This window comes from Onychostoma macrolepis, chromosome 06 (genome assembly GCF_012432095.1).
Source record: "Onychostoma macrolepis isolate SWU-2019 chromosome 06, ASM1243209v1, whole genome shotgun sequence".
In the NCBI taxonomy this organism is placed as follows: Eukaryota; Metazoa; Chordata; class Actinopteri; order Cypriniformes; family Cyprinidae; genus Onychostoma; species Onychostoma macrolepis.
In genome coordinates this window covers 21,149,409-21,221,497 of record NC_081160.1, presented here as the reverse complement: position 1 = coordinate 21,221,497, position 72,089 = coordinate 21,149,409, and positions in this window count along the sequence as shown.

The window sequence follows — 72,089 nt, the reverse complement described above, 5'->3', positions numbered from 1 at the left end:
GAGCCATAAAAGTAACTTAGCTGTTTTATGGATGGCACCTGTAATATTATTACTGTCTTAACTTATTAGTAATTAGTTACACTACTAGTTACTGCAAAAAGTAATATTATTACAGTAACTAAAAGTTACTACTGCCCAACACTGATTAGGACTACTAGAAGGCTACAGGTTGGTGAGTTTTATCAGGGTTGGAGCTAAACTCATTTAATATTTAAACTATAAACAAATATACTGTACAGTATAACAGTGAGTGATTTCAGAAAAAGTAAGAGAAAAAAAAAAACATACCTTTATTAGTTTCCGCTCTCCGCTCCGGAAGATGCTCACAGCTCGCGAAAGTTTTTTTTTTTCTTTTTCCTCCCAGCTGATAGGCGCCCAAACTAGCTCTTCTGATTGGCCAAGCTTCTGATCTCTGCAGAGGGCCGCCGCTGCCTCTACAGATGCACAAATCACTTTTGCACCATTTGTCACACAGATATGTGGTGCGAAAGGGAGAGTGCGCGAAACTTGTCATTTGCAAGTGAAAAACAGCATCTGAGACTCGTAGCAGCAGATTCAGGCCGTTGTCGTTATGTACTTGTGTTTGTGCTCGAAAAAGCATCCAATAAAAAAATATATATGTAAGAAAACATTCTACAAGTGTGCAAATCTCATTGCAAGGATTCAAATACTGATTTGCGGATGTACAAAATTATTTTTATTAAATAATAAATGCTTTTCTGATGTGATGTGATTTGAAATTTAAAAAGGGAGAAAAAAAGTTCGCCAAAAGGCAGATTCGATCCCTGGTCGATCGTGTCGAAAGAAGTGTAACGCAAATTTTACCATCTGCACCACTGAATCTGACAGCTAACCATCTTTTGCATATTTGACTATCCCAATCATACATTTGTGGGTGGAGTTAATCTAAATAGCCTCTGCCAGCAACATAGCTATTTGCACTTAAATAGACACTCAGATTGTTTTTTTTTATATTCCCAACAATTAAACAGTTGCCCACATGAAAAAAACACTTCTCGCGCCCCTGGGTGTGACTGACTTTAGCCCACTTGTCCCACTAATTTGGGAGAGGTCAACTGTCCCCCGCGGCCGCACCCCCCTCCCCTTTCCACTTCTCTCACAGCTTCTGTGCTCGGTACCTTCTCAACAAGCAGGGGCGCCAATTTGCCAATTCCCCGCACAGTTATATGATAGATAATAGAAAACCGCTTAGCGGCGCAGATGATTTTTTCTTTTTCCAAGTGCTTGTGCCGCCCCCCACGTGTCATGAAAAAAGCCGCCCCGGGCGGCTGCCCCGTTCGCCCATGCCTAAAACTGCCACTGGCAGCAATAGTAGCAAAACATGTGAGAGTATGAGTTTCTTGATTTGTGATTCGTAGAATAGGATTTGTGTATCTGCAATGAAGGATTCGAGAAGGTGTATCTGTTGTGTTGTGTTTGTGGGAGAGAGAAAAAAATCTACAAGTTTGCAACTTTTGTCTGTGACTTCAAATTTACTGATACACATGTGTGACTCTTCTCTACAACTACAAATTCCGCTGTCACAGACGCTCAGTTGTTTTGCACCAAATTTACCTTCATACTTTTTGTCCGTAGATTTTAACTAAACTACCGCTGATAGACGTGCTGTGTGTTGTTTATGCTCAGGAGGCTGCTTTAGAGAGCGCTGTCTTGCAATGTTGCCATGTCCTCATATTTACAAGTGTTTTTAGGCATGTTGTTTGGTTTTTTTGGCATTTTGTTTTTTTGTGCTTGTCTGTTTGTTTTGTTTTTCTATGAAGATCTAGCAGCACTCACTTTACCTCGTGCAGCTAGCACCGTGCTAAGTTAAGACTTCTTTCACTGTTTTCTTGCATCTCACATACAGACGAAGGCACTGATGCACGTTCAAAGACGTCATTAACAACTAGTTGTTCAGTTCGGTTCTGTACACACTGTGTAGAATTTCTGTAAATGCGGTTGTCACTACCTGTATTTTTCGGGAATTAATGCGGTTGTGGAATGCGGTTGTCACTCCCTGTTACGACCCATGGCTCAAGGGAAGCAACAAACAGAGGACACACGCGAAACCAAAATGTTGACTCAAAATATAATTTATTTAAGGACTGAAACCACATAGAAAAATAAAGAAACTATAAAGAAACAATCATGAATTGGAAAACGTCAGTAATGTCAGGGTGTAATGTAAGATGCATGAATGTAAGGGAATGTAGTGTGCTGCAGTGTTGAAGGTGCCAAAACAAAAGCCAACCAAACCAAAAGTCCAAAACCAAAGTCAGCTCTCAGACCCAAGCGGAGGCCTCTTTAACAAAGCATCTAATAACAAACAGGTGTTTCAAACGACTGCCAATCAAGGTAATTTGCGGACTCAGCGGCAGTTCCATGAAAAGACGACAGGGTCGTCACACCCCTCCCCATACAACAGGGACTCCCACAAGATCCCTGTAACGGAATATCAAAACAAATCAGCCAAACAGCATACATGAATCAGAACCAAGGACAGCTCCTACAAAACACCAAAAGAAAACATCCAAATTAGCACAAAATCATGGCTACATTATACGTCCGGAGCGCGAGACAGCGCATCGGCTACCACATTGTCCAAACCTCGGACGTGACGGATATCCAGGCAGAAGGACTGTAAAAACAGAGACCAACGGATCAGCCGCTGATTCGGACACTGTAAAGAATTCAGAAAAGTCAATGGATTATGATCCGTGTATATCACAATAGGGGCACTTGAGTTTAGATACACGGCAAAATGCTGTAATGCCCAAATAAGGGCCAACGCTTCCTTTTCAACCACAGAATAATGACACTGATAGGAAGTAAACTTTCTTGAAAAAAAACTAACTGGATGATCTACTCCATCATCATCACACTGCTGAAGGACCGCTCCAGCTCCAACGTTGCTGGCATCAACGTGTAGCGTAAAAGACTTATCAAAGGACGGAGCCCGAAGCACAGGCTCCGAACACAGCAGAGACTTAACATTTTTAAAAGCCGCCTCACAACTAGGAGACCAAATAAACTTTACCTTGCCCTTCAACAGATCTGTGAGTGGTGCGACTACAGTAGAGAAATTACGACAAAAAGATCGGTAGTACCCTACCAATCCCAAGAACCGCATAAGTTCTTTCTTGGTTGTGGGAAAAGGAAAGTTCTGGATAGCTTGGACCTTTGCATGCACTGGTCGCACTTCCCCACTCCCCACTATCTTCCCAAGATAAGTCACCGACGCCTTGGCAAACTCACATTTTCCCAAGTTCACCGTAAGCTGAGCTTCAGACAAGCATTCTAACACAGAACGTAACCGTTTTAAGTGAGACGCCCAGCTGTCACTAAAGACAACCAAGTCATCCAAGTAAACAGCACACCCCTCGAGACCGGACACCACTCGGTTCATAAGGCGCTGAAACGTCGCTGGAGCATTCCGCAGGCCGAAACTCATGACCTGGTAGGAGTATAGCCCAGACGGAATAACAAAAGATGATATTTCTTGTGCTCGCTTGGTAAGAGGCACTTGCCAATAGCCCTTCAGCAAGTCAAACTTGCTGACGAACTTGGCAGAACCAACCTGATCTACACAATCTTCTATACGAGGTAAAGGAAAGCAATCTGGTTTAGTTAAATTATTTACTTTACGAAAATCTGTACAGAATCGAACGCTACCATCTGCCTTCCCTACTAAAAGGCACGGGGAGGCCCAATCGGAAGACGAAGGCACCGCAATATTATGGTCCTGCATGTACCTAATTTCTCTTTCCATTAATTCCCGTTTCTCCGGTGAAACACGATAAAACGTTGTTTAACTGGCTTTGCATCCCCACATCAATATCGTGTTCAACCCAATCAGTACGAGAGGGCACATCACCAAACAATTCAGGAAAACTACGTAATAATTCACATAGCTCCTGACCTCTTTCAGAAGGCAGATGACGAAGAGTGAATTCTAAATTCTGTAATGACTGTAAATTTTGTAACCGACCACGAAACACGCAATCATCCGGCGAGAGGGTCTCCTCTTCCTCTCCCACTAAACTCGCACTACCCCTACCCACAGAAACAACAGAAAGGGCGGGATGCGAAGATATTAACTCTCCAAAAGGCTTCCTTTCGACTTCATAATAAGGTTTTAATATATTTACATGACAACGTTTAACAGATTTTCTTCGTGATGGCATTATAACTTCATAATTTGTGTCACTCAATTTACGCTGTACTACGAAAGGACCATCAAATTTAGCCTCAAAAGGAGAAGATACAATAGGTCGTAAAACAAGCACTTGATCGCCTGGATTAAAAATTCGCTGCTCAACTGTGCGGTCGTATAATCGTTTCATATTCCCCTGATGTTTCTTAAGATTCTCCTTAGCTCGCTCCCTCACTTGGAGAAGTCGGTTCTTAAAACCCAAAACATACGACGCCAAGTTTTCAGGAGGTTTGGCAACTCTACCAGCCTCCTGAAATGTGGACAATAACCCACGCACTTTATGGCCGAAGACCAAGTCATTAGGGCTAAAACCCATACTTTCCTGCACCACTTCACGTGCTGCTAGCATCATCCATGGCAAACCCTCCTCCCAGTCCCTATCCAGCTGCACACAGTACGCCCAAAGTAGTGACTTTAACGACTGGTGGAATCTCTCTAAAGCACCTTGGCTTTGAGCGTGATACGCGGTAGACTGATTGTGTTTGATGCGCAACTGTTTCATCACTTGCTGGAAAAAGTGGGAAGTAAGGTTAGAGCCTTGGTCGCTTTGAATGATCTTTGGAATTCCAAAGACTGACATAAATTGGGTTAAAGCTTTGACAATAGAACGAGAAGTAATACTGCGCAATGGATATGCCGCAGGGAAACGTGTATTTAGGCACATAACCGTAAACAAATAAATAATCCAGTCCTGGAACGAGGTAGTGGCCCTACGCAATCCACAATGAGATGTTCAAAAGGTTCACCAGTAGCTTCAATTGGTCGCAAAGGGAAAGGTTTCAACACCTGATTCGGTTTGCTGGTTAGTTGGCAGGTCTTACAACTTTTAATATAAGCAGAAATGTCTCGCTTCAAACGCGGCCAAAAAAGATATCGCAACAAGCGATCGTAAGTTTTACGCACCCCTTGATGGCCTAATTGATCATGCGCAATTTCAATCATCATTGACCGATACTTAGCAGGAACGACCACTTGGAACACCGGGTCCCCAACAAAATCATCCTTGTGAGGAATATATTTCCTTAACAATACCCCATCGTGAACAAGATAGCCACGAGCCACGTATTTTAGTGAATTATGTGTGTACAGAACGCGATTAAGGAGTAAAAGGTGAACTGACAACCGAATTTAGCTGTAGTGTGTACGTGGCCAATGAAGATGGAATCCTGAGTCCGAGCATTGTTGAGTCTTACAGAAAATCTTTGGATTCCATTTCAACAACAGCTGCAATCAGCTGTGCTTCAGAGACTAAATGGCACAATGAACAATTTAGGAAACACAGTCATAATGAAAAAAAGTGTTCACATTTGTTTGTTCTGCTCCTCAGTTCCCTATCTGTCGGTCACTACGAGTTATGTCGTGACGACATAGGGGATTTACTTGGGAGCCCCAATCATCTCTGACTTAAGAGAAAACGCCAATGAATATTGGCTAGTGGATTTTGCATACCTGCGCCACTCCCCGTGCACACGGGTATAAATAGGCGGCAGGTGCATCCACTCATTAGATTCTTGCTTCGGAGCCGAGTGGATGAACGTGTTGATCTCCACAAAGAGCCATTCATCATCTGTCTGGAAGCTGTTCTGGTTGGCGTTATGGTGCGAACAGCGGTGTCCCTGTCTGCAGCGATTCCCCTGGGCACTTCTAAAAAGAGCAGATTTCCTAAAAGAGCAAATCACGGTCGGTTCGCGTCTTTTTAAAGACGCTGTTCCGGCCGTGTCCGCTTGGTTGCGGTCGTTTCCTATCCTCCATCCACGGCCACGATCGTTGTCTTCAGTGTCTGGGCATCCAGCGCTGAAGCTGCGTCGTGGATGGTTTATGCGTCGCTCTGAGCGTGTAACCATGGCAGCGTTGCAATCGCGCCTCTCTCTCCTCACGGGATGGGAGGGGCTCCTCTGTCACTACCGCGCTGGCTTCTCTGCCACGAGCAGAGAACCATCGGCTAGTGCTCTGGGCGATCTGAGGGTTACAGTGAGAGCCTTTCCGCCGGGCCAGTCCCCACGGACCTCTCACTCCTCCCGCAGCAGCTGTTCTGTGCGGCTCCCGGTGATTCTGCTGTGCCGTCTCACGGCGTGCCCAGCGTTCATTTGGTGCGCCGATAGAGGATCAGACGTCGATCGCAGCATCGGGGATGGGCAATCGTCCTCTGAGGATGAAGATTCGCGGGCTGCCTCCCTCGAGTCGCCGCCGAATCGGACCCAGAGTTGACGGCCGTGCTTTCCCGGCCGCCGCGAGCATCGGGCTGGAGGCGTGCACACCTCCTAGTCCTGAGCCCTCACGGTGAGATGATTGGTTCCTCGGCACGGGCCGTGGCTCGCGACCACGCCCTGCCCCGGTTCCTTTCTTCCCGGAAGTGCATGGGGAGCTGACGAAGTCGTGGATGGCCCCTTTTTACGGCCAGAAGCGGCTCGTCTGCCTCCCCCATCCTCGCTACCCTCGACGGCGGGCAGCTAGGGGCACGCTGACATTTCCCAGGTGGAGAGTGTGTTTGCGGTGCACTTGTGCCCGCAAAGCGCCACCACTTGGAGGAATCGCCTGCCTCCCGTCCAAAGCCTGTAGGCTGACGGCCGCCCGCAGCCAAAGCTTACAGTGCTGCGGGCTGCTGCCTCTGCCCTGCATGCCATGGCTATCCTGCGAGTACACCAGCCAAGGCATTAAAGTGCACGAGGGTAGTACCAACCCGAGGTTGATGCAGGAACTGTGCTCGGTGACTGACTGTGCCCTTCGGGCGATGGAAGTCACAGCGCAGTCCCTCGGGAAGGCGATGTCCACACTTGGGGTCCAAGAGGGCCATCTATGGCTCAGCCTTGAGAAGAGCGATGTCGACAGTGTCGCCGCTCTCGTCTCCCAGGCTGGACTGTTCGGCGACACTGTCGAGGACTGTGCCCAGCAGTTCTCGGCAGTACAGAAGCAGACCGAGGCCAATTGGGTAACAGGTAAGTAGCTTGCCCCGGCGTGATGCACCGCTCCGCCGCAGGGCAAGCCCGAGTCTGCTTGTCGCCGTGGGCGCCCTCCCGCGTCCTCCAGAGCTGCTCCGCCCCATGCTGAATCGTCCCATATGCCGGTGTGTCGAGCCTCTCGCAGGAGTGCGGCGTCCCCGTGTCCCAGTTGGCCCCTAATCGCCCAGATAGGCGACAAAACGGCCCTGACACGGGCAACCCAGTGATGTGGGAAGCTGCTCTTTCTCAGGAGACGGCAGGGACAGCGCCGCTCCTTCCCCCGGAGGAGGGCCGGGTGGAAAATCTCTAGTTCTGTTCCGCCGCTGGCTCAAGGGCCAGCGGCCCCCACTTTGTCAAAAGAAAGAGCAATTTCTCTTTCCTCCGGGTTTTCAGGTCCACGGGCCGACAGTGTGCGACGCGTTGCCTCCTCACTCTCGCCCACGACCCATCTTGCCAGCGGCCAAGAGAGTGCGGTTCAGGGAACGCAGTGCCTCCCCACGCACCTCTAGCCAGTCCCCTCTGGGACCCAAGGAGTTTTGCGAGGATGCCTCAGAACGCACAGCCTTCTGTACCATCCAGCTCTACTCCCTTTTCGCTGCACCACCGCAGGTACGTCGATCGCGCCGTTGGAGCCACTTGCATGGCATCTGGAGGCGTGGCACACGCTGCCCAGCCCATCTCGTTGGCTCACGGGCATGATTCGACTCGGCTACGCGATTCAGTTCGCCAGGCGACCTCCCAAGTCCAGCGGCGTTCTCGAGACTTCAGTGGTAGCTCGGAACGCTCCTGTTTTGCGCGAGGGGATTGCTGTCCTCCTGGCAAAGGATGCAATCGAGCCGGTCCCTCCAGCCGAGATGAGGCAAGGGTTTTACAGCCCTTACTTCATCGTACCCAGGAAAGGCGGTGGTCTTCAACCAATCCTGGACCAGCAAGTCTTAAACCGGGCCTTGCATACAGGCTCCCGTTCAAGATGCTGACGAACAGGCGCATATCAAATGCATCCAGCCCCAGGATTGGTTTGCAGCGATCGACCTGAAGGACGCTTACTTTCATGTTTCGATCCTTCCGCGACACAGACCGCCTACAGTTTGTGTTCGAGGGTCGGGCATGGCAGTACAGGGTCCTCCCCTTCGGGCTGTCCCCGAAGGCACGGAGGGCGCCCTTGCCCCGCTACGGGAAGTGGGCATCAGGATCCTCAACTATCTCGAGCATGGCCCGCGTGCGAGAACAGTTGTGTGATCACAGGGACCCAGTGCTTCAGCACTCAGCCAGTTGGGGCTTCAGGTCAACTGGGAAAAGAGCAAGCTCTCCCCTGTGCAGAGAATCTCTTTTCTTGGTGTGGAGTTAGACTCGGTGAGTATGACGGCGCGCCTCTCGGAGGATCGCGCCCAGTCAGTGCTGAACTGCCTGAGTTCCTTCAGAGGCAGGACTGTGGTTCCTCTGAAACAGTTTCAGAGGCTCCTGGGGCATATGGCATGTGCAGCCGCAGTCACGCTGCTCGGATTGCTTCATATGAGACCACTTCAGCACTTCTCAGGGGCTTGGCACCATATGGCACCCGCGTCCAGATCTGTGGAACCTCCACGTGTGGCTCCTGGACGAGACGCGGCAGACTTGAGCGGTCTCCCACGGACTGTGGTAGAGACCATCACTCAGGCTAGAGCTCCTTCAACAAGGCACTGAAGTGGAGTCTGTTCGCGAACTGGTGTTCTTCTCGCCGAGAAGACCCCCGAAGATGCACGATTGGAGTAGTGCTTTTTTTCCTGCAAGAAAGGTTGGAGCGTAGGCTGTCACCCTCCACCTTGAAGGTGTATGTGGCTGCTATTGCGGCCCATCACGATGCAGTGGACGGCCGGTCCCTGGGAAAGCACGATCTCATCGTGAGGTTCCTGAGGGGTGCCAGGAGGTTGAACCCTCCTAGGCCACCCCTGATACCCCCCTGGGATCTCTATTGTCCTGGCTGGGCTTCAGAGGGGTCCCTTTGAGCCGCTGGACTCAGTTGAGCTTAAGTTCCTGTCTGCTAAGACAGCGCTCCTGACCGCTCACTTCCATCAAGAGGGTCGGGGACTTCCAAGCATTTTCGGTGAGCGAAGAGTGCCTTGTGTTCGGGCCGGTCTACTCTCACGTTGTCCTGAGACCCCGGCCTGGATACGTGCCTAAGGTTCCCACCACGCCCTTCCGCGATCAGGTGGTGAACCTGCAAGCCCTGCCCTCGGAGGAGGCAGATCCAGCCTTGGCGTTGCTGTGTCCCGTAAGAGCGTTGTGCATATACGTGGACCGCACCCAGAGCTTTAGAAGCTCTGAGCAGCTCTTTGTCTGCCACGGAGGTCAGCAGAAAGGGAAGGCTGTCTCCAAGCAGAGGTTGGCCCACTGGAAAGTGGATGCCATCGCCTTGGCGTACCAATCCCAAGGCGAGCCGTGCCCCCTAGGGGTGAGGGCTCACTCCACACGGAGTGTTGCCTCCTCCTATGCGTTGGCGCACGGCGCCTCTCTGGCAGACATCTGTAGAGCTGCGGGCTGGGTGACACCGAACACCTTCGACTGGGCGGAGCAGTCTGACGCCAGGCCCAGTACTTGTGTTAGCTCGCCCGGGTCTCCGGTCAGCCCCTGTACTGGGCTAGGTGTCCGTATGGCTTGATTCCCTTCGGGTAATCCCATATGTGTATTATACCACGGTAAGGTTTCCCTCACGGTAAACCCGTGTCTTCCCTTTGACAGAGCCTCTGTCAGGCCCCGTTGGCCCCTAGGTAGGATCTGCCCCAGGGTCCAGTCGTATGTAGTACTGCCCCAGGCCTGGGTCAGTCCATATCAGTGTCTCCACATGTTACCTCCCTTCGGGCAGGATATGGCCTCCGTAGCGCCCTTCTCTGGAAGGCTTGCTTCCCCGTCGTTACTGCCAAGCTGTAACAACAAATAGGAAAGACTTGAAGCTATCTTTCATTGAAGGTCGAAATCCCTTCCGACTCCTGTGGGAAAAGGAACAGCGGCTTGGCTATCTCCAGCAGCGATGTACTCAGTGGTCCCTGCGGGCACCAAGGTTAGCGAATTTGTGCTGGGGCGATGGGAAGGTTGCGACCTTTCGCATGGCATTTGTCTGTCATGCGCTCGCTTGTCAGCATCTGCATGCCACAAGGTTGTGACGGGGTTCAGGTTGTGGCGCTTTCCATAAGACCCCTATGTCGTCACGACATAACTCGTAGTGACCGACAGATAGAACGCCTCGGTTACGACGTAACCCTCGCTCCCTGATGGAGGAACGGAGACGTTATGTCCCCATGCCACAATCTTGAACCATCGCTGGTTGCCAGGGACTCGTTCTCGGCTCCTCAGCGTAAAACCTAATGAGTGGATGCACCTGCCGCCTATTTATACCCGTGTGCACGGGGAGTGGCGCAGGTATGCAAAATCCACTAGCCAATATTCATTGGCGTTTTCTCTTAAGTCAGAGATGATTGGGGCTCCCAAGTAAATCCCCTATGTCGTCACGACATAACGTCTCCGTTCCCTCCATCAGGGAACGAGGGTTACGTACGTAACCGAGACGTTCTCCTTCTGTCCTATATTACCTGGATTACACTAAATAAAGGTCCTTTATTGGCTTCTGTGGTTCCATGTACTACCTTTAACATCCATGTAACCTTTCCATTGGTTCTTTATGGTAGAAAAGGGTTCTTTTACACTAAGTGTCTTTACACTAAGACAAAAATAGTTATTTTAAGTTCTGTTTACTGAAAGGTTCTTTTGGGAGTGTATGCCACTTACAGGTTGCACTACCTAAATATATATATATATATATATACAGTCATGGCCAAAAATATCGGCACCCTTGGTAAATATGATCAAAGAAGGCTGTGAAGATTAATCTGCATTGTTAATCCTTTTGATCTTTTATTTAAAATAATCACAAAAATCTAACCTTTCATTGGATAATAAGAATTTAAAATGGGGGGAAATATCATTGTGAAATAAATATTTTTCTCTAATACACATTGGCCAAGATTAACGGCACCCTATTCAATACTTTTTGAAACATTTGCCAGTTTAACAGCTCTAAATTTTCTCCTATAATGCCTGATGAGGTTAGAGAACACCTGACAAGCGATCAGAGACCATTCCTTCATCCAGAATCACTCCAGACCCTTTATATTCCCAGCTCCATGTTGGTGCTTCTTCTCTTCAGTTCACCCCACTCATTTTCTATAGGGTTCAGGTCAGAGGACTGGAACGGCCATAGCAGAAGCTTGGTTTTGTGCTCAGTGACCCATTTTTGTGTTGTTTTTGAGGTATGTGTTTGGATTATTGTATGGTTGGAAGATCCAAACATGGCCCATTATAAGATTTCTAACAGAGTCAGTTACTTATTGATGTTTTATCTGTTGGTATTTGATAGAATCCATGATGCCATGTGTCTAAACAAGATGTCCAGGACCTCCAGCAGAAATATAGGCCCACTTTTTATCCCTGTGTTCACCAAACCCATCTTGAGTGTTTGCTGCTAAAAAGCTAATTTTTTAGTTTCATATGACCATAGAAGCCAGTCCCATTTGAAGTTCCAGTCATGTCTGATAACTGAATATGCTGGAGTTTGTTTTTGGATGAGCGAAGAGATTTTTTTATTGAAACCCTCCCAAACAACATGTAGTGATGTAGGTGCTGTTTGACAATTTCTTTTTTAAGGTTTTCTGACCCCGAGACTCAACTATTTTCTGTAATATTCCAGCTGTGGTCCTTGGAGAGTCTTTAGCCACTCAGACTCTCCTTCTCACCGTGCATTAGGACGATATATAGACACACATCCTCTTCCAGGCAGTTTCGTAACATTTTATGTTGATTGGAAATTCTTAATTATTGCCCTGATGGTGGAAATGGGAATTTTCACTGCTCTAGCTCTTTTCTTAAAGCCACTTCACTAATTTGGGAAGCTCAATTATCTTTTGCTGCACATCAGAAATACATTCTTTGGTTTTTCTCATTGTGATGGATGATTACAGTTTTTTTCAATTGTTTACACGCAATTTTGAAAACCGGGTTCTTTTTTTCAAAATATAATCACAATTATCCAAACACCACACCCAATTTGCATAATTCCTAGATTGTTTGCAAAATGACACACTTCAGTCAAAACATATATACATATTTGTGAAAATGCTATTAGTTTTCATTTAACCAACACAGTCCTCAATGATCAGACACTGTTGCAGCCAGTTTTACACTGCTGTGATAAAAAAACACATTTGTAAAAAAACTAATTTTACGAAATAGCATGTGCTAGATTTTTGGCCAGACATTGTTATGTAAGGGATAATTTAGATTAAAAAAAAAAAAATAGTGACAAACCCACAACATTCTTCATGATTAGTTTGAGAAATAGGGAGAATGTACACAAATAAGCCTACTATAAACTTCAAACGGTCATAGGGCCGCAGGTCGTATACCTTCCACCGCCATGCTGAAAAAAACTCTTCTATTGGATTCAGGAAGGGGGAGTATGGGGGAAGGTATAAGACTTCAAATTCAGGGTGCTCATGGAACCAATTCTGGACCAGAGCAGCCCGATGGAATGAGACCTTGTCCCAAACGACAATGTACTGCATCTGGTCCACTTGGTTTAATGCTGTGACAATCTCGTGCAATCTGTGAAGAAATGCAAGTATTAGATTTGCATTATAGGGTCCCAGATTTGCATGGTGGTGGAGGACCCCATTTTGTGTAATAGCAGCGCAAAGGGTGATGTTACCCCCTCGCTGCCCTGGCACATTGGTGATTGCCCTGTGTTCAATTACATTTCTCCCTCTTCTTCTTGTTTTCGCAAGGTTAAATCCAGCCTCATCCACATATAAATTCATGTTGAATTTCTGCAGCATCCATTTGCAAGACTCTCTGAAACACAGTAAAAGACAATAGGATGCTATTCAATATCTATTGCACAGTATTTTTTTGTGCCAGAACATTATGAGTAGTGCACAATACCACACCATAGTAAGATGAACAATACATACCTCCACATACTCATTGCGCAGATGTTTCACTCTCTCTGAATTTCTGTCAAATGGTACCCGATACAGTTGCTTCATGTATATTTGAGTTTTCCTGAGGATTCGACCTAATGTTGACAGAGAGACTCGTTGGATGTTATTGAAAGTATGGTCATTATTGATGATATTGGCTTGGATTTCTCGCAGCCTGATACAATTATTGGTCAAAACCATCTTCACAATGGTGGCCTCTTATGCACGAGTGAACATAGGGCTCCTTCCACCTTGGTGTCCTCGACCCTCAATCCTATGTAAAAAAAAAAAAAAAAATATATATATATATATATATAAAATACACATGCAGCCTACTGTCAAATGTCACAGTAAACAATATTGATGATAAGTACAGCAAGCTTCAGTTTCAATGTACTGTGTGGTTAGCTTACCTGTTTTCTCGATGAAATGTCCAAATTACTGACGCAACAGTATTTCTGCTGAGATTTGGTTGAACTCTTTGTCCAGCTTCCATCAGTGTCAGTCCATGGTTGATAACATGGTCAATAAGTGTTGCACGGATTTCTTGAGTCAAATTTGGTCCTCGTCTTCTTTGTTCAGGTTCTATCAACTCTTCAAGTCCTTCTCTACCTCTTCCTCTATCTCCTTCTCCTCTTCCTCTACCTAGGCCTCTTCCTCTATCTCCTTCTCCTCTTCCTCTACCTGGGCCTCCTCCTCTACCTCCTTCTCCTCTTCCTCTACCTCCTTCATCTCCTCTTTGAGCTCCCCCTCTCATTATCACTCTTCTTCTTCTTCTTCTTCTTCTTCTAGCTCCTTCCATTTTTGTTGAAGACAGGTGAACTCACCTGCTGCCTTTTATAGTACACCTGAGTGCTGCGTTTTCAAATTAGCACATGTGTGCTTCCACACCTGGTGGATGTTCATTAGTGTGGTCATTGGCAATCCGGGGCTTTGTAATGACAAGGAAGTAACCTCACAGTCCTTATCTGTGTCTAAGGTGTGAAGATGTGTGTAGAGTTTTACAAATCACTGTGTGTAATGTTTTGCAAAAAGGGTGAAGCAGACATTGTGTGCAATGTTGTGCAAATCTGTGGAGGTGTTTTGCTCATTGGAGTAGAATTTTGCAAATTGTGTGGAAATTTTTATTTTAGTGTGTAAACAATCGTAAAAAACTGTAAGTGAATTTGGGCTTTGTTTTCCCTCCTATTTATATTTCTGTGAAACAGGAAGCCATGGCTGGATAATTTCATGTTCATAATCACCCTGGAGTGCTCAAAATTGTGAATATGAATGGGAATATACTTCAGAGATATTTTACTCATAAGAATTTGTAGGGGTGCCAATAATTGTGTCCAACGTGTATTTGAGAAAAAAACATTTATTTCATAATGATATTTCCCCCCATTTTAAATTCTTATTATCCAATGAAAGGTTTGACTTTTGTGAATTTTAAAATAAAAGATCAAAAGGATTAACAATGCCGATTCATTTTCACAGCCTTCTTTAATCATATTTACCAAGGGTGCCGATATTTTTGCCCATAACTGTATATAATGGTTTCCCAGGTTGACCCAGGTAATGGATTCCTATTTCATTGTTCCATCTACTTGGTGTAACAACATAGCATTCATCATTATATCCCTTTTGTCCGTTATTCCTCCCAACCAGGCCTCAGCGGGTTCATAAATCTGTCATTCCCTCCCTTTGTTTAAACAGCAGTTCGAAGAATCGTTTTAACACCCGAGTGAAGGCAAGGAGGTGATTGTGAAGCTCCTAAGTCTACGACAGGTTAAGAACACTGCTGCAGGGTGATGAGCCCTTGAAAACATTCTGTCATAAGAGATTAAATGAAGCCTTATAATCAGAATCTTTAAATTGTGACAAGTCAAGCTTGTCATTCTTATTCAAAGTAAAATACAATGTGCAGCAGTCCAGACAAGTGACAACATTCAAAGCAGTGACAGCTCTGCTTTCTGAGTTTGCTTCACATTAAACAACAGCATACTGCTACCACTCGTCACTCATCTTCTCACCACATTCTTCTTATTAGTAGTAGTAGTAGTGCTTGCCTATAGGCAGAAAACATAGCTTTCAAAATTATTATCCTAAGTGGGTCAGTGGCGGTGCTTATTTTCCTGCAAGATCTTTTAATTTATTATTAACAAAAAATTAAAAATGCAAATACATACAGTACACTCTGAGCTTTTTGTTAATTTCTAAAGTAAAACTCATTTTAATATATTTGGGGACTTTATGCCCATAAAGTCTAACATGGCATGGTGATTCAAACTATCCTGATACACTGGCAGAAATAAAGGTACAAAAGCTTTAACGGGGGAGCGGTACCTTTTCAAAAGGTACATGTCTGTACCTAAAGAGTCCATTTTGGTACCTTAAAGGTACATATTAGCACTTAAAGTGTACATATTAGAACCTAAAAGGTACAAAAGTGTACCTTTTGAAAAGGTACCGCCCCAGTGATAGCTATACCTTTATTTCTGAGAGTGTATCATAAAGAAGAAGAAAAAGATTTAAATAAAAAAGTCATTAGGCACCATTAAACTTTGAAAACACCAAAGGAATGCAATGTGAGAAGGAAAACATGGAATTTGTATCACTAATATTGGGGCATTATTAATATTTTGTCATGCCATATGGACTACCTAGCTAATTATTTCAAGTCTTTGTCAATAAAGCACTCAGCAACATGACTTATAGATTATTGTATATACTTACTGAAAATTTGATCAATTAACATTCAATAAAACACACCCATCATGATTCTCAGGGTCTCCAAAGACTTTTAAGAAAACGTCTCATTGTCAAGATGCAAAACTATGTATGAATGTAATAATCCACTCTTCCATTTCTAGTGGGAATGTTGTTAAAAATGGGCTATAAAAGTTATTAAATTGCTACCACTCCAGTCTGTGAAGGAGCTCTGAGGATGTCTAGGCAAATTTCTAGAGATTCACTCAGGGTTTCAAATACATCTCTTCCTCTGGCTTTATTATCACTCACACGAAGAGAAAAAAGATTAGTATTTTAGCTATAATGCATATAGCTTCAATTAGATGTAGTCTTTAGGCCAGTTTCATGATTTAAAATAGCTAATTACAGAAACAGAGCAGCTCATTGTATCTCATGCTTGTTTAAATCCATGAATTCTAACTGTGCTAATGAAGCCACTGGCTAATTGCTACATCAGCTGGTTTTCCCTGCAGTGCTAATAATTTAGGCGTATCTATTCAAGTGATACTCAGTAAACTCAGATACTCAGAACTGAACTTTTAAGGCGCTACAGTATGATATATGCTTCTAATTGTGCTATTTTTAATTATATGTAGGGCTATAAATAAGTAGCACAGAAAAGGGTTTTTGACAACAGCTTAATTTGTCTCTGTACTGTTGTGGTGGAAGGAAACTTTAAGAAGTGACATAGTTATGTCCTCTGGCTCTTGTTATGAAGAACTTGTTACGACCTCTATAGCTCACTGTTAGATATAAGAACAATTGGAAAATGTGTGGGCTGCCGCCGCTGCTGCTGCATTGGATTATTGGACAGCATTCCCGCTTCGCTCGATTACCTAGCTCACTGGAATCTCTCTCTACATTCACCAATGAAAGCATGAAAATAATTGTACCCTTTGTTGGGTAGACAGCACAAAACACAAGTGTGGAGTCCACTAAGAAGCTTGACAATATCTTCTTTGTGCTTTATATCATGACAGTTAAGATTAAGCCATACTGATCAAACACAATACAGAAGCCATGCAGTACAGCCTTGTGCATTATGCATAATGTTCTGCAAAATAATTCAGAAGTAAAACTGCAACTTTTGTCTTGCTTGTTCAACATAATGTTTTGTGCTTGTACATTCACTATGACTGAATTTAACATTGATTAAACAAGCTCTTAATACAGAATACAAATTGAGATTTTAAACATTGCAATTAATACACTTCCTGAAAATCAAAGAATATTAATGGTGCTACAAGTCTTCAATAAAGTAAATAATGATAAAGGTGGTGTTTAGGAGACCACAATTAATGCAATCATCATTTTACATCTAATTACAGCATGAGGAGATTTATGAGATGCTTAAAGAAATAGTTCAACCGAAACACAAACAAGTTTGTTTCATCATCCGAACAGATTTTGAGAAATTTAGCATTACATCATTTGCCCTCCATTAGGTCCTCTGCAGTGAACGGGTACCGTCGAGTCCAAACAGCTGACAGAAACATCACCATAATACACAACACAACTCCAGTTGATCAATTCTTGTTGTGTGATCAAAACTGTGTTAAATGAATCCATCAAGTCAATTTACCTTTAAGTCATTGCTTCTGGACAAAACAAGTCCATAATATATAGGCCTAATAACTTTCTAATATACTTTCTAATGACTTTCTTCAGTGAAAAAAGTCGAATCACTTGTCCACAGACATATTTGTTTAGAACTGATTTTGCTTGTAAAAACACTGCATATTTCTCTCCTGATTCAGACAAGATGACTTTTTTACTGGGATAAAGCAACATTTTGGATAGACATATTTTAGCTGTAAGCAACAGTTAGCATTACATAATTTGCTCACAAATAGATCAAAAATACTTAAAAGTATTTTTTTAGGGGAAAAAAAATACTTAATGATAAATTTATGACAAACGTGCAGCTTTTCACTTCACAATGTTAATTGATGGATTAGAGTCATGTGGATTATTGTGATGCTTTTATTAGCTGTTTGGACTCACCAATTCACTGCAGATGATCTATTTGTGAGCAAATGATGTAATGCTAAATTAAGAAACAATAAAGTAACAATCTACATCTTGGATGGCCTGAGGGTGAGTCAGTTATTTCATTAACAATTTGAAAGTTGAAAATAAAAATACCAATAAAGGTTAATGACAAGTATATGGTTACTGAAGCAGTCAGATATCCAATATCTAAATATTTGAGGTCTATACAGATCTACAAAATACAGACAGCAGTTCAATTCAATTGTTACAAAAAAGTAACTAGAAATAAATGCAGAGGCGGACAAAGTACACAACTTCCTTACTTGAGTGAAAGTACAGATACTACTGGTCAAATACTACTCCACTACAAGTGAAAGTTGTAAAGACAGATTTTTACTTAAGTGAAAGTACGGAAGTACATGTTTTTAAAAATACTTAAGTATCAAAAGTAAAAAGTAAATGCATTGTTTTATTGTCGCATTGTTGTATACTTACAATACCTTATGCCACTAATGCAACCTACTGAATACACTGATTAGATTGTATTATCTTAAAAAACCTATTGAAATGGAACAACTGAATGAAGATAATCATCTTTATTTTTTTTATTTAACACTCCTACAACTACATTGAACTCATTTTAATACTTGTTTAAAAGTTACAAAGTTCGTTTTCAAAGAGATATTGAAGTCTATGATATGGTTCATTTTAGGCAAGCAAAGCAAACACTGAAAATAAAACAAACCTTTAATCTCTTCAGAAAACTGTATCATACTCTCTAAGTATGGCCATGGGTTTGCAGGTTGCGCCAAAGAACCGTCTTTTTGAATTTTGCCATCAACTGATCAGTGTTCATAAAATGCTCAGAAATCAGTGAACTTCACAACATGTGGCTAGGGTTGGGTATTGTTTGAATTTTATCCATTCCGATTCTGATTCTGCTTATTGATTTCAATTCTTATTGATTCCCAGTTTAGATTCTAAAGTTTTAATTTAGCCTACTTTTTGATCATTTGTTTGCAAAAAATATATGTATTTATGTGCAGTGTTTTGACAATAAAATAATGTTCAGATTTATATATATATAAACTTAGGCCTACTGGTAAACTGTTGCTAAAAACTGGTCAGGGAAGTATATAAATTAAACAAAAATTTAACTATAGTTACAATGAAACTATGGTAAATTTGTGGTTACTGAAGTTTTACTACAAATAGCATAATTATGGTTACTCTAGTGAGATAATGGTAAATTTGTGGATACTGTGATTTTACTGCAAATACCACTGTTATGGTTACTATAGTAAAAACATGGTTAATTTTCCAAAGGGCTTTAATGAGTTAACACATGCCTTTTTAGAGCGCTTTTAGCTGTGCAGTAGCGTGGACGTTTACAATAGTTTAGTTGGGAAGATCCCGAGTTGCGTAAAAAAATCAGCCAAATGTCCATTCAAAGCTAGGCAGAAAACTGCAGGCTTAGAAATACTGTAACACTTGGCAACACAGGAAGGTCCTGGCAGATCGTAGGCCGGATTTTCGCAGAAAAAGGGTTCAGTGAATCTGAAAATGCGCACACTGTAAAAACTGCTAAATATAACGACTTTCTACTTGGGGACCTTGATATAAATGTAGTTGAGTAAAAAGTACGATATTTGTCTTTCAAATGTAATGAAGTTAAAGTCGCAAGTTTCCAGAAAAAATAATACTCAAGTAAAGTACAGATACTCAAAAAGTGTACTTAAGTACAATACTCAGGTAAATTTACTTCGTTACTGTCCACCTCTGAATAAATGTGCTGAACTCATTGAAGGTCTCACCAGAGATTTTACTGACAGGCTTCATGTAGCTCAGTTTTTAAATCACCTGTGAGTCCATCAATATGAAGTCTCTGGTGAGGTAATCAACAATGTCATTGTTCAGAAAATCAATAAGTTTATTAAAGCAGTAACCATGATTAAAGGTGACATTGCACAGCAATAGAATAGTGCAATTATGTGTGTATATCCTGCATTTAATTATCACTCTCATATATGTATTTTGAAGAAGCAGGCTAATAAAGAAAGAAAGAAATTCAGTATTTATTTTATTTTATTATTTTTTTTTTTCTTGAATGAATTAACCACTTCCACTATGATTACAAAACTCTTACTGCAGCCAGTACCTACCTGAAAAAAAAAAAAAAACATAATCTTCCCTGCATGTCCTATAATCACACCCTTTCATGGCTTTAGAAAGGAAACAGTTTCACAGTGATTGTCATCCTCAGTCCTTGAATCAAGTTGAAAGGGAAATTAAAGCTTTTTTTTTATTATTCCATTTTACTAAATTAACTAGCTGCTAAAAGCACATTATTCATATTTGAATGAAACAACACATACAAAATCCATTAAAATAAACGAGCAATTATGTAACCAAGTGTGGCAAATGGTGATCATCTGAAATGGCCACGTGTGTTTCATCTTCCAATTCTGTAATTATGTGTCATTCAAAAATTAAAAGCATAGCTAATATGAGTTTAGTGGCATGTTCAAAGTTATATTTGTTAAAGAAGTTGCTGTTAAAAGATAAATATTGTAATTTTCAAAAAAAAACAAACAAAAAAAAAGATTATTAATAGACAAAACAATAATACAGCTACTACACAAAACAGTAGCTAACACTCAAAAATGTATGATAAAAATATTTACAATTTGCATCTCCCACCATTGACCTAACACCATCACCAACTGTTTTTGACTACTGTGTGTGTGTGTGTGTGTGTGTGTGTGTGTGTGTGTGTGTGTGTGTGTGTGTGTGTGTAAATAAATATATAAAAGATATATTTTTATAAGACATAAGATATATATATAGAGAGGTCAGAGCAACTGTGTTGTAGGTCTGTAAATATGCATGTTCGGGTATTAGGGGTCACTGAGGTATAAGACTATATCTTAAGACCAGGCAACTCTAGAAAGTGTCAGAGGGCTCTGAGATCAATAAATCAACATAGATCCACATGCACATACAGCTTGCTGGAAAAAATTCTCAAGTGGAAACATTTTGCAACTCAATTTCACCCTTAAAAAAAACATACAGAAAATGATTTTATCAATGATTTTATTAAGCAGAATAAATACAGAAATGCAGTACATTATAAAAATCATTGCTTGGGTTTCTGATAGCGTTATTCTTTAAATATAAAGTGTCAATACAAATATGTTAACTTCGTGATCTTCCTTAGTTTTTACTATAACACCCAAATGTTAGGACTTAGCAATTAAGTCAATTGAGTCAATTAAGGGAAATAATTTTTGCTTGTGGCAGTGGGCACTGACAGAAACTAATCTCAGGATGGAAACTATTACATGATAGTGAATCTTGGAACCTCGGTTTCATTACATGACTGGTTTTGGAACCAAAAGACCATTGCAAGGGCCAGAAGCATCAGGATGACTGCACAAACAATTTAATGGTAAGTTTCTACATTTATTTGAAGTATTTTTTATTTTTTTATTGGATTGGATTGGATTGGATAGGATAGGATAGGATAGGATAGGATAGGTTTAAAATTGATGGGATGATGTGAGATTATTTTTAAATGTATTTATTTTATAAGATTTTTTTGTTTGTTTGTTTGTTTGTTGTTTTTTAATGTCTCTTCTGCTCACCAAGGCTTTTATTTGATCAAAAATACAGCGAACATTGTGAAATATTATTACATTAGAAGTGTTTAAAACATTAGAAATGTTTCTTGAGCAGCAAATCAGCATATTAGAATGATTTCTGAAGGATCATGTGACACTGAAGACTGGAGTAACGATGGTAAAAAAAAAAATCAGCATAGAAATAAATTCTATTTTACAATATATTAATATAGAAAACTCTACAATTTTACTGTATTTTTGATCAAATGAATGCAGCCTTTGTGAGCAGAAGAGACATTCAAGAATTGTACCAATCCCAAATATTTCACAGTGTATAGCATATTAGAATATGTTCTTAAGGATCACGTGACACTGAATACTGTAGTAATGGCTGCTGAAAATTCGTCTTCTAAAATTACATTTTAAATTGTATTAAAATAGAAAACTGCTATTTTAAATTTTAATAATATTTCATAATGTTACTCTTCTTACAGTCTTTTTGATCAAATAAATGCAGCCTTTTTCCCCAAAAACATTATAATGAATCAATTCTAATATTTTGGGTGTCAGTGTATGGCAATGCAATAAAGTAATAAGTAATGGCCTGATTATGAATTTAAGAAATATTCACCGCATCTGATTTGCTAATTGCTAATAAATGCTTCTTTTCAACTTTAGTAACCAAATCTGCATCCAGATTCTTGTCTGGGTGTCAAATGTCTCCACAAACCAGCTGTTTCCACTTCCCTATTGCTAATAACAGAGAAAAGCACTCAACCATGACAATAGGTTAATTAAAAGTTGTTTTAATTAACCTTAGCCAAGGGTCGGGGTTATAATGCTGTGCAATGACCCATTTGTCTTACATGTATAACATTTCAAGATTCTATAAATGTCACCACATTGCTTTATTATGGTCAGATTAAAGGAAATGGAAAGAGGTGAGTGAGAGAGATTTAAAAAAAATAGAAATCTGCTCCTTTAGGGTGCAATTATCCTTAAAAAGCTAATAACACCTCTCAAAGGCATATGCTCATGTAGTTATCCATCCATGTGTGAGGTTTTATCACTTTGTCACCTAAAAACTGCAGCTATAGCTATTTTGAAGCAATAATATGGAACAACATCTGGAGTCTTAACCATTATCACACAACCCTACTGTAATGATTTCACCAAATAGAGTGTGACATGGTGTCACGACATGGAGAGTAATAAGAGAGAAGCTCCAAGTAAATCCAAGTAAAATAGGGCAGCTTCATCAGAGGTTACTATATTAAGACAAGGGTGACCACACAGACACAATGTGAACGTCTAGCCCAGTAACACTGGAAAATATCCCAACGGCACAGAAATATAAAAGGGAAGGACAAGGCAAAAGAACAGCAGCATGATCATTTTTCCAATCTCATAACCTTGCAAAAACAGGACCATAATAATGCCCAAGTATCATACTCAAATAAACAACACTTATGAATTTTCAAGTCGGTTCATTAAGGTTGATAATGCATTGCTTCCCTTCATATCCAATCTCACAGTAATCAACAAAACATGCTTGTGATGTACTAATGGGACTAATTAATATACAGCAGAATCAATTACAAGCAGAAAACACGGCAGATATAAACAGGCTAAGTTAAAAGACTCCTGCCTTGAGCCTTGGCAAGGTGAAGGAGCATGCTGTGGACAGATTAAATATTTATTGAGGGATGTCATTAACATTTAGATCAGTTCATTAAACAACAAGATGCAGTAATGATAAAACAATTACGGCTGTTAATAGAACAAGATGTCTGAGGAAAGGGAAATAAATAAAATCATTTGTTGTGATGCTGGTTTAAATTATCACAGCTGTTTCAAAGGTCATTGCCCCCTGTCCTTTGATAAAACCTGTTTATAATCTGCTTCATATGGTAACTGCTGTTATCATTAGCTAGCAACAAATGCAAATAAATTGATCTACATATATTTTTTTTTGACATCATGGCTCACTGTACATTGTATATACTGTTTGCACATTCTAGACGGATTTGTAGTGACTTTTTCTGTAGGCTCTATAGGACAAGTGACAGAATGATTCAATGAATCACTAAAGTTGCGGTCACTTTGAGCATGTGAATCTTTTTTGGACACTTTAAGGGTTGTGATATCACATTACATTTAGCTCCATAATTGATAAAAAGGAAACTTTTGCAGCATATATAACAAAAAATAATTGAAAATGCAAAAAGTGTTAGAGGGAAGTGGCATTGTAGAGCCTATATGCAACGCAATTTCCCTCTAACACTGCAAACCTGCAGCTTTAAAGTTTGTGCTATTTTAATTCAGGTAAGAGGTATTGGTCCTGCATTGGCTACACATCTCCACGTGATTCGAATTTCACCAAACCTGAACTTTGGAAAGCAGCAAAATGTGAAATGTCTTGAAGTTCTTGTGTTTACAGTCTCTCACATTAGCATTCGATTAATGGAAGTCAATGGAATGAAAAGTGTAGTGTGACCAAAGAAATTTAACCCATTCATTCAAAAACAAAAACGAGGTTGGGGTGGGAATACACATTTGTCTAACCAATAGAAGAGAGGGGGATTGTTCAGGAAACGTTCATAAACTTTAATTATTTTTGTTCCAATAAGTTCCATTTGATGGCACTATAGGACATACAAAAACAGATTCAGTTTTATGGGGTGTTTATAAAACACCATTTTCAGCAAATAAACTTTTTATGCATTTTGCCTGTTTATTTACACAACAATGGCAATTTGGGGGCCTGAAAATGCTGACTTTTAAAAATGGGTTTTAAGATACAAATTTTTGCAAATGGTACAGTGATTTATCTCTGTGTAAACTACGAAAACGAGCATTGGCGAAAGGGTTATATCATGCATATACATTTTACGTGTTCAGGAAACGATTGTGTACAGTTTCATTACAAAGTGACATTGCCAACTATACTGGCCTGACATGCATAATACAGCATTTTTAGTGGTTTGATCCATGTGAACGAGAATCGTGTTGACAATGTTGATGTCTGAATAAAATTACACAAAATTTCAAAAACACAGAGAATTTTTTTATATTTTTTTTTATTTAGTTTTTTTCCACTTTTAGTACAATCATTGTCATTGACATATCAAAAACATTTATTCATCTGCACATCTTGACACTTCTGCTGCAAGTGACACTAAAATGGTTGACAAGTGTGAACGTATAGGCTTTTTAAAGAAGCTAATCTACTTTATCAAAATTTATTTTTAACATATATTGTTATTAATATATTATTAACATATATTGCCCATGATAAATTATGTTTTCACAGATTGGCCCACCAACATATAAACTGCTTGCGTATGAGGGATGTAGATAAAACTGGTGCTCATAATCGAGGTTGAACTTTGCTGTAGTACGCTCGCTCTATAATACACAAACCCTTCATTTGTCATGCAAGAGGGCCCTCTACAAAATGGTAGAGCTACTCTGCACAGCACTGATGAATGTATTTACCCTTTCAGTAAAGAATCCCATTTCCACTCCTTTATTATTATATATTATTTACCTCTTTTATAGTGAGTCTGATTTATCACTAGGCTGCTTGAATAAAGGTTTACACTGTGCTTGGCCTGGAGATGTGAATTCCACATCTACAAATCACTCATGCAAATATTCCCCTTGTTAAACTGTTAGCCAATTGACTTTCTGTCTGCTGGAGCCTTTTAACAGCAACTGAAAACACAGCACACATTAAAGTCTAATCATATAGCTTTGGTCATATTCTGCTCCAAGGAAATAGAAGAATGCAGTGGGATCTGTCTGCTTGCCATGAAATCATTTGTTGACCAGCAACACCGAAATTCACAGTTAATACCAAAAAGAATGAACTCCCTACTACTACCCTTGAGTCAGCCATGGGGGTTTGACAAACACCATCTGTTGAGTAATAACAACAACATTTTTCTCACAGTTTGAATGCTGGCTGCATAATGCTAATATGAACAGGAACAATAAAATATATAATTAAGGCAGGGACATCAAGTTATGCAATAATTTAGGTGTAATAAAATACATATTTAAACTCTGTGATAGACGTATAATACATATGAATTAAAAGAGATTATTGTCATGCAGAAAAGAGACTGATAAAGTAAAAGTGTCTGTCAGTTTCTAAACTTTCACTTGACAAAACCTATCTATCGATTGGTCTGCAGTGTATTTGTACGGAATCTATTAATCTTCCTCAATTTTACATTCCATTTTATACATTTTTCCCTCCCCAAATGTCATATTTTTTTAAGTAAAACTCTCCCTGATATGTGAACGAATGAAAGAGTGGGAAAAGTACCAAGAACTGCATTTGTCCAAGTTTAAGAATCTAACATCTGTCACAAAGTTTCTCTTTTAATCTTTTGTTTTGCTTCTGTGCATCAAAGCCCAATAACAGTCAAGTTCCCCATTTGATTTTGCAGATCCATCTGATTGAGACACAGCAGGAAATGTAAAGCTTGTTAGCTATCTTTCAGTCACCCATTAGACAAGTTAATGAGTTTCCAATTGTTAGAAACCCACGAACCAAAAAAATCAAAGGAGAGCAACAGAAAAATATTCACCAGTATAGGCAACACAAGAGTTTGAATCACAAATAATATACTACAAGAAAGTTATACTGAAAAAAATATCAGATAAAAATGACCCTTACTGAAAGAATGTAGGTAGTTCCCAGCATGCAATATAATGAACAGTTGCATTTATTAAAAATGTGGAATCTTTAAATGTAAAATCATTTTATATATAATTTTAACTATCAAAATCACTATATATAGTAAATTTGGGGGTATCTACATCTGACAAATTAAATATATTTAATTTATTTAAAAAAACATCCCGATTTTAAACAAACATATTCATGAATTACTTCCTTTTGATTTTCATAAATAATAATAAAAAAATAAAAAAAATCTACATAGTACTTCACATAAAAAGCTAAACTAAAGCAAAAAATAAAAAAATAAAAATGAACACAAAATACATAAAAAAATTGAGATAGGATGGTCTATTTTTCAAAACAACTTTTCTTCAAGATTGGCAAATGATAAAGGGCAAAATTAAATACACCTCTATGCAGTTTTACGGCTGCTTTAATTACAGGTGGGAAGTCTATCATTATATTTCCTTCTTTTGGACTCCCATATCCTAACACTTAATACCAGACAAGCTGGAGTCAAGCAACAGTTGGCAAGTTATATATTTATTTTATTCTGCTTCCTGTATGTGTTGAAGGATGCGTAGCATGTGTTTGGCCTGGCTGAGGCATTTTGTCAACCAATTCATCTCTTAGAATGCCAGTTGACTCTCTCTGTGCCCTTGAACGAACCATAAGGTGAGGTCAGCTGAGTCCTGCAGTGCTGTTTTGAGGTGTTTATTATTAGCATTGATAGCATATGTAATTAATTGCTTATGCACACTGACCTTCTAGGTCTTTAGATGTGTAATAAAAAGGCTGCCTGTAGGGGCTCTCTGATGTGCAAGGTTCAGAGAAGATTAAACAAACTATGATGTTCTGTATGATAGAAAACAAGGTCGACCCTGGAGACCTTGAGACAGAGAGAAAGAGAGAAATACGGAACCTGTGAAAGTGATAGCACAGTGTAGAAAAAGTTGTAGTGTATTTTGTTCCACCAACAGCATGACCAATGAAAATCTCTCCATAGCGGTTAACTTGACATCTTACTGAACAGATGTTTTCAGTTTCCTTAACTGATTATTGTGTCTCTCCATGCCAGAAGTCTTTGCAATTATAATGTACTTGATACAAGAAATTAGAATTAAAATTCATTTTCAAGTAACTTCTAAATAAACCCATTTACATTTTACATACTAAATGGGTATATCTAAATACACACACACATAAACGCACCACCATTCAAATGTTTGTGGCCACTATTTGTTTTTTTTAAGTTAACATAATACTTCAGCGAGGACATTTAATTGATGAAAAGTGACAAAGATTTATAATGTTACAAATATTTAGAGAATCCTGAAAAATGCATTACAGCTTCCACAAAAATATTAAGCAGCAATACCGATTTCAACATTGATAAGAAAATGTAGGGATGTCCTGAACCGTTCTCAGTAATCTGGGCCGATTAAGCTTTTTTTTTTTAACTGATCAGGATATCCCCAATAAAAATGTTTCTTGAGCATCAAATCAGCATATTAGAATGATTTCTGAAGGATCATGTGACGCTGAAGACTGAAGTAATAGCTTCTAAAAAAATCAGCTTTGCCATCACAGAAATAAATTACATTTAAAAAATAAATTGAAACAGAACACAGTGATTTTAATTTAATTGTAACAATATTATAATTGCATTTCATTTAGGTAATGTGTGTATAATGTGTATATATAATATATGTCTGTATATATTATATTTTTATTACATATATTATTAGTCATTTGTCTATTGCAATGGATGATAATGTAAAAAAATAAAAAAATAAACACAATCGACATATTAAATAATAATATAATAAATATACAATAATATAAAGGGGTCAACCATACACAATTATGGGTAAAGGCACATTCACATCAAGATAGATAACTAAAACAATAACAATGAAGTTAAAAATTTAAAAAATTAAAAAATCGAATAGTTCTAACTCTATGAGAATATATAGGGAAGTCCATATCATAACTTTTTTTTTTTTCGTTTCAGTTAATGAATAATAACATTATTCAGAATCCATCTGATTTTAAAAAGCCTGAGCATTTAAAGCTGCAAATGACAAAACTGCAGCACACATTTAAAATAAAGAGAGCAATATAGTGGATTGGTGAGGACCAGAGGTGGACAGTAACGAAGTAAATTTACTTGAGTATTGTACTTAAGTACACTTTTTGAGTATCTGTACTTTACTCGAGTATTATTTTTTCTGGAAACTTGCGACTTTAACTTCACTACATTTGAAAGACAAATATTGTACTTTTTACTCAACTACATTTATATCAAGGTCCCCAAGTAGAAAGTCGTTATATGTAGCAGTTTTTACAGTGCGTGCATTTTCAGATTCACTGAACCCTTTTTTTCTGCGAAGATCCGGCCTGCGATCTGTGGACCTTCCTGTGTTGCCAAGTCTTACAGTATTTCTAAGCCTGCAGTTTTCCGCCTAGCTTTGAATGGACATTTGGCTGATCTTTGTTACGCAAATCTGGTAACCTCGGGATCTTCCCCACTAAACTAATGTAAACGTCCACGCTACTGCACAGCTAAAAGCTCTCTAAAAAGGCATGTGTTAACTCATTAAAGCCCTTTGGAAAATGAACCATGTTTTTACTATAGTAACCATAACTATGGTATTTGCAGTAAAATCACAGTATCCACAAATTTACTATTATCTCACTATAGTAACCTATAGTTTGTTTTCTTTTCAATGTTTGCTTTGTTTGCCTAAAATGAACCATATCATAGACTTCAATATCTCTTTGAAAAAGAACTTTGTAACTTTTAAACAAGTATTATGAGTTCAATGTAGCTGTAGGAGTGTTAGATAAAAATAAAGATGATTATCTTCATTCAGTTGTTCCATTTCTATAGGTTTTGTAACATAAAAGCTCTTAATTCCAAAGATAACACAAGCTAATCAGTGTATTCAGTAGGTTGCATTAGTGGCATATGGTATTGTAAATATACAACAATGCGACAATAAAAAAAATGCATTTACTTTTCACTTTTGATACTTAAGTACTTTTAAAAACATGTACTTCCGTACTTTCACTTAAGTAAAAATCTGTCTTTACAACTTTCACTTGTAGTGGAGTAGTTTTTGACCAGTGGTATCTGTACTTTCACTCAAGTAAGGAAGTTGTGTACTTTGTCCGCCTCTGGTGAGGACACTAATATAATTATCATTGTAGTTATCATTCTTGGTGTAAAAGGGCTTTAAGGGTCAGAGGTGACTGTGGTGGTTTGGATTTACCTTGCATTATGCATCTGAAATCTGGACAAAGTTATGTTTTAGTATACACACAAAAAATAAAAATGTTTTCCCCATGCAAATATATGAGTAAAGTTTCTTATCTTTTAGAATAACTGAATAAAAATCCCTGGAATTATTGTACAATTTGTCTCGTACCTCTTCATGCCAGGCATCCCTGTGAAAACTTTGTCAGCCGAGCGAGCAGCAGTCCTTCCTGGCAGGGGTTCGCACAGCAACAAGGCCGTAAAGCACTGCTCCACTGTCCTCATGTATTCTTCATGAACCATCATCCGCAGTAAATATTTCACAAACCTGCTGACTGGCTATGACGTTGATGCCCCGTCTGGAGATGCCTGGGTGTCACATTTGGAGAGAGAAATGCGATTATGCTCCACAATGTCAGCTGGTGCCACTTGACAGCAAGAGAGCTGTGAGATTCAGGATGTGTGAGATAAGGAAATTTGAGATGTGTGTGTGTGTGTGTGTGTGTGTGTGTGTGTGTGTGTGTGAGAGAGAGATCTTCAGCAGAAGCATTGCTGAATGTGTTCAAAATGTGTCTGTGTGTGTTACTGTATCTGGCAGAGGATGGCTGTGTTTCAATTTATTCAATAAGAACTATGAGCTTTGGTGCGTGGTGGGCAACTAAGAAAACAGATAACAAACAGACGCGGCTACACACTGATGGAGGACAAACTGTTGTAGTATAAAGCCTAGTGAAGATTAAAGACGCCAGAAATGGCCTCACAAATCTTTAATGTGAACATTTAATAATGATGTCAAAACTTTCCCCCTCATTACACTGAACAGTAAAGCAGCTTTTGAAAATTTTACCTTTTTTTTTGGAAATGAAATGATGACCATAGTTGATCAAGTCATTATCAGAAGGACCTCACAGCTATGATCTTCAGCATACTATATACAGTGATATACAGTAGGTGGTCAGCCAGATCATCCCTCAGATGATCTACAGTTAACATAATAGGAAAATTAAGACGTTTAGCACTCAGTGAATGCTGGAGCACATTTGCATGGTCAAAACAGCATTTGTCGAAGCATATGGCTTGCCATACTTTCTTAACAATGAGGAAGAATTTCAGACATGGTCCAAAACATCAGCAAGTAAAAAAAAGAAGAAAAAAAAGAAGAAGAAATTTGCAACTTTTCTACAAAGATCTGCTGCTTAAGAGAGCTGTCATTTACAATATTTAAATCACACATATATATATATATATACACTGTATGTAGTGCCTGTATATGCAATTTTATGTCTGTACTGTATATTCATTTATTTATTCAATAATTAGTATACTGTTTTTATGAGCATAGGCCCAGTTTATATAATTTTATTCATACATTGTTTTATACATTGTTGAAAACAGTTTTAGAAGCTCAATATATTTTTATATATAAACTTCAAAAGAGCAATTATTTGAAAAAAAGCATTTGAAAAATATTCAAAAATGTAATTATTTGAAATAGAAATATCATACATCTTTTGTTACATTTTGTCTTTACTGTCACTTTTGATATATATTTTTTATTTTATTTTTGTCTAACCCCAACATTTTGAATGGTACTCTATGACAGTTTCCATAAAAATATCAAACCTGAAGACTAGAATAATATTTCTGAAAATTCAGCTTTGCTATCACAGGAATAAATTGCATTTTAAAATATATTAAAATACAAAACAGTTGTTTTGCCTTAGTGAGCATATAAGAGATTTTTGATAATTTTTGACTTATCATAAAGAAACATTTGATAATTTCCATAATCTTGCCTAGTGCCCCACAAACTCATGGGTCGGCCCTGTCTTTTAGTTATAGAAAATCTGCCAAGTTTTCCAGAATGTTAATCAGACACACTCAAGAACACGCAGAAATCAATGTGTGTGCTCTAGCGGCTAACTCCAGCAGTGATTGTGTCTGTGTGTACTATGTGTTATTGAAGGGAGTTCATCAATTGCTTCAGGTAAATCAAGTTTCCATTTCTTGGCACAAAAGTAAGGCCTCTGCTGAGGTCATGGAAGATTGGACCCTCCTCTCAACTCACCTCATCCAATCTGCAGGAGTGGCAGAGTGGTTCTAGAGTCAGAGGCTCTAGGTTGCTCTCTTTATGTGTCATCAGGTGTCATCACTGTAAGCATCTCATGCTCTCAGGTCAGCCACGACAATCTGTTAATGTCTCTGTCTTTCTCGTGTGCACTGGGGCTTCAGAGTGTCCCATCGTACTGAGAGATTTTCTTTCCAGTCTCAAAATACTGCCCACAGAGAAAGAATCTTCTTTTTCCTGATTAACAGATGAAATTACAAATGGATTATTTTAAATATCACAACCCATTATATAACAATTAATAATTCAAACTGATAATAATAATAATAATAGTAAATGATTATGTAAAATGTGCAAATTAACCAAAAAAGTGAGATGATTAGACATCTTTAGTTCACCAAAAAAGTAAAATAAAAATGAATAAAAAATAAATAAATAAATAAAATCTGTATTGACTGAGTGAACATGAATCTAGTGAGCACAAGAGAAAAGGAAGATTTTAAAACAGATACACAATATCTAAAAGTCTGATTAGCAACATTAAAATCAATGTGTTTAATTCTTTAAAAAAAAAAACACACAAACTAATAAAATGTAGACCCTGAATACTGGTTGTTTCAGAAGTATATGCCAAATCTATAAAATGTAAACCACGTCCAAAATCTTTTTCTTTTTTTTCTTTCTTCAGAAATACAGTACAAATATGCATATGTATTACTGATCATCTGTAATATGTACTGCGAAAGGTAAAGATTTAACGTATACCCGATCACAACATTTATTAGTCGGACAGATTTGTATTTTCAGTTTATAATTTAAAACATTATGCATTTTAAAGGAAATTTTTGGAAGCGAAATAACTCACTGCTCTCATATTAATATGATGGTTTACACAAATTAGACAATTATGTAAAAACGGTTTATGTTTAATTGTTTCTAAGGAGATTATGAAAACATTTTAGAAGTTGTCAAGGACAACAGTATCACAAAATAAATAAATAAATACATCAATCAACACAGATCACTGCAGCAGTTTTGTTAGAAACAAGCTGTGTGCAATAAATGTACTGGAATTTCATCTACTACCTAAATTCCACTTTAAGCCCAAAGGTGGCACTGTTGTTTCGGCTTTCGCACAGTAGTTTCACTCTCTCTGGTTTCCACAAAGTAGGACAGATGGCATTACTAAACACCAAATTGTAGTTCAGATTGTTCAGTTACAGTGTAAGTTGACGGAGTGTGAGAGAGGCTTGTGATGCTAGCATGTGGAAGACGCCTTTCAGTTCACCAATGCAAAAGGAACTGCTGCAAGTTTAAAGAAAAATTAGTAGATATACTGTAGCAAGAAATCTGGATTTTTTATTTTTTTTTAACTACGGATATAAAAGGTAACAGAAAATATTATACTCAACATGAGTAAATAGATTTTATGGATTTTACATATATTGCTTAAAATGTGAAATGCAGCATTTTATTATTTTATATATATATATATATATATATTTAAATCTGCATAATTTAAACCTTAAATTTATTGATTTGTTGTACAGTAATTATATTGAATAATCAACCTTGTTCAGCTATGGGACAAAGTATTAGAGCTTTGTTAAAAAAAAAAAAAAAACTTAAACTTAAACTCATCAAACAATCTTTAGTAATCAGTGTGTTTGTATTAATTATGTGTACGTTAGAGTGTCTATGGGTGTTTGTGTGTATTAAATGCATTGTGTGTAAAGCTCAGCCAGCTGTACAAGCTCTTACAGTTACACGGGTCAGTACACGGTAGGTGGCAAACAATCCCCTTGAATAAGTCACCCACGTGAATGTGACTTTTGGATGTGTGAGCAAGTGTGATTTATATAAATGTGTCGATGTCAGAGTGCATGAATAGAACATTCAAAATCACATTTCCTTTTTCAAACGAGAAAGAAAGAGACCTAAAAAGAAGGAGGGAAGAAATAAAGAGTTCCTACCGCTATTGAATCATGCAGTTTTCATAACCAGTCAATCTGATCAAACTTTCATATCCTTCCAACTCACAGATCCCTGGTCAAGTTCCAGAGAGACTCTGACGCCGAGATGTCAAGAAATCACACTTGCACAAATCCTCATTTAAAAGATATCGTTCAGGTTTCTGATGATGGAGCACTACGGGAAGTTATAGATCTGTGATCCTGCATATGAGCTTGAATTTAGAGAAAGGGTGTCGTCGATAAATTGAATTTCACTATGCCGCGGTATGAAAATAACGAAATTTCACCTGAAATATGCTCCCTTGAAATATCACTTCCCCTCTGTAATCTTCAAATCCCCCACCAAGCACAATGTAGCACTGTTAATTTACCTCTCATCAGTGTGAACAAGCTGAAAACATGACTGTCATCTGAGCAGAAATAGCTGTCATCTGAAACGCACCCTGAGAGAAAACGAACAAAAAACCATGGCAGCAATAGTGATATATCAGATAATACAACATAATGAGGCCGTTTCTAAATCCCACGATATTTACTCCAGAATAAACTCCTCACCGCAAGCCATCAAAATGCTTGCTTTGTCATCTGCTACACTATTAGCACCGCTACATACTTCGTCACTTCACAATGACTGATTGCACTCCATCGTTCACCACATATGCACATTACAAGAATCACTCATTTCTAATATGTCACCTTCCATATTAAAACACCAGAGATTTGTGACAGGAACGTGAAGGATCTACATTCTAAGAAACGGCTCAGGGCAAATAGACCTCAACCTTCTCAACCTGGCTCATTGAAAAACATGCCACTACTAACATTTTTGCAAAACTGAAAAACATTTTGTAAAAATGTACCTATACATACAGATCTCTGCAGTTTTCAGTTGAAATGAACACTAGTGGCATTAAAACACCGACAACATTTTGCTTTTCACACAAATTATGAGGGGCAGGTTATATCAGTTAATAAAGACACATTTTTCTAGGGTTCTTTGCACAATTCAATGTTATGACCTTTATCATAATACATTATTTGTATAAATAATACACTTTGATGTTTACATCACATAATCAGCTCCATATGTATGGCTATTTTGTATGGTCATTATACACAAGTACTATTAAATATGAGTCACAACTGTTATATTAGTACTATAACATTTAAATCTATAATAAAATAAAGTTGAATTTAAAATATTAAAAACTATATAGAGAGAGAGAGAGAGAGAGATAGAGATCTTTTCACATTTTAAATTAAACTTTAATTAAAAAACATCAGAGTTAAACTTAAAAAAGACGATATGTGCAATATCAAATAGTTGATCCTCGTCTCAGTCGTCTCTGTTTCCCCTCCGATTATTTGATATAAAATTTTAAAATTTAAAATAGTTAAGTTAATATACATTTTAAAATTTATTTTTTAATTTGATTTTATTTTCTTTAAGTTGTTTTTTTATTTTGATTGTCATTTTATTTATTTATTTATTAACCATGTTTATTCATTTTTATTCATTATTGTAGTTAGTTTATTTTTGTCAGGATTCTGGACTGTTTGTGTCGTGTTTTGCCCACGTTTCTGTTCCTGTTTGTTCTTTTTTGGTTATGTTTCTGTCCTCGTTTAGTTTGATTATTAGTTGCACCTGTCTGTCCCTCGTTATCCTGTGCAGGCCCCATTCTGTTCAGTCTATGTTTGTTGGGTCTCTATTGTCTTGCTCGTGTGTCTCTGCTGTTTCCTTGTGGATTACCCCTTAGTTCTGGAATATAATAAAGACTATTTGTTTGATCATCCTCTCCGTCGTCTCTGTCGTCTCTGTCGTCTCTGTTTCCCCTCCGTTTGTTTCAGTTTTTTCCTCAGTTTTTTCCTCAGTGTTTTTGTTTCTATTGTGTGTTCCCCTCATGGATCCCCTCATTCGCTCGAGGGCCACGCCAGACTATTCCTGGTCCTCGCAAAGCCTCACCACCTACCCGGATGACGCACTCTGTGCGTTCTACGGCGTCAGTTTGAACATCGCATGCAGAGTGCCGAAGATCGTCCTCGAGCAAATTTCGCCTCCTTTGTGGAGTGGACACGGATCCCTGTTCACCGTCTGTCCCGAGGGGGATCTCACCATTGTCACTCCAGACCCACTGCCCAGCCCACCATCTCCCCGCTGCACGGAGCGCATGCCCGTGCCCACTTCTGACAGAGAGCCGGAGCCCGCCACGACCGACGAGCCATTGCCGCACCGAGCGACAGAGCTGAAGATTGCTGCGGAGCCAGAGCTGCTGATGACGTCAGTCAAGGTGTGTTAGCCAGCAACAATACCCGCCACGAGGGAGAAAGCAGCGGACGGTGTGAGCGCGGAGAGGAGCTCCACCCCCTGCACTGTGGCTGAGGGTGAGCTGTGTATGGCGCCACGACTGTGCCACACCGAAGAGGTGTGAGCTCCCGTTCCAGAGTTAAGCCCAGAGAGGGCTCCCGTTCCAGAGTTAAGCCCAGAGAGGGCTCCCGTTCCTGAGTTCAGGCCTGAAAGCCCGGAGGCTCACAAATGCACGCCATCCTACCCGCTCCTGCCTCCTCCTCCGCTGTTGTTTGACAGCCCCTCTGCTCGCCCTCAGCCCACCATCTATGTGCTGCGAGCTCCACGGGACTGCCATCCTCCAGCATCGCGGTGGCTGGAGTATCACTTCAGTAGCTCAGCCAGGCTCCCTCGTTCCTCCGGCTCCTCCTTGGTCTGGCGTTGGCCATCCTGCGCCTCGGGACTCCACTCCTCCGGCTTCGCCTTGTCCCTTCGTCCCACTGACTCCGTCAGGCTCCTTCATCCCCTCGGCTCCTCCTCTGTCCTCTGTCACTCCGGCTCCACCGCGGCTTCCCGGATACACGCCTCCGCTTCGGTCGCCAGCACCATCTGCTCCGCTTAGGACCTCCGGATCCTCCCCGTCTCCCTGGCTCAACGGCTCTCCGGCTCTGCCTCAGTCTTCACCTGCTCCGCTGCAGTTGGTCGGCGGCCATACCTTCTCCATGGCTCCTCCCTCCATCGGCTCCACCGTGGGCCATCATCATGGCTGCGGCCTGGGTCCTGCTGTGCTCCTCCTGCTCCGGGCCCCTCCTGTCTCCTCCCTGACTCCTCCTTCCTTCGTCACCTCCCTGGTCTCTGTCAACCGGCCCCCTCCCAGGTGTCCATCCTCCTCCTGAGCCTCCTTCCAAGTTCACACCCATCCCTTCCTCTGTTGTAGCTATGGTGCGAGGACGCACCTTCCGGGAGGGGGAGTAATGTCAGGATTCTGGACTGTTTGTGTCGTGTTTTGCCCCTGTTTCTGTTCCTGTTTGTCCTTTTTTGGTCATGTTCCTGTCCTCATTTAGTTTGATTATTAGTTGATTCTCTGCACCTATCTGTCCCTTGTTATCCTGTGCATTTAAGCTCCGTTCTGTTCAGTCTATGTTTGTCGGATCTCTATCGTCTTGCTCTTGTGTCTCTGCTGTTTCCTTGTGGATTACCCCTTAGTTCTGGAATATAATAAAGACTATTCGTTTGAATCCTCGTCTCCATTGTCTCTCCGACACAGAGCGTGACAATTTTAGTACTACTTTAGTAAACTAAATAAAAATAAGAAATGTTGCATTGACTTGTAGCTGTAATAATAAAAAAAATGTTTTATATATATTAAATAGTAATAATAATAATAACTATTATTATTATAGTGTTTTGTTTTAAGTAACAAAAAATGTTTTTATTATGGTTTTAGATTTAGTTTAATTAAAGATAACCCAGAGTCATTCAAAATAAATAAAAAGACTTGCAGAAGCAAGCTAAAATGGCATGGTTGCTTTAATGTGCTTTGTGTTTTTATCTTATTTGCATTTGTTAACACTATCAGTTAGGTTTAGGGTAGGGTTTAGTGTATGTGGTTCAATATTTTTAAATGTGATAAAGCATGATTAAACTTGAAGCACCACTCATCTTACAGTTCATTTCCAAACTGCCCTGCTGAAAAAAAACAATAGAACCCTGCCCAAAACACAATAGAAAATGTAATGGTCTTAATAGTTATAATGGGAATTGTATTGATTTTAACGGAAACTATAATGGTGTCTACTGGTATGTGATGGATTCTATTGGTGGGATGTTAAATCCTATTGGGAAAGTGCCCAAAACACACTACAAAAAGGAATTTTGTAATGGCTTTACTGGAAAAAGCTAATGGTTTATAATGGTATTTTAATGGAAAACATTGGAATTTCTTTGATGGTTTCTATTGGGCTTCTATTGTTTTGTTTTTAGCAGGGTGCTGTGATACATACAACAACCAACATAATAAACTATCATGTTATTTAAGATTCACGTTAATAACACTTTGAAAGTTTCGCAAAATGTGCAAGAAACAACATAAAGTAATATAATTTCCAGAATTGTCACCACAGCCATGTTTTCCCAATGAACCTGGGTTGCAAACCTCAGTAATAGAGTAGCTTATTACATGAAATTAAAATTTCTTTTTAATTTTTTTCTCTCTTTATATTGCATGTGGGAATTCACAAAGAGATGTCGGCGATAAACCAACATGCTGTGGCAATTTAAATTACAAGCGCTCCTCTCGGTCTCTAAGGAAAGCATAGATGTTTGTTAGGTTAGCAGCAAGCAGTTCCCGCTGAGGTTCTTACTGCACATGTGAGTGAGAGATTGGATTTTAGTTGCTTAGCATAATGGAAGTAAGAAAAGGTGTGATCAAGGCTAATATCTGACATCACCTTGACCTCCTGAACGAAGCCAGAACAATAAGCCATCATAGCTATTCTCTCAGGAGCACTCCATACTACAAAGAATGTGTTGTGGCCCCAGGATATGAAAGGTATGATGTATTATATGCATGCAGCATGAAGAGAACCTTGCCCATTAACAACCCGCTTTGTTTAGAACAAACGCTACATTTCTCGGCCGTAGCCTTTGTGAACTAGCGTTCCACCCCAGCCACCGTTCCAGAGGGGAGTGTAGCGTCTGCGTGGCAGAATAAAAACTAGAGCATTCTCTCCATCTCATCCGTCTCGTTAGTGATTAATTCTCCAGCCAAAAACAGTGACTTCCTCCTGCATTAATTTCCTAAGTAATGTGACACCTCCACAGAGCGACAGGGCGAACAGGTCTGAAAGTGTCCCAATGCCGAATTCTTTCCTGCTATAAATCATTAGCCATTAGGGACCTGTGGGGCTTAAACGACTTAAACAAATGAACTTGTCTGATTTAATAAGACCTTCAGTTACATCAATATGCTTCATGAAAGAATAAATTGGAGGGTGAGAGGGAAAAAAAGGAAATTGTGGTAGGAACGCAGAGATTGCCCCATGCTTCACTGTTATCAACCCCTTGTACTAAGTGTAATTGATTTCCATTTATGTTCATACATTTGCCAAGTACAATTTCAAGTTCACACAGTAACCTCAAAAGGCTACAAGGCATTATATTACAAAGAAACATTGTTTTCTCAAAAACAAGGGTGTTTCTTACATATCGTGTCACAATAATTTGCGATACAAAAATACTTCAAGTATTTGAAATGATCAGTCCACTGGAGGCGAGCGTAGTGAGAACCCAAGTGCAGTTTTATTTACAAAGTGATCCAAAATACAAACATAATCCAAACAGACAAAGACTTGACTTGAAACACACTTGACTTGAAACAGATTTGACATGGCATGAACAGACTTGACTAGAGACAGACTTGACATGGCATGAACAGACTTGAATAAACTTGACTTCGCTTGAACAGACTTGACTCACCGAAAAATTAAAGTTGGGACAGATTTCGGTCGCACTTTATTTTAAGGTCCAATTCTCGCTATTAGCAAACTATTAAATACAACTTTTGCCTCAATAAACTCCTAATTTGCTGCTTATTAATAGTTAGTATGGTAGTTGCTGAGTAGGATTAGGGATGTAGAATATGGTCATGCAGAATATGTGCTTTAAGTACTAATAACCAGCCAATATATTAATAATAGGCATGCTAATAAGCAACTAGTTAATAGTGAAAATTGGTCCCTATACTAAAGTGTTTCATTTCTCAAATGCAAATATAATAGTTGCACATATTAAATGTCCAAAAGTATGCATGAAACCAATTATTATGTGTGAACATGACTGCTACATACAATACCATGTAAAAATCATCATACAGGTTTTATTAACATATGTACCTATACAAATTTTACTATGAGTATTTTATATACTATATGTTCTTAACGTATATCTTCATCTACCCAGAGAATGTGCATATGTAAAAATGATATATCGCAATTGTGGTAACATATATGGTGATATCACTCATGGTATAGGACAGTATGTGTCATATATTGTATTTCCATATGGGTTAGCATCAATTGGCGCATGAAATATGACAAACACATTGGTGGTCACACATTTGAGTGTTCATGTTTAGTAATTACTAAGAATAAAATACATTATTTAATAAAATACAATATTTAAAACATTGTATGTATGTAGTCAAAAACAGAGTGTAAGCATATGGAGAAGGACCAAGACCACCACATTTAGCAGTATCTGTTTATAATATATGTCTCAGAAGCTAATAATTTAAAAATAATAATAATACAATAAAAATAAAAAAACCTTCCATTTTAATTCTATTTTGGATAGCGTAATGAGTAGACCGAATCACAAGTGTATTGTTTACACCCATACACACTCGGTTCATCTTGGACACAGAAAAGTATGTATTCATCCAAGAAAAGCATCATTATTGTTATTATTTCATTATACTGATAGCCTAGGTGCAAGTATTAGCTGTATAACAGTAACCGTTGCCACCTGCTGTAAGTGTTAGTAGATTGTCAAGACTGTGAGAGACTCCTGAGGCAGGCTGCTGTAGATTTGTCCTGCTGGGGATACAGGCTCTTACTTAGAGCTTAAGGGTGTGTGTGTGCACGTACATGTGTGTGTCTGTGTGCAGGGGGGTGGAATGCATGCTGGTAACCATGGTGATGGTGAGGTGCTAAGGCTCATTAGAGGAACACACACACAGAAGGTAGCGGGAGCTGTGGACTGGGTGTGTGCGCAATTGTCTGTCCGTGGCGAGGAAGCAAGGGACCAAACAATGTGTTGAAGTGCTGTTAGGTGAAGAAAAAGTTAATGTTTGCAGAATACAGCCTTTACACTCTTTCAGTTGAACTGAAATGTAAGCCTTCAGCTGGCCATTTGCTTCCTGGCCTGAAGCAGAAGTCCATCATGCTCTTATGATCCTGTCATATCTACTGCAATACAAGCATTCTGCACTTTCTAGGCTTCTGCTTGGCACTGGCCAACAGTTGCAAAGAAATGAGGGTCAGTTCATTGCCTGTGCTAGTCAATAGAAACATATTTATACAAAAAAAAAAATAAAAGGAAAAAAAAAACCTTCCAACAAACTAAACAGTTGCAAATTTTGTGCATGTCTTTTTGTGTGATTCAGTGCAAAAATTGCTTAGTTAAAGCACTGCATTTGTGTATTTTAAGTCGCTGGCATGCTTTTCTTGTTTTTTCTATATACACACATATATGCACTGTAGACTGCAGACTGTAACAAAACTAGTATATGAAAAGCATCCAGAAATACTTAATAAATGAATAAACAGGTTTACTGATGTTCTTATACGTTGTTGTTAGTCAAAATTTGATGTATGTATATGTATGTATGTATGGATGGATGGATGAATGTATTTCAATAAAGACTTTATATTGCTACAAAAAATATAAAGAATCTACTAAAAGCTGTTCGAATGGGCTTTTTATTCACCAATGAATCTTGAACAAACAAGATGTTGCAGTACAACAGTTTTCAACATTAGTAATAATATGAAATGTTTCTGAAAGATTATGTGACATTAAAGATTCAGCTTTAATGTTACAGAAATACATTACATTTTAAAATATATATTAAAATAGAATAGTTATTTTGAGTAATAATAATAATTCACAATATTACTGTTTTTACTTGATTTTAGTAGTATAGTAGTAGTATGAATTATGACATATATATAGATGTAGGTATTACATTATACCCTTAGTGAATTGAGTTTCAATACAACGTAAGTATATTCAGCGTAACTAAGTATATTCACCAATGTATGTTTATTATGTAAACTTTTATGAATAATAAGCACATAGTCTCTTATGATACATTGTTATACTTTGTTTTTTGATACTCTCTGTTGATGGTGTAGGCCATAAAAATGTATGATCAATCATTTCAATTATGATTGTTTATAATAAAAATCATAGTTGTTCTCAATGTTTCACATGACTAGTCTAAAAAAGAGCACTTTAGAAATTAAATAACAATGGAACACATTAATCCTCTATCTTGCTGCAGTTTCTTCAGGGAAAATTGCCAAGTTAATTGAACAGTGTTAACTGAATTCCCTTCCTGTTTCTCACCACTTTGCGCTCCCTTTTATTTCTATTGGAGGACAGGTCAAAAATGCTTATGAGGCATTTTGGTGTCACAACCCAAAATTGGCTGGCACCACAAACACTGAATTCATTAAGTCACCCCTCCATTACTGGGGCCACGTCAGATGATGGAAGATTCTCCCTGATGCCGCCACTTCCTTGATAGCTATCTAGTGTAATTAAACTTATAATTGCGATGCCAAGAAGCGTTTCTGCTGGTAATTGCATGGTTGAATCCTGACAAGACTAGCCAGTTATTAGAAAGTCAAATCTAAGGCATTTTAATTGACTGGGCTAAGACATGGGTGATATTCTCATTGATAGTCCATAAAGCCTCAAAATCAAAAATAAAACAACAACAACAAAAATCATGAACAATAAATATATAAAATATTTGTTAATACATGTCATTTTGAGCAAGAATAAAACAATATTCCCAAGCTGCAATCAGTGAGCTCAGTGATACACAAAATATGAATCATCAGCTTTCTCGGTAATGTGTTAATTTATTAACACATCTGACATGTTAATTATTAGAGCAAGAATACATTATAATTATATTAACATCTAGATATTGATGTGCAGAGACAAATTAATCAAAAAGGTAGACATACCATATCAAATAACCAAATACCAACGCAATATCAACAGGCAAAATAGCAACATATAAATGATGGACAAACATTAGACTGTTCATCATTTTAGCTGAGGATGTACTGCACAACCCGATGGCTGACAGAACAAAGGACTTCCTGTGTCTCTTTTATAGCTCTGTGCTGCAATCAGATTGTTGCTGAATGCACCCTTCTGTCTGAGTAATGTCTCATGTAGAGCACTGTATACGTATTCAATACATGAGAATGACAGAATACATTTTTCTTCCTTATGTAATAATTTGAAGTATCTCAAAGAACAAGCCATCCAGATGAGCTTGTTGAGTTAAAAAATGATGTATTATTCATGTGAGGATGACACAAGGCATTTTGGTATACATTCTACTTCCCCTAAGCTGGTAGATCATGGTGCTTGCAACACCAAGGTCATGTGTTAAAATTCCAGGAAATGCATCAACAGAGAAAATGTTTACCTTGAATGCACAGTATGTCTCTTTGAATAAAACCATCTTCCAAGTGAGTAAATACATGTTAGATGGAACTGACCACAGCATAGTCTTAAAACCTTTCCATAAGTGTACAGCAGACTGGAAATGATGAAGGTTATGTATATATATATTTATATTTATATTTATATATATTTAATGCTCTTATATTTCTAATACTGCCATAAAAGTTTTGATTTACTGTATATGGACCATATGTGTATAGTTTTAAATGTGTGCAGATATTTTGTTATTAATTTATAACGTGTTTTCCTGTTCATACAATAAAGATGTGATATATTCCTATGTGGGAGTTTTCTGTTGGTATACTATAAAATATTCACAAAGACATGTAAATTCATGCAAATGCAATAGAATAAGTCTAACAGTAACAATGGGCTTGTTCAAATTTCATGTCAACTGGTTTGTATAGTGCTGTGATAAGCTTTTTAATAAGGACAGTGGCTAGAATATTTGGATTGAACAATTTTCAACAGGACTAGAAACTTGAGACAACAACTGGCTGCCTCCATATTTCACAGCTTACTGTCCTATCAAAGGGAAATAGACCCATTAATTTAGGCCTCAACTGTCCCTCTGTGCTTTTGGAGAGTGAATGCACCACAAAGCTACAAAACCTGACCCAATACTAAAAGATTTACCATAAAAGGGCATGTTTTTAGGGCATGTTTAGACTTGGCAGGTTTGGTTTGATTAAACTGAACTCTGGTGTGATTGCTATGTTAGTGTTCGTCCATTTAAACAAGTGCGAACACTGTCATTTGAACCTTGGTGCGCTGTAAACACCCCCGGAAAAGATGAGTCTGCTTTCAAATATACTCTGGTGCAGTTTGACTGAAATATGAATGCAATGTGGACCAAAGACATCTAAACAAACCAAAAATAGGATGTCATGTCACAAGATGCGGCCCTAAGAAAGAACAGAATGCTCAAGCACACCTGGTTCCTCTTGTCATAGGAGCTGTGATGCCCATTACAGTTCGGTACAGGCTTTAAAACCTCCGTCTTCTTACAGTAGCTATTCATTTGTGTGTGCAACGCAGGAATTCTTGACACTGTTTTGACTCCTTTACACATTTTCTAAGCTCTTTGTGAGTTCTCAGCTGGTAAAAATACCAATGTATGTACACTCAAGCACATTTAGCCCAGCACACAGCAGTCTCGGATGTTCGGCAAGTTTGCAAAATATAACCCATAAAAACGGTCCAATTAGGTTGTGACCATTTCCTTTTGCTTTTTGTTTTGTATCTTCGGGTTTGTGTTAAAAATGACAATGTGAACATTAAGCGAACCAGAATTAAATGTATCATTTACTTCTATGGTCTGGACCAAAACAACCAAAATAAATTTAATGTGAAGAACATTTTAAAAATTCTTTAAGGAAACCTTTTCCACTTTATTGTTTCGAACCTTTATTGTTTCGAAGTGGAGAAAAATCCAAATGTATTTTAATGGTACAAAAATGTCTGGTACCTTCTTTCACAGAGCACTTGCTTTGAAGATTGTGGTTAACCAGTTTCATATAAGATCACAATTCCACATCTTGCTGTAAAGGAACAAATTTAGGACAAATGTTAAACCTGAAAAAAAGAAAACCCTGAAAATCAACCTTTAACAATTCCATTTATTATGACCTGAATATGAGACAGCGCTAGTATTACTTGGGATTTAAATTAGCCTACAACCAACTTTTATACCTTGGAAAATTAGATGATTAAAGTCAGGAGAAAAGGCTAGTGATGGGGTAAGGGGGGATGGGAAGATGAAACAGTCCTAAGACAGAGGGATGTAGTAGAGTGAGAGAGCCTGTTCAGCTCCACTACACAGCACTCTTCTAAAAGAGCATAATCTCACAGAGCCTATACTCCCATGAGTCTACAGACAGACTGTGCGCTGCATTATACTGACAGTCAGGTGAAAAAGCTCTTGCAAACCTTGCTGTTATCATGATGTTCTTACTTTGTATCGCTCTGTCTTCCTACTGTGTGAGTGTGAGAGAGTGCAGATAAATACTGTATGGATATGGCATGATGCATCATGGTATGTGGTTGCGATGTCTTTGCAGAGCTGAAAGAATGCCTGTAAATGTAGTAGGACAATGGTTAGGATAAATATTTAGTATGATACTAAGTAATATGTGGATCATGTGGATACATACAGTACATACAGTAGTGTGAAAGCGAAAAGCTTTAAGATGAATGAATGTTTGTCTTCTTAACATGAAATGGAATCATTACAAGACATGTCCTGTGTATATGAAGTGACAATTTCTGTGAAGTCCAGTCATTTTTTTGATGAAGATAAAAGGTTTTTTTTGTCAGCAGCGGGGCTGACAAGTGCTAAAAACAGATGACAATGTGACTGTACTTTATTGCTGTCTTCAGTTACATCAGAGACAGAGAAAGGGAACTTTATTACATTGAAGATGCCTCATTTTTGCACATAGTGGACCATCTAAAAATATTCTATTCCCAAAACCTAGACGGTTTTACTACTTTTTGTTCTGCTAAAAAGGAGCTCTGTGTATTGCCACAAATCCAAATGTAATTATTCTTCAATTAGAAAAAGGCAAATAAAACCTACATGTTGTTAAAGGCCACACATACATATCATCCAGTTTAACTTAAGCATATTTGAAAAAGGGTTTCTCATTGTTACAATCATGCAAATTAAACCTTCATCTAGGATTAAAAGATTTTCTTTTACACCATATTAAAATTTCACTTTTACACTGTATAACAACATTTCCTTCCCCTGCTGAATTTAGCCCAGACAGTGCACCACTTCTTTTTATTTGATATTAACTTGCATAGACAGTATGCTTGATATATTTAGATCTATTTAATATTCATGAGTCATGCAACTTATTTGTGCATGTCATTAATTAGACTTCTTAGCTCAGGGTGATGGCCAAGGGGCCTTCCATCAGTTCGGAAAATTGCAGTTGGCCCAGGTGCACTCAGACTCAGCTGGTGTTAATGTCTATAGTTTACTCACTCCTGAAATAAACAGTACGGATAGAGTTCCTTTTCTGGAGTGGGAGTTGCAACCTGATCTGGAGACAGACTGCCATTTTTGATCCTACTTTAGATTTGTCAAGATGATTTTACTCACAACCCACCTTTACAATATCAGATGCTAGAGCTCTAAGTGATTTCCATTAGCTGATATAGCAGCTCAGTCAACAGACACATTTTCTCAAAAGCCAGTTCTCACCTTTTGCTATGTGACAGGAACACTGTCAAAGAAAAGAAAACTGTGCTTTACATTGGTCAGACTGTACATGGTGTGTACAATAACAGTCTACCACAATTTAGTTCCTCCATTTATTTTTTAAAAAGGCAGAAATCTAGGTTATAGTGAGATGCTTGCAATGAAAGTGATTGAGGCCAATTGACAAGTGTTAAATAATAATTTTTAAAATAGCATTTCCACAACACATAATCAGTATGGTGGTTAAATTTTCTATTATATTTAACTTTACAGCTTTGTAACCATGACCACACAAAACCATGTCTAAAATGACTGTAAAAAGCTCAAATATGCACGTTAACAGAAAAAAAAAATGCTTTTAAAAATAAGCTTAAAAAAAATCTCTAAATCTTCAAAAAAAAATTGGCCCATTCATTTCTATTGTAAGTAGAATTTCCTCACTGTAACCTTGATTTTTTGCTTATTTTAGAAAACAAGGGACAAACTATAAAGAAAGAAAAGAAAGAAAGTGGTAATTAACAATTTTAACCATCAATGCTGTTGATTAAGCTTAATTTCCGTTGTATTGAACCCAAAATATTCCATCGAGGTCTAAAAAATAAAACAGCTTTACATTGTGTTTACAATAACATTCCACCACATATTATTTCCTTCTTTAAAAAAAAAAGTGATTGGGGCCAATTCCAAAATATTGCCCCAAAACATAAACAATATGATTATTAAAGTTTTTAGCATGAAAAAAAAATCACTTGCTAACTTTTTTCTGTGTACAGTTGTATCCAGTTTTACAACTTCATCACCATGACCACACAATGTAAAATGTGAAAAAGCTCAAATAATACACAGTGTTTACAAAAATTTTACATTTCTGCTTTTAAATCATCCAAAAATTGGTCCAACTTGCTTCTGCCTCAATGTAATCTTGATTACATTATTTTGACTGAACTTAACTTTGAACTCAGAATGTACTTCAAAGACAAATAGACATAATACTGGCTGTATATCCATTTAACTAATCATACTTCACGTCGGAGATAACTTTTATCTGTGTTACATGTTGAAAGGTGGCAATCAAAAGCTTAGATGCTATCAACAGAAACATCATGTCCATCTGAATGTCACTTACACTTTATCTCTTCAGAGTAATTGTGACTTGTGGCGCTGACTAATATGGAATTTTAAAGGACTTCTTCCCAACTACTGTCTTCACTCGGTCACTCAACGTCAACCGTACCTCTGCTCCAAACAAAGCTCAAAGTTAAATCTATAAAACAGCTGACACGGCATAGCCACAAGTTATTATGAACATGTGAAAATGAAATTAATTCAATGCAATGAGATGTCTCTTGGCTTTCGCATCCGGGCAACGTTATCCTTGAGCATCCCAGCGCATGTCTCATTTGTCATGTTCTTTCTCGCAGGCCAAATTAAAAATTCAAGTGTGCATATCATTAACAGATCGCTCTGACAAAACAAGTTCATGTGCATGCAATTCTCCGAGGTCACCTCTAGATACCTCTCGAAGTTATTACTTTGGGGTCACGTGTCATAATCAACTGTCTGGCGGTAGGACAGCAAGGAGGGCAAATTATTCAATTTATGTAGAGAGGTTAGCTATACGACTTCAAAAACATGGCTTTGCTTTTAGTGTAATGTGTAGGGCAGGAACTTTGCCGCCTTACTGCTGAGTGGCCCCAGGATCAAATCTTTGGAAATAGCTTCTAGCATTTCTAAAGCAACGCACACATATCAAAGAAGGTTACCTGGTCCAATCGATGGATCGGGAAACCCAAGCACATACATTCAAATTGCTGGAAAGCTTTTGATGTGCCTTCAATTGAGGAATATTGATAAAACAGGGGGTAAAAAGGAGTCAAGCTGTGCAATGTTTCCTCTGGTAATTTTACTGTTATTGAACTTCAGTCATTTTCGCCTAGCAAAGGTGTTCAAAATAGCCCTGGATTTCTATGGAAACGCCTATTCAGAATTTTCTACTGCCCCCTTGACAGTGAAGTACTTTACACAAATCCAATCTGTATTGTTGTTTAATTGTCCATTCCACCTCCTCCAAGACCTCATCACAGAGCAAAAGACAACTTCAATACACGGTATTCAAACTTCAACAGACTCAATCAATGATCTTTGACTGTGGTAGGCAAAGCATGAGCTATAGCCTCCCTCCTGTTTTTTTCATATATGGCTGGAGGGATTCTTATGTTTCCTTAAAAGCAGAGGGAATGTTTGTTTTAGCACCATAGATGTTTTATTTATAGTCACTTCAACCTACAAGTCCAATATTGCCTTTGAAGTAAATATGGATTTGGGAGCTTGATGCTCTGGCACGCTTGCGGTTGTTGCTTGAATTGTTGTCAACTCGTGACACAATGGGTTTTCAACCAGAAGTCAATATTTGGACTAATCAGTGCCCTAGTTTACATTCCATTTCAAATTTAACCACTGGCCAACAGGATATGAAGAGCAGGACAATTTCCTGGAGCATGTAGGAAGGAATTGTATTACTTGTGAAAATAAATTATTTTTAATGGCTGAAGTACATTTCATGTGGTGGTAATTATTGTGGCCATGTTCATTTCGCAGCCCTCAGCGGGTTCATTTAAATTCTGTTCAACTTCATCTTCATTATTTTCTCACTGTTCGCAACACGTTTATCAGTGATTAAAAATATTTAGTAGTAGGCGTGTTCATTATACCAACACAGGCTCTAGTTTAAAGGTTTTAATTCACAAATTTACAAGAGAAAATGAGAGAGAAGTTATGCTAATTGAGAACTTATGGCCTCATTTTGTATTCTACATATTATTCATGAATCCTCATTAGAATAGTCATAATTCTAATTAATGTAGCCGTTCGGCTTTTAAAAAATGGCTAAATGAAGATGTTGCCAGCTCTTCATCATAGTGAAGACAGTTGGTGATTACAGCATGGCCAAACTCTCTCATTTATTAACTTTCAAAGTGAGGAGGCAAAACAGCTAAGAAGATTCATTTCAAACGCTGCAGATTTGTTGGAAAACATCCACACACTCCAAAATCCCAGAAGATTAATAATTTGCCTCCACTACAAAAATGTACAACATAAGCCTTTTTACATACACGAAGTAGAAATGATAATAAATGAAAAACTAATTAAATAAAACACATTATACCACAGCATACCTGCACATTACTTACTCCAAAAACAGAAAAAAAACAACACAGTTCTATTTTGTATTTTTACATTAACAAAGTAATTACTGTTTTTTTTTTTTTAAAGTGCATTTCTCAAAAATGCAGTAACAAATTTCATATTTTATGCCTTTTTTAATTTATGCCAAGTTATTTTCAAATCATCAGTCATTAACCTCTGTAAACGCTGCAGGTGTCATGAAGGTCACAGACACGGAGATGTTTCTTTAATTTCACCATTTAACGGATTGCTTACTAAAATATCATGTTTTCATTTCAAGTCTGAATGTTTGAAAACACAATAATATCTAAGTGGATGAGTTGTTTACTAACTTTTTTAATTAGTCTTCCCATGAACACCATTATTTATTCATTCAGACTGATTTGTGGATGCGCAACACACCAGCTGATTCCTTCAGGAGTGAAACAAAGAACTGTCTTCATTGAATCATTCACTCCATTGATTTGTTCAAGCACACTTATTCATTCAAGAACGCAACTACTGTTGCTCAAAACCACACAGCGGTCAATTATGTTGTGGCTTTGTTTAACAGATTATTATTTTTATTTTTTTTAAATAGACAAAATAACTGCCAATACTCTGGCTAAAATGTTACTTGCCACAAAGTTCATTCTAAGAAATAATTCTGTGCACATATGAATACCTTTACACTGCTACATAGCGTGTTTGTGTCCTCAGTCATAGGGTCTTCCTACATTTATGAATACTACATAAGGAACCCCAGTCTGCACACCAAATGAGTGAAACAGGCAGGGTCCTGGGAGAGTAATAAAGACCTAATGATATATTAGGCTATAATTTATACAGCAAGTGTGTTACTGTGAGTGGGATTTAAAGCTCTAATTGAAGTGAACAATGTGTAATTTGCAATCTGAATGCTAAATTAGTCAAATCCCCTCCGAGCCTCATGCATTTGAAATAAGGACCAGACTCATCGTCAACAGTTTTCTCGTTATTCAGCACTGCAGGACGACATTTTATACATTTTCCTCATAAATCTCCACAAATCATAGTTGTAATACTAAAATCTAAATTATGATCACTTAATCATTTTCTATTCACGCATGACATTGTATGGTACATTTTTATGCAGTGGGCAAAAACACAGATTGGAATCTTTTGAGGGCTGCCCCTTTTTTAACCCATAGTCGGGATAATCTGGGTGGATGGGGCTGGTTGTCAGGATAGCCTGCATATGTAGATAAGAGGAAGGGAGGCAGGACTGGCTTGTGCTCTCCAGCAAGAACTGAATCTAAAGGTACAGTGAAGATTATGGCCTTGCCAAAAGCAGATGCTATGTCGATCAAGCTCAGTTAGCAGTGTTTAACAAACCCTTTCATTGTTTCATTTCAATTCTCTCTGATACAGTATAGGTTTTTTTTTTTTCTTAATCTGTAACAAGAAGCAAACGCTTATTGCACATTTGGCTTTTCAAGTTGTGTCATTCAGGGGAGGAGTTCTTGCTCTTGTTGTTATCAGAAAATTAGAAATGGAGGCCTGTGTGGGAGTCACAGATAAAGCACTGGAGAGCCTCAACAAGCATAATACCAAGTGCAGATGAATAGAAATGCTCGTAGCATCAATGGTGTGCACTGTAATGGTGACATGTGGACTGTTTACTTTTATAATTGATGTATATCCCAAGAAATTCATTTTCAAGCCCTTGAATTCAGGGTATACATAGATCATAATGAAAGAGTTAAAAAACAGAAGATTAAAAAAAAAACTATATTATGATGTTGATGATGATGATGATATAATTATAATAATAATAATTATTATTATTATTATTATTATTGTTGTTGTTGTATATTTTAATATACAATATAAAATATATATATTATATGTGACCCTGGACCACAAAACCAGTCATAAGTTGCACGGGTATATTTGTAGCAATAGCCAACAATACATTGTATGGGTCAACATTATCGACTTTTCTTTTATGCCAAAAATTATTAGGATATTAAGTAAAGATCATGTTCCATGAAGATATTTTGTACATTTCCTACCGTAAATATATCAAAACTTAATTTTTGATTAGTAATATGCATTAATATGTAATATGCTATTGCTAAGTAATATACTAAGAACTTCATTTGGACAACTTTAAATTTTTTTGCACCCTCAGAATTCCAGATATTCAAACATGTTGTCATATCCTAACAAACCATACATCAATGGAAAGCTTATGTATTCAGCTTTAATGTGATGTATAAATCTCAATTTCCAAAAATTGACCCTTACTATTGGCTTTGTGGTGCTGGGTCACATATTAATTCTATTATTTATTTATTTTTTTTATTTTGGTGACTCTCAAAATGTAAATTGTTTAGAAATAAGATGTAAAATAATGGCATTTAAACTTACTTTACATGAACTCTTTCTAAACAAGAACAACTGTAAGCTCAGCTGTATCAGCTATTTCACTGTATAGATGAAAACACTGTGCATCAATATAGCTTGATTTATTTCTAAAATGTCTCTGAAAATGTTAAAACCAAATATACAGTCTTGATTTGGAACATTGTGTAACATGATTAGTCTCTGCAAACTAGACCAGGAAGACAACTCAGCATTTTTAAACAATACTGAAGAACTTAATAATTAATAGACTTCACAATTAAATCATTGCTTCATAAGATGAAATTGCAGCTGCAGCAGATTGAAATATTAAAATAAATCAAAGAGAAGCATTCATGAGGCCTTATTGATCATTCACTAGGTAAACCAGAGCTATATCAATAACAGAAATTCTTAGGAAAGGTTTTTGAACACCGTGAAATGCGAGTACAGTAACAAATTTAGTCAGAAGCAAATAAATTTGATGATTTACATATGAAGAGCAGCTGAGAGTAGCTGAGGATTCAATAACAATGCTTTCCTCAGAGAGTGATGAGAACCTTTGCAGATGATTTGTTGTGAAAACACTGTCAGAAGGAGTTGTTTTGAATTCATATTTCATACTATAACATAACGGCTGTTTCTTTACTGGGACATTTAGAATCTTACAGTACAGAAAAAAGGCTGTCAAATGTATGTGTACATTTGCAATATCTTGTGCACTGACTCTGGGCTGTTTAGTGGCTCTGAGGAAAACACTGTCACCAAAACATTAGCCAACCTTGTGTTCATATATACATAATGGACTCATCTTGAGCTTATCTGAGTGCTTCTGGCGTCCCCTTGCAGAATTGTTATCTGAGCCAAGTTTCCTAAGGGTAAGAAACTTTCTGAAAATTCAGCAAGAACCACTCATGGTCCTTCTGTGGGAGCCATTTCGTTCTGAGAGCACTCGCATTTAAAGTAGACCAAGAAGCCTGCTAATGAGGACAGCTTACAAAGACACATGGCTCAGTGTGACACCTGTCTAACTGCGCACATCGAAGGATCTGTCTCTTACCCCCTTATTTATGCATTCATTCATTTCGTTTGTCACATTATTGCTATCAGCATGCACTGCGGTGCTGCCACGTCTGAGAGGGAAGTAAGCCCTTATTGAGCCCCCATGGCTTTTTGGGGCTTCACTAAGAACACTTCAATCACCCTAACCCTCGGTGCTACACATAGAATCAGGGGCCTATCCTCGGAGTCAAAGGAGGCAGTGCCTCTTCGAAAAATAACTCACGGTACAAAAGTAAAACAAGGAAAATTTGACAAAAAATACGGCATTAAATAGTGTATAAATCGCTAATTTTTCTACAGCAACTCTGTATAACAGCGATTAAAGTTACAGCAGGAGGCAGCAGAACGTCTTTCCTGTGATCTTTTTCTGGAGTTCACAGAGTTTTAACAGACCCCCTAAAGGGGGACTATGGGTTTTGTGGGGGGTAACTGAGAATGCATTACAGGAGGCAATGTCTGCATCATGCTATGATTGGCCTATTATGTTGTTAGCGCTATAAATACCGCCTCTCATTTCACATTCACAAACCGATCTGAATGAATAGCTAAATAAGGGTGTTAATGAGAAGACAAATTCTGTGACCATTGTTTACCAAGCTTGACTGATGATCTGAAAATGACTTGACTATTAAAGAACTTTAATAAACATCAGTTCACAAATAAAGTATAAATGAAATCTGAAAATAGTTACTGTGTTCTTATAGTAATTATGTAAAACATTATGTAAAAATGCTTTAAAAAACACTTGGTTTCAATAAATGGACCATTGCTTACATTACTGTATTAATGCTTTTTTTTTTTTTTTTGTAGTTTGAGCAATGTTTATTTAACCTAGAAAATGTGTCAACATTAAGTGTAACTGGAACATGAATTTACATTTGATTAAAACATTGAAGACATTGCGTCCTCGTTTCAGAACACTACTGCACTTTTTTTTCAAGTTTTACACATGTTTAAGTTTAGGACAACTTTAAGTTGCCTCTTAAATGGCAAAACAGACAAATAGACACTCTTTTTCAGCACATATTTGTCCAAATAATTCAATAGAAAATAATAAATTCAAAGGTTCATGGTACCCTGGCTATGCTGGTTTCATACAGATTATAACCTAAAATGCCAAAAATGCTACACTGAAAATCATGTTGTTGAATTATGTTCTTCTAGACATTAAAAATGGCCTTTATGGTTATACTTTTGTTTTGCATATACAGCATGCAAAATAATCCATTGGCAGTATGCTAAAATTCTGGATTACAATCAATAAAATCAATCAATAAAAAAAATATATAATAAATACACGCTTTAAATTAATATATTATGGATATTATTGGATCGCTATATTAATTTATAATTAATATATAATAATTTTTTTTTCCATTTGTCTTATATTTATGACAAACCAAATGTTAATAAAATAGTTTGAACTGTTTCTACCTGTTGCAGACTGAAAGCCAGTTTGCTTTCAAAACACTTTTGCTGAACATCTAATCAGGCACGAAAGAGTACTCGTTAAAAGCTAATTAAATCTTTAAATCCAAACAGTGTCACATTCATTGCCTAAAACCAATGAAGAACAACATCAGCAGCTATTTGCACCAGGTCCACACATTCTATTGCTTATATCAGTCCTCTTTTAAATTGTGCATTTATGAGAGCAGCAACAACATGCTTTTTGTCAACTCCTCTTATAGTCGGTATCTTCAAACTGAGTGGATACTTGCATTCATCAAACCCCTGAGGCAGTTTACCCGAGCGCAGAACCCATGTGAATTGAATGAAAAGAAAAAAGTCAGACTGTGAACTTGTATTAAACAAACAGATTCACAAAGCCTTCACCTGCTCCCTGTCACTATCAATCAGTATTAACAACAGGAATACATAGGACTCTAGAGCCAAGTGCACTTAAAAGGTTTCACGTGTTCCTTTTGCTCAAAAGCAGATAAATGACAAGGGCAAGACTCTAAGAAAAGGTTTTATTGGCCTACGAATGAGATTCACTGCAATGTTTGCATGTTTAGCAGATTATAAAGGACATCCTAATGGGTAACTTGGAAGGTTAGATGTAATATAAAGACCTCCAAAAAGAAGTCTTTTCATTTTAAACAAACTCTTACACCACTTCCACCTCAGACCTGTGTTTTCTATCTTACAATCCAATTCTCTGCACAAACTGTGCCATAATGGAAGAGTGGCTAATATGCTTCTACTGACATCTTCTCTTTTTCTCCTTCTCTCTCTCTCTCACACACACACACAGCTCTGGGTGTAAAGTTTCTATTTCACCCTCACTCTGAAAGACTCTGATGTGAAGCCTGCCTCCTGGAACATTAAGAGAGTGCATGTGCAGTGTGCTAATTCTCCACTGACAAAGCCTCACTTCAAATGTATGAACTCATCAGGGAGAGGAGTGAAAAGTCCCCCTCTTCCTTTCAATTCCAGTGTAATGAAAAAATTTACAGCTGGAAATTGAGGCTTTATGTATGAGGGAGACAGATTGAGTAGAGAGAGAGGTGTCCTCTATCCTTTTGCATCCCCTCATTTAAACAGCCGGTCAAGTTAGCATGCAGAGCTACAGAAAAAAAGGCAAGTGAATAATGTTACTAAAATGTTTTGTATTCATAAATAAATGTGTTTATTTGTACTAATAATATTCAGTGTAATTGAGCTTCATACTTAAAGGGATAGTCCACCCAAAAATGACAATTCTGTTATCATTTGCTCACCCTCTATGCATTTCTTTCTTCTGCTGAACATAAACGAAAATATTTTGAACAATGTTGGTAATCAAACAGTTTTGGTTCTTGTTGACTACCACTGTTCCACTGTATGGACAAAAAACAAAAAACATGCAAGTCAATGGAAACCAAAACAGTTCCAAAATGGTGTAGAAAAAAAAATCATTCAGAAATTGCTAATAAATTTCACAAAGAATCAGCGAGTAATACACTGAATCAAACGTTGGAGCTTAAAGTAGTTGGACTGAAATGGTATTTTCATTAATTTATTTTCTTTAAAAAATATTTTCTTTCATGTTAGAAAAATACTTATTAAATTTTATCAAAAAATTAAATAAAATAAAAACTTTTGAAAATATTTTAAGGATTTTTTTTTTTTTCAAATATCCATATAATGAAAGTCATTGGGGTCCCATTGACTTTTATTGTGTAAGGGGGAAAAAATAAGAATAAAAAGGAAAACAAATTAATTTAATTTGTTTTTTATTATATTTTTATATTATTTTTATAATTATTCATGTTATTATATTTATTATTATATTATATTTATTTTTACTTAGCAATTTATTTTATTTTAGTTTCTCAAAATATCACCGATGTTCCACAGAAGAAAGAAATGCATAGAAGTTTGGAATGACATAAGGGTCAGTAAATGACAGTATTTGGGTGAACTATCCCTTGAAATTAAATGAATCACTGACAATAACAAAAATGCACAAGCTGTTTCTAAATATATGGTCACATAATAATGTGCACAGTTCTCTAGATACATGGTGTGGCCCAACTTACCCCACTCTCCCCTATTCTATATACTGTTCATTTGTCTTTGACATGTGGCTGTCCCCCTTTACAAGGTCTTTGCACGTGATGTTCAATAGACAGCAGGTCAGCAATCAGAAGAGACACACCACGAGCCAAACAAACATGAACAGCAGACAGATAGAATGAGGAAAAAAAGATCATTCCATTTGTCTCCATCTAGCCCATTTCAGCCAGCACTTCCATGCTGCTGTGCTGTCACCATATGAATACACCTGTTTGGCAGTGCAAAAAATCATCTCTCTCGACAGCTGCTCTTTAATCAAGCTTTATAATGGCAGACGATGCAGGAAGCTGCGCATTTCACAAATATCACGCGTGCCTGAAAAGATACAGTACTGAGGTAAAAATACAAGTTGACAGTGATGGCTTCATCAAAGGGTTTTGAGCCGAATGACATTTCTTACAGAGCTGAGTTCAGAGAGTTTGCTTACAGCTCCCAATCAAACATGGAACGGCCTGTATTTTTAACTGTGTGGAACAAAGCACTGCATATGAGTCAGACAGAAAGGAAGAACAACTACAAACACAAAGATTGCTTAATATGGAGCAAATTGTGCTTAGGGGCAAATGATTGTAGACTGACATTTCAAAAGCTGATGTTAGTACATCTCACTTTGATGAAACTTACGGTTTTAAAAAAATGCCTTTAACCTATCAAAAAGCAACATCGTGTTCCTTCTGTAGAGTGTATGATTAGACAGACATACTTAGAAAATTTTCATGGTTACAAACTGTCAGAACAACAGATAATTAGAATGCCCTTTTTACTAAAAGTATATACAGTGTATAAATATACATAGTCATGTCGAGCAAAGACAGCAGATGCATCTGTGTGTGTAAGAAACAATTTCATGTCAACATTTGTAGTTTGTAGTAATGCAACCAAAATACACATTCGGTTTTTTAACTTGTTCAGCAGACAAGGAAATTACCATGGTCATATGCAAAATGCTTATCATTTAATTTATCTTTAGCACTGTAAAGTATGCCAGTGCGAAGCAATAATTACATACAGTTCTCAATTCTCCATGCATATGTGTGAAATGGCCTTATTCCGACTGGATTTGATAAGAGAGCCTGAAGACACAGAAGTCATGAATTAATTCCCCGCCACCGCCCTTTCAAGTTGGTGCAAAATGAAAACTGTCTCTCACATCAGCCACCACATGTTATTTCATTTTCTATCACTGTGGGGTTATTTCAATATATTTGCTAAAAGGAAGCTAGATTGCTGCTTGTATTTTATTAATTTACTGATATGATTGAAATGATTACAGGCCAATTTCAAACAGGCCTTCCCTCAAGGACGTGATAGAAGACTCTGAAAAGAAAGAGACAAGAAAGAAATAATTATATGTGTCAGAAGCAAAAGGAAATGGATATTGATTTCTTTTCTGCATATCAAATTTATCCCATTATTTATTTCATGCTGAGTCTTTTTCAGTTGATCTTGCTTGATTCTGCTACCAAACAAAAGTTTCACTTTGGATTAAAAAAAAGATTAATAAAATATTGAAAAATATTACAATGATCCTTTACTTTTTTAAAACAATTTTCTTATTTTCATTTTCACTTCATAGTAAAATAACCACTCTATATATTATTATTTGTAAATACACTGTAACTTTGCATTTCAACTAGATGTGCATGTCTCCTAGTCACTTGAGATGAGTGTTATCTTTCTATCATTGATACACCATTATGTTTTTTATTAATATTTTAAATTAGTTTTTTTTTTTTTTATGCTTTCCATTTCCATTTTCAAAGTTTCAGGGTTTTTTTGTTTGTTTGTTTGTTTGTTTGTTTGTTTTTTTGTTTTTTGTATTTTTCAGTATATGTACAATTCATTTTTATTTCAGTTATAGTTTTAGTTATTTTAGTACAGTACATCAAGTTCAACTTCAAAAGTGAGAAATGTTGCCTTGGCAATTAGCTTAAAATATGATTACTTTTCAAAATATTATTTCAGTTAGCACATATATTTTTATTTTTATTTTAAGTAACCTTTTTTTAATGGTTTTAGTTAACTATAATAACCCCGCTCTGTTTAATTTTAAAGGTGTTTTAAAGAAGCTTTTCAAAGAGCAGACAGCTGTTTTGTTTTTCGTTATTTTGCTCCCAAGAGTTAGTATTCAGGCCTGTCACCTCAGCCTTTGCATCCTGAAAAGAGATACTTATCATGAACCATAAATCAATCGAGACATATCAAATAGGTTTGATGGCTATCCTTACAACATCTAGGGCTTATCTCAGCTTTACACTGCAGCCTCTTACACACAACTAAATAACACAGAGGGGAATAAGCAATGAACAGAAAATGTTTCTACAGTTATTTTTAGAAGCCCATTCATAGCAACATGCAGAATAAATCCATTTTTGTACATTTTATCCAAACTCCATATTCCTTTCAAAAGTGCTTTCAAGTGGCACACAAGGAAGCGTTCAGCTTCATAAGATCACTGCCTGAAATAAGGTCTCCTGGAATTACTACCACAGCAAACTGCCTTGAGAACTGAAAACCAAAAGGAACAACCCCCATTAAAGACTCAAATGGACAATGACAATATGGTAGTAGTTTAAGAAGGCAATCACAAAGAAATGCCCTCAAAAGACAGATAATGACTTAGAGAGATTGAGGTGAGAGCAGCTATTCAAGGACCACAGAGTGTTTGACCACATCAGTATTGATTTTGTCACCAGGTAGTGGTCATGAGACAGCTGACAGATTGTGAAAGATACACTTCATTAGTTGTAAACATCTATGTAACCATGGGATTCCTAATTATTTTCCACCTGCCCTCTTTCTAAACTTTTACTTAAATGCATCACTGGTCTGACTCGCATTCCATTTATAAACGCATGAAAATGGTGATACAATGCGAGTGCAACACTGGGCTCTTTACCCACAGGTTAAAAGAAAAAAAAAAAAAACATTTCTAATTGGAAATTTGAGCTATAGCTTATAAGTAAAAGCACAAATGTGCAAGACTTGCAAAGGCAGTGCAATGCTAATTATAACATTTCAACACACACATACACAGAAGATCTATTAATGACTGGAGGAGACAGAAGTAAATGAGCTGCAGGGTAAGATGAGCCACCCCTTGTTTCTAGGCAACCATATACAAAAATGCATGTGACAGCATTTTCAGGAAGAGGTAATCATTTCATTCTATCTGTGAAGAAAGAGAGCACACGACGGATGTAATTTATGTCCAAAAATTAGATTTTTTTCCATCTCGAAATTATAGAGAAAACTGACTGAAGAAATTTTTAGATAGATTACAGATAGATAGATAGATAGATAGATAGATCTTCTCAGAGTGAATGCCTCTTTATTAATTTTGTAATAACAAAAGTTAGTAAAGGCTTATAAGTACAAAGTCTTTTGATTTCCCTATAGCTTGGTTATTTGCTGGTTCATAATAAGCTTTTCACTCAGATAATTTAACTCAAGAGTAATGGCTGCAGCTTCAGGAAAACTTGAGCGGTTGACAGAAATGCTCTATTGACTGTGACTGACTTCTAATTTTTGTGGTATATTTAATGAATTAATTAGGCATAGGCACTTAAAATGCTAATTACACTCATTTTCACAAAAAAAGTTGCACCTTCGTTGCATATTAAGAGAAATTTTGGACATATGTGAAAAGAAGCTTGAACACCTACACAGATGAGAAGTGGAATTAGAGTAATGGTTATCACTCCCTCACACATGAGGTGTGTATTTTTATTACTAAAGGTTGTAAATTGGTTTTCAGAAATTTTAGCATACCTTCTTTGCTCAAATATCTTTATAAAAAAAGCCTGTTCTGCACTCAACAATGAGTGTTGTAGGTGATTTGGCACCTCCACACACGCCCACTATGAGCAAGACTCTATTTAAGAAAAGAGATGCAGTTAACATCACATGAAACATAATTTAAAGGAAAAACAAACAGAACAACACTGAAGCAAACAACGGTAGCTTGCCTGATTAATTCATACTGTGTGCATGCTGGGAAACGTACTCCTGCCTCCAGCACCATAGACATCACTATTACCCATTAAGGTAAGCTTACAACTTAACTGTGTAATTATTGTTATGGTGCAGCTATACATTAGTCAGTGTAAAATGAGTAAACATAGTCATAAAGGTTCAGGGAAATGGTATACAAATATTCACAATTAAATATAGAGGTCCACCATGTAGATGGTCACGTCCTTTTAAAAATCATTTGTTTATAGAAAAACAAAAGCTTGTGATGCATGGCTGAAAAAAATATGATTTAAATACAATAATGTCACCTTTAATATGTTTAATAGTAGACACATAATTCCATTACATGATTTAGCTAAGTATCTGTTTGTTGTTATGTGGAAGCAGAGCAGAAAGCTTTCACACATTATTGTGCTTTAGAATGCAAAAGGATTTATTGTGTTAAATACTTAGTTTGGCATTCATACAAAGACACTCGGAGGAGCAGAAGATGTGGGTCAAAAGAGCAATGCCTTTATGCTATTGACTTTTTCTTTGTCTTTCATGTAAAACTGTACTTTTTTAAATATTATTTTGCATTTGCAAGTACAAGCAATTGTTAATCCATACAAGTATCAACACAAGTATTTTGGGAATAGTATTATGCAAAGGCCCGTTTTTTTCAGAAGATTAAACCTTTGCAAAAAAATAAAAGTAAATGTCATACAGTGGGTACGGAAAGTATTCAGACCCCCTTAAATTTTTCACTCTTTGTTATATTGCAGCCATTTGCTAAAATCATTTAAGTTCATGTTTTTTTTCCCTCATTAATGTAAACACAGCACCCCATATTGACAGAAAAACACAGAATTGTTGACATTTTTGCAGATTTATTAAAAAAGAAAAACTGAAATATCACATGGTCCTAAGTATTCAGACCCTTTGCTCAGTATTTAGTAGAAGCACCCTTTTGATCTAATACAGCCATGAGTCTTTTTGGGAAAGATGCAACAAGTTTTTCACACCTGGATTTGGGTATCCTCTGCCATTCCTCCTTGCAGATCCTCTCCAGTTCTGTCAGGTTGGATGGTAAACGTTGGTGGACAGCCATTTTTAGGTCTCTCCAGAGATGCTCAATTGGGTTTAAGTCAGGGCTCTGGCTGGGCCATTCAAGAACAGTCACGGAGTTGTTGTGAAGCCACTCCTTCGTTATTTTAGCTGTGTGCTTAGGGTCATTGTCTTGTTGGAAGGTAAACCGGCCCAGTCTGAGGTCCTGAGCACTCTGGAGAAGGTTTTCGTCCAGGATATCCCTGTATTTGGCCGCATTCACCACAGGATGATGCTGCCACCACCATGCTTCACTGTTGGGACTGTATTGGACAGGTGATGAGCAGTGCCTGGTTTTCCACACATACCGCTTAGAATTAAGGCCAAAAGTTCTATCTTGGTCTCATCAGACCAGAGAATCTTATTCAGGTGTTTTTAGCAAACTCCATGCGGGCTTTCATGTGTCTTGCACTGAGGAGAGGCTTTCGTCGGGCCACTCTGCCATAAAGCCCCGACTGGTGGAGGGCTGCAGTGATGGTTGACTTTCTACAACTTTCTCCCATCTCCCGACTGCATCTCTGGAGCTCAGCCACAGTGATCTTTGGGTTCTTCTTTACCTCTCTCACCAAGGCTCTTCTCCCCCGATAGCTCAGTTTGGCCGGACGGCCAGCTCTAGGAAGGCTTCTGGTCGTCCCAAACGTCTTCCATTTAAGGATTATGGAGGCCACTGTGCTCTTAGGAACCTTAAGTGCAGCAGAAGTTTTTTTGTAACCTTGGCCAGATCTGTGCCTTGCCACAATTCTGTCTCTGAGCTCTTCAGGCAGTTCCTTTGACCTCATGATTCTCATTTGCTCTGACATGCATTGTGAGCAGTAAGGTCTTATATAGACAGGTGTGTGGCTTTCCTAATCAAGTCCAATCAGTATAATCAAACACAGCTGGACTCAAATGAATGTAGAACCATCTCAAGGATGATCAGAAGAAATGGACAGCACCTGAGTTAAATATATGAGTGTCACAGCAAAGGGTCTGAATACTTAATACCATGTGATATTTCAGTTTTTCTTTTTTAATAAATCTGCAAAAATGTCAACAATTCTGTGTTTTTCTGTCAATATGGGGTGCTGTGTGTACATTAATGAGGAAACAAAATGAACTTAAATGATTTTAGCAAATGGCTGCAATATAACAAAGAGTGAAAAGAGTGAAAGTCTGAATACTTTCCGTACCCACTGTAAGTGCATCTACAGTGGTTGCCCTTTAGGTAATCATATTGTCATTGTAAAATAAACTCTTTTCCTCTTCTGACCTTCAAAACAACTTTTAACAGCTGAAATTGCATGGTATCTGCGTCACCATTATGAGAATAGATAAGAAACAAGTAGATCAGAAATGATAGACCAACTCAGGACATTTACCCTTTGAAGAAACTAATGCACAAAGGTGTGATGTCTCTACCTAGAATGCATTGAAAGTGATAACTTGTTTACGCAAAGATTTTTATCAATAATGATGTGACATATAGGGTTGCTCTTGATACTGTATGCTTTCCTGTTGTCTACGAGGTGCAGAAGGGCAGATGTTTCTGTAGCTATTAGATGGTATTGGTAACCAATTACGTGAAGTTTAAGTTGAACTGTTCTGTGAAGCAATCCCAAGCTTCTGTGTGAGTTTTATGTTTTGTTCAGACTCTGGCACTGCAATTACTGTATGTGCAGTTTACAGGAAGATTCCCTTTAACCGGCACATAATTAAAGAGAACTTTTAAAAACAGAACGTAAGCTCTATTGACAACATGTGCTATTCTGTTTATTCATCCAGACCATTTAAATTAATTTTGGGGTGAACAATTCTTTTAAATGAGCTTGTAGCCAATTGGGTGAACAAAAAAGTGTTTTGGTTTTTGGTAATAATTATGAAACAAAGCATATGTTAATAACGTTTTGACATTTACTGCATGCTAAATAATAAATGTAAATGTAACAGTGTAGCTGTGACATTTTCAACATATTTGGAGCGCTTCACTTTCACCCAAAAGATTTCCATTTGAAGAGTATTATTGGAAACATGTTTCTTTGTTCTTTTTCTGGCTGCACTTAAAAGGAAATTGCAATTTTATATTGTGTTCATATTTGTTTTTCTTTGTGAAATACAAAATGTTTTTTTAGATTTTAGGCTGTTAGGCCATGATGCTCTTTTCCATACAAAGAAAGTGGGTGGTGATGTATCCTAGCACTCCAAATGGGACCACAAAAAAACAAAAAAAAACAAAAAAAAAAACACCATAAATGTAGTTTATGCAGCCTGTGCGCTATAAGTCTTCTGAAGCCATGCAATACTTTTATGTGAGAAACAGACCAAAATTTAATTCATTAATCACTGATAATCTTGGGAGTTTTCAAATTTCATTTGTGTTCAATTCAAAAATAAATAATAGCACTTTTACATATTTTAGACAAGAAATGCTACTGATTCTAATGCCACATGAAAAATCCAAGTTTGAAAAACGCTGTAAGATCTAAAGCTACAGCAGTGGGGAACGCTTTTAGTGAAAAATGACTTTGGTCATTGACAATTTTAGTCCATTACTCACACAAGTTCATGCTTTTATTGCATTCAATCTGTTTTACATTAAAGGTGGGGTATGTATTTTTCAAAACGCTTTATTAAAACAAGTTGGGGCCGAATACCAAAACAAACTTGTAGCCAATCAGCATTAAGGGGCGTGTCTACTCATGATGCGGGGAGAGAGCACACTCAGTGCACAGGACAGACATTAGCAGAGCCGAGTGACGACAGAATGATAGAGATGGCAGATAAAAAAAAAAAAAAGAGGAAAACGTCTGTGGAACAAAAGGCGGCTTACACCTTGTCTACACCGAAAGCTGTCGTGTTGCGCCAGCTAAAGTCTGTCTACGCTGGAAGCGACAAAGTGACCATTGAAAATCATTTGAAATGAACGTGGCTGCAGTTTACTGTCAGGATCCAGTGTAGACAGCATTATTAGTGATTATAATTAGTTCTATAGTATTTTGTGGCGCCGCGCGCGTCCGGTGTAGACATGGTGTTACGATATGGCAAGAAGTAGGACCCGTGTAAATATCGGATCAGCTTCCAGTGCTGGAGAGAACTCTAGGAGCAGGAAGGCCTGCGATCGGATGGCGAGGTTGCTTTGTTTCTTCTCGATCGGTGAGTAACATTGGTTTTGCTTTGTTTCACAGAACTAATAGTTTCCTGGGATGTGTAATGCGTATGTATGTGTGGGACAGAGCTATCAAAATAGGGGCGAGACCCTTTTGGGGTAGGGGCGTGTTTGTTTTGGTGATTTCAAATATCAACATTGGCTACCAGAAATCACTTACCCCACCTATAAGCAAGCAAAGTGCAACATCAATATACTTTTCATACATCATCTCAACTTCCCCTACATTGCTCTGAAGGCAAGTTTGCCGTTTAAACAGCTGCACAAAACCCAATCTACCTTTTGCAATAAAGCATACAGCAAGAGATATTTGATCCCGGCAGGGTGTTCATTGAGTTGGTTAAGGATCATTGCTACACTTATAGGTGCTCTATTAGTTCAACTATCAAATGCATGGAGTGCCGTCAAAGGTGAAGCTGTCATTTACCCACTGAAAGCCAATGTAGCAGTGGGACGGTACCATTGACTTTGGGACTTCAATGACATCCCATTACACTTAGCCCATGATAGCCTGCTGGTGAGTCTATAGGCACTCTACAAGGCCACTGCTTGACAATAACTCCAGTGGGTGTGGACAAGACAAGGACAAGGAATCAAATTCACATGCCTGAGTGTCCTCTGGTTGACGTGCTCTAGGGTACCCTTCCAGACTCTCTCACCCATGCATTTCAGCAAGCTCTTACATTATAGTCACTTTATGATTGGTCCAAGGTAGATTATTTCCTGCTGTTGGGACTGGGAGTATGTTGTGGGAGATGTTTGGGAGTGCACTAGCAAGCATATAGATGTCTACAAAGCAAACAAACATGGACTAAATGCCACAAAACTCTCATTTTGATTTCAAGAGGTCCTTAAACTGCTGTGCCACATAAACCAAAGACAAAACAATCCAAACCAGCATCTTTATAGATGCTGTCATTGTTGGTCGAGAGGCCTGACAGTCCATAGTTCCAATTCGGAGAAAGAGAGAAGTATGGATTTCTGATTGGCACTGTTGCTCTTTTTGCTAATACTGGTCCTTTTGTTTTATACTGTACCTCAATTGGGACATATCAGTATCACGCTTCACTCATCCGCAGGATTTAGCCACAACAAGCTTATGGAATGCCAATGACTGACCATCACAGTGATTGTTTATTGTTTGGGATAGTCATTCCATTTTCATGGCAATAAAGTCCTAATAAAGATCTGCATAAAAAACAAATCTGGGTCATAAACAAGACCCAAACAAGCTGGCCTGAACCTCATTTCATTTCTCAAAAAACAAATAGACCAAAACACATTGCAATACATTAGAAAATACAATGTTTCATTTAATATTATTAAAACAATTCATTACAATAATAATTTACACTATTATATTAAACATGGAAAACTACTACAGCATATCAGGTCGCATAATGGACCTTTATATCACAGACTAATGAACAGTGAGATGCATGGCTTAATTGTTAGCCAGATGTTCAGCTTTGAGGTGTCTTATAATTAAGTTAAATTAAAACAATATAGTTGAATTAATGTATAATTGTTCATAAATAATAGATTCGATGCTTGTTCTCATAGTTATTTATTTATTTTTAATATCTAACTGAATGACTGCAACAAAACAGATGCTCTTTCAAGCACTGTCAAGTTTTTGACATCCAACTACAGATTTGCTACTGTTGATAAGCAGCTGTTAGTTAATGGCAATTAGGTATTAAAATCATACAGCTTCTCTGTATTGCTACATGGTCTGTTTTATAATAAATACTGTACATATTATTATAAATATATTGTTTTGATATTGTGTGATGTGGGTTTTAGTTGGGAAATGCTAGCTAAAATTGCTACCTTTTTATTTCATATCCTGAGAGCACTAAACAATTGACTTGATGGTTATATGATGACAGCAATCATATTTAAAACAATACATCCTACATGAATGAAAACTTAGCAAATGGGTAGTAATAATCTCTAAGAAAATAAAACGGACCTCACAACAGCTAAAAAAAAAACACCTAATAATTGTTGTCAGAATGACATTAATTGGCACTAACTGCAGCACAATCAATAGTTCGAGCTCAAGCCTCTGCTGTGAAAAGTAAAATGCTCCACTAGGAGCGGTTTAATTTATTTATTTATTTTCTTTGAGGTCCTTCTGCTGAAATGCTACCGCACTCAAACTGTCCCTGGAAATTTCTTCCCTAGTTCAGGACATTGAGTCCAGATCACACGCTGTCCTGGGTGCACTCTGCACATCTGATGCTGCAAAAGTGTCCCCTTTAAAGCATTTTAAGAAAACGTCTTGTGGCATCAGAGGAAGATGAAGTGTATTGTGAAAAGGTCAGTCTCAAAGACGTTATTTGATGCACTAGAGCAGGTACACCTTGCTTCTAGAAGCTGAAAGATGACATGGAGCCGGCAGGAATTAAAGTGTAGTACAGGATAAAGCCTTCAGCCCTGTGTGTATCTTTATTTCATATCTGCCTAGTGGATCAGCTTAGTAGACTTAGTGGTGGATGAGTTCAGATCTGCTTAGTTTGGCAAGTAAATCCATGAGTTCACAGTTATGGGCATCTTTGAAAGTAGTAAAAAGGAGGTTCTATTCATTATTTTGGCAACAGGGATGAGGAATGCTTTTATGTTATTGCCAATTTCAACTCATAATTTAGAGCCATCTGCGGTAGTTTTAAGCAAATGAGTGATGGACACCTAAATAACATAACTTGTGTTATAAACCCAAAACTTTAAAATTTCCAATATGAAAATATGCCTAAAAGAAAATAAGAAATAGAAATAAAAGAATTAAAAAAATTAACACTAATTGTTTAATGGTTTTATTTACAGAACATCAAATTGTGATTCACGCAATAAATGCATAAAAATATACCAAAATAATCCCTACATAGATTTATAATGCATTGTATGGTGTTATTTGCATTACATGAAGCTATTAGCCAAATGGTTATTGAAAAAGATTAAAATAGGATGTAAATAAGATATATAAGTATAATATAAATAAATATAATTTAAATATAAAATAAATAATATTTTTAAAAACATACGACAGCAACAACATCATCTAAATAATATATATATATATATATATATATATATATATATATATATATATATATATATATATCATATATTATATCATATCATATTACCAATTATTGGCCAACAGATTTTTTTTTTAACTTTCTATTCATCAAGGAATCGCATCTCTGTACATTTCTATACATTAAAGAATAATATATTGTATATTAAACAGCACAACTGTTTTCAACCGTGGCAAGAAATGTGATCACCAAATCAGCACATTAGATGATTTCTGAAGTATCATGTGACAATGAAGAATGAACGGCTGCTGAAAATTCAGCTTTGCAATCACAGAAAGAAATTAAATTTTTAAAATACATTACCATAGAAATTTATTTTAAATTGTAATATTTCACAATACACATGTTTCTCTTTTAGTGATCACTATTAACTATAAATTCCTGGACATTAGTCATAAAACTAGCTTGTCTGAAATTAGTGGTCTTACACATCCACACAGCCAGGTGCTTTTACAGTTATCTTTGGAACATCTGGCCAGAGAGTTGCTATAGTAACTCCCTGCCAAGACTCATATGCTTGCAAACGTTTTATATATGTGAAGGCTGCCCCAAGCAGAAACCTGTGTCAGGATGTACAACAGCAGCACTGCATTTTGCCAACATTTGCAAGAAAAAAATCTAAAGCAACACGCATCAACTTTGCTTGTCCAGTAATGTCTAAATATACCTAAATTAGATTCCCTGAGCTTTTCTTTTCCAATAACCATATATGGCATGCGAACAGAGTCAAAGAGACAAAAAATAACTCACTTTGCCCTTGCTGTTTCTCTCTCTCTCTCTCTCTCTTTTGTTTTGAAACATTTACTCATTTGTTCAATGCTACCTTTTCCCAGCGCACAAACAGCTTTTGTCTTTATAATTGTTTCTGTGGATTAAGGTCTTTCAAGAGACTAGAAGAGTCATTTATCAATTTATATACAATATTAAATGCTTTAGAGGTCTTATGTTGCCATCTAACAATTGAAAAGTGATCTGATCCAAGGACAATAACACAGAAAGACCCTCAACACAAATGAATTAAACAAACTGAGGGAATAACATTCCCCTGTTACAATCCTGGGGTCACATCAGATCAGGCTTTCAATGTAAGAAGAAAAAAAAAAGGAAAGAAAGATAAACGGTGCATTTACTGATCCTTTTGACTTCAATATTTAAATAATCATTTCACTGAGGATCGATAAAATCCTAAAGGACTCCCGAAACTTACAAAGCAAGTACTGTAAGCTACTATGCAGCTGTACACCATGTGTGTCCATGGCAATCTTCAAATAAGAAAAACATAATTTTGTATGTTTTGAGATTAATCTATATGATTACGAAAGATACGGTGTGTTACGATAGATACAATGCCTTTATGTTATCGAAAAGGAACCCATTTGTTTGCTTTTCAGGGCCTGTCATATTCACTGTATGAAAAACCTCAACTCTTAAAAATCAGCATTTTTATTTTATTTATTTTTTTCATGGTTTTATGGGGATCTATCTTCACTGGCCTGATTGCAGTAAATAAAACGATCAAAATGTGAATGTGGCTCCACACAATGCGTATTTATAAACATGTATTTTATTTATTTTTTTACTTGCATTATAAAAGTGACATTTTAAATTGTATTTTTAATCTAGTTTGTTATTTGTCACTGCTTCATATTATGATTTATTCTCACTCTAAACTTTATTTCGTACTTGTCAATGTATCCATCTGTGGTTCTGGCTCAGTCAGGAGATACATCATTTTCTTATTTTCTTTTTTTTTTTGACCATATAACTCTTTTGGCACATATTCAGGATGATAGCTGATTCTCCTCCTCCTCCTCATCATCACTTATCTCACTTGTTTTGTTTTTTTTTCCATCAGAGATGACAGAGGGATTGTGTATGTCCCATAAAATAAAACCGCAGTCAGTGACAGTTATATGATAACAAGTGATGATAACATATGATGAACAACGCTTTATGGCAGCGGTACTCCAGTGGTTAAAGATCTGGGCTAATGCAAAGGCTATAAGTTCAAACCCGAGTAGGGGTGACCGAGGAACTATAGAGGTAATGAGACTTTTATACTACGTTTTTTGTCACTGTTCCCTTGATCAAGGCATCCAACCTCAAATGGCTCGAGGGGGTTCCTGCAATTAAGCAGAAATTCACCTTGAATTAAAAGCGCCTGTTAAATGGCAAATTACACTCGTTATATTCAAGAATATAATGGTTCGTGTGGGCAGTGGGCGCAAGTCACATTTTGCTAAAACATGGAAAAATTTATACACAATATTCTCTGAAATCAGAAATATGTAACACTTGAGTTTCATGTCATACATTCTGCAAAAAAATAATTAAATTTAATGTGATTCAATTATCTTATTTCATTAAATAATTATAATTAAATTAATGAAATAATTTTATAAATTAGATTAATTAATTAATTATTAAATTAAATAATTAAACTAATTAATTTCATTAAACAAAAATCATTAAATTTAACGTTCTTTTAAGGGAATTTATCTTACAGTAATCTATATTAAGCGTATAGATGCCAATAATCCAGCTATAGTTCAGATTCAGATTAAGATTTACATTTTGCATTGTATTTATTCATTTCTAATATTAAATCTGATATAACATGGTTCTTATTCAAGCACTATGGTGCAATTCTATCAGGTATTATATTTAAGTTTTCATAATATAATATATTATATTATTTGTTTTAAAACCTTAAAACACACTTAATTTTTCCTAGGGTTCTCTTTTCCCCCCACTATTGATTGGTTTATTGTATGTTTTGTATTCCTGTTCGATTAATTTATTTGTAAGCAATATGGTAAACTGTGGTCGTTTTCAAATGTTTATTTAATTATATGTTATTATATGGTATTAAATATGTTATTATATATTATATTATATTATATTATATTATATTATATTATATTATATTATATTATATTATATTATATTATATTATATTATATTATATTATATTATATTATATTATATTATATTATATTATATACACACTGTTTTGTGCATGCATAAATTGATTAATTTTATTAATTGGTCAACTTTGTTTTTATGTGTTTTAATGTGTTTTAATAAATAATGGTTTATAATATAATATAATATAATATAATATAATATAATATAATATAATATAATATAATATAATATAATATAATATAATATAATATAATATAATATAATATAATATAATATAATATAATATAATATAATATAATATAATATAATATAATATATACTCTGTTTGGTGAGGAAAAACTTGCCCCACAGTGCTTGAATGGAAACCATTTTTCTTATTTCTCATGTAGAAGGAAAATCTGGTGCTCATCTGGTCCTTCCTGGGGAGAAGTTTCCTCTCTGAGAAACATTTTTCAGTCAAGCTGCTGGCACACCAGGTGGTTCGCTCACTCCCCAAGCGATGCATATGATAAACTGTATGGAAAAGCCTTTCTTGCACAAAAAAAACTCACAACATATTTCACATATATTATTCTACTAAAGTCTAATTAATAAAAAATAAATAAATAAAAATATGTGAGAAACTGACTGATTGTTCTGAATATAAGAGCATAAAAATGAACAGTGCAGGTAATTTCTTTGCAGTTTATGTTCTGTCAGCATGGCAGCAAAAAGGTGAAAGAGAGAGAAAGAGAGAATAAGGAGTGGCAGATATTATTAATTACAGTGATCATTTTTCATTATTAACAACTTTGGATACAGTGTTAATTATTTTCCGTGCTCAGAAGCGAAACAGATGTAAGCACTTCCATGACAGGTGTCAAGTTGCTCAGAGTGGCGAGCTCCAAGTAAGGCTGCAACATGCACAGCTTGTCTGTTTGATGTCTAACACTGGCACCAAGACTTTATTTGCTTCATATGATCGACGTGACCAGGGCACATTACCCATCTCACTGAGCAGCTGGCAATGCATTTGCAGGAGGAATAAAGATGAAATATCCATGAGCTGATGAAAAAGTAATAATTCTCCTCCAGAGCACGAGGAGCCAGACAAGATTTTCAGACCAACAGACAGAAATCAATAAGGCAGATTTGATGTAGAACAATTTACAGATGACACTTCACTCATCACACCATATTGGAAACCATATTGTAAGTTCCCCCTCTGTGCTGAGCCCTGCTCCTCTGACAAGAGTAATGCGAATTAACGTTTTACGGATTGAATGGCGGGCCTGAACTTTGAGGTGTAATCAAGGTGCATCAATAGCCAGCTTTTAATGCAAGCCGCATGGAATCTTTTTTTCATAAGGGATTTTGAAAACACCATTATTCCCTCAAATATTGTTGTTAATGATTTGCCATTTTCTTTCATCCAGCACATTC